The 72,089-nt window shown below is 37.9% G+C and overlaps 2 protein-coding genes across 2 annotated transcripts in view; one reads left to right on the top strand and one right to left on the bottom strand.

Moving 5' to 3' along the window:
• Positions 1-40,055: 40,055 nt before the first annotated feature.
• LOC145030327 (U-box domain-containing protein 51-like) lies at positions 40,056-43,003 on the bottom strand. The gene is made up of 8 exons (XM_078978712.1): positions 42,817-43,003; positions 42,590-42,705; positions 42,393-42,514; positions 42,008-42,301; positions 41,706-41,925; positions 41,518-41,619; positions 41,059-41,442; positions 40,056-40,970 (listed from the first exon to the last, which is right to left on the bottom strand). Exons 1-8 carry the CDS (start codon positions 43,001-43,003, stop codon positions 40,269-40,271), a joined length of 2,127 nt encoding a protein of 708 aa, XP_078834838.1. The 3' UTR covers positions 40,056-40,268.
• A 28,917-nt stretch (positions 43,004-71,920) lies between these two features.
• The window catches only part of LOC145032545 (uncharacterized), a 2,185-nt gene continuing 2,016 nt past the window's right edge, over positions 71,921-72,089 (top strand). The window contains exon 1 of the mRNA XM_078981393.1: positions 71,921-72,089. This exon is cut by the window's right edge and continues 486 nt beyond it. Within this exon, the coding sequence (XP_078837519.1) occupies positions 72,077-72,089 (13 nt within the window). The 5' untranslated portion in view covers positions 71,921-72,076.

Here is a 72,089-nt window from a genome sequence, read left to right as displayed (position 1 = left end):
CCCCATAAAGGTAATGTCTCCAAATCTTGAGGGCGAACACAACTGCCCCAGTTCCAAATCGTGGGTAGGATAATTAGCCTCGTGAGGCTTCAACTGTCTCGAGGCATAAGCTACCACATGGCCTCGCTGCATCAATACTGCTCCCATGCCTGTGATCGAAGCATCACAATAGACTACGAAATCCTCTACACCCTCTGGCAAGGTAAGGATCGGAGCCTCGCACAATCTCTGCCTGAGAGTCTCGAACGCCGCCTGTTACTCAGGCCCCCAACGGAATACCACCGACTTCTTGGTTAGTCGGGTGAGTGGCACTGCTATCTTGGAGAAGTCCTGAATAAATCTCCGATAATACCCTGCCAACCCTAGGAAGCTCCGAATCTCAGATGGAGACCTCGGGACCTCCCACTGCATCACGACCTCAATCTTGGCCGGATCTACCAGAATACCCTTCTGGTTGACGAGATGGCCAAGAAACTGCACCTCGCGCAACCAGAACTCACACTTGGAGAACTTTGCGAAAAGTCTCTCCCTCCTCAAAGTCTCCAACACCTCCCGCAGGTGCTCCTCGTGCTGCCCCTGAGTCTTGGAATATACCAAGATGTCATCTATGAATACTATCACCGACCGATCCAGCATCGGTCTGCACACGCGGTTCATGAGATCCATGAACGCGGCTGGGGCATTGGTGAGCCCAAAAGGCATCACCACGAACTCATAATGACCATACCGGGTCCTGAAAGCAGTCTTCTGTACATCCTCATCTCTAACCCTCATCTGATGATAACCGGAGCGTAGATCGATCTTGGAGAACCAAGACGCTCCCTGAAGCTGATCAAACAAGTCATCTATCCTCGGAAGTGGGTAACGGTTCTTCACCGTTACTTTATTCAACTCCCGATAATCAATGCACATACGATGCGACCCATCCTTCTTCCTCACAAATAAGATCGGCGCTCCCCAAGGAGAACTGCTCAGCCGAATGAAACCCTTGTCTAACAGCTCCTGAAGCTGCGTAGACAACTCCTGCATCTCAGGGGGAGCTAGCCGATATGGTGCTTTGGCTATCGGAGCCGCACCAGGAACTAGATTGATCCTGAACTCAACCTGTCTCTCTGGAGGTATCCCCGGCAAATCCTCGGGAAACACATCCGGGTAGTCACGAACAACAGGAACATCATCAATCGCCGTCTTGCCCTTCTCCCGGGCATCCAAGACGTAGGCTACAAAACCGACGCAACCCTGCTGAACATAGCGCCTCGCCCTCGCGGCGGAACAAAAGATCGGTCCTCGCTGGGGCCTCTCGCCCTGAATCACTATCTCTCCCCCACTGGGAGTGCGAACCCTCACTAGCTGTAGCTCACAATCAATCACCGCCCCATTGGGGCTCAGCCAATCCATGCCCACAATAACTTTATTCCCACGCAGGGGAATAAGAACCAGGTCCACTGGAAACCGCTCATCAAATATCTGAAGGGAACACCCTCTATGTACTCTGCCGACCCTCACGGTCCTATCATCTCCTATCTCAACCTCTAGTGGGCAATCCAGCTCCTCGGGAGCTCTGCTAAGTCTCTTGCTAAGCGCAAGCGATACAAATGATCGGGTAGCCCCCGAATCGAACAATACCAAAGCAGGGATGCCGTTCACCGAGAACGACCCTAAATGAAACATATCATCAAGTAATATTCAAGCAATATAATAACAAGAGATGAAGGAAAGATTCATACCCGTCACCACATCAGGAGTCGCTCGCGCCTCCTCTGCTGTCATCTGAAATGCCCTGCTCCTTGCCACCGGCGCATCAGCTCGGCTCTGCCGGCCATCCGTAATCCTCAGGGTGGCAGGGGCAGGTGCAACCACCTTCCCTGCTGCAGCTAAACTGGGACACTGGGACCTTTTGTGTCCCCTCTGATTGCACTGAAAGCAAATCAGATCTGATGCTGAAACCGCAGTAGCAGGGGCCGTACACTCCCTGCTCATATGCCCAATCCGACCGCACTTGTAGCAGCCGGAACTCCCTGCCTTGCACGCCCCCTCGTGCATCCTCCCACACTTGCCACACCGACCGTGGCTCTGCTGACTCCTGGACCTGTGATCTGAAACCTTGGGCTTTTTGACCGCACTACCTGGACCCGAAGCCGCCTCCGGTTTCCTCTTCCTCTCCATCTCGAGATCAATCTCCCTCTCCCTAGCTCTAGCAATCATGTCGTCCAGCGTTTTACAACTGGACCGGCTCACAAACATGCGGATATCACTCCGCAACATCTCATGATAACGGGCCTTCTTCATCTCCTCATCGGCTGCATACTGAGGAACAAGAAGAGCCCTCTCCCTGAACTTGGCGGTGATCACCGCCACTGACTCGGTAGTCTGAGTAAGATCCTGGAACTCCCTGGCTAGCTGCTGCACCTCAATGACCGGTGCAAACTCTGCCCTGAACCTGGTAGAGAAATCAGTCCAGGTCATAGCATCCAACGTCGCATCCTCCCCGATGGCGTGTCCGACCTCCTCCCACCAATCCCGTGCCCTGTCCTTCAGTAGACAGGACGCCAATCTGACCTTGTCCCCCTCGGGACACCTGCTAGTGCGGAAGGCGTTGGCCACATCCGCCAACCATCTAGTACTCGCTATGGGGTCCCGCACCCCATGATAGTCTGGAGCTCTGCACGCCCTGAACTCCCTGAATGTAAGAGTGCGCGATCCCATCACGGCCGCCATCTCAGCCCGAAAAGTACTCAATCGCTCATCCATCAGCTCTAAAATACCCTCCTTGATCGAACCGAAGATCACAGGAGTCTGCTCTAATATGATGCGGGTAACCTCAGAAGAAAGGAACTCCCTAGTCTGCTCATCCATCTGTCCGACCTCCGGGTCTAATCCCGATCCTGATCCCCCTCCGGCATCTGAACTGCCGGCTGCTGGCCTCGGACGCAAAACTACCATTCTGAAACATATCATAACAACATCAGAACACTGGAATATTTCAAGGGATCATGATACGACTACTAGCTTCCTGGTCTTGTCTTGGCCTTCCTTGATTCGAGTACGGATCCTCTGCTTTCAGTAGTATGGGCCCCTACTACCTTCCACATCTATCCGTACTTTCCTCAAGAACTGCCTTGACTTCCCCAAGTCACTTCTACTACTGCCTTGGATCTCCCATGATCTCTTGGTTCCTTGGCTAAGGCAACCGCACTATTGTTGTCACAGAAAATCTCCATTGGCTCCTTTATAGCTGGTACAACTCCAAGGTCTCCGATGAAGTTCTTTAGCCATATAGCCTCCTTTGCTAGCTCGCTTACTGCTATATACTCTGATTCACAAGTGGAATCAGCCACTGTCTCCTGCTTGGAACTCTTCCAAGTGATTGCTCCTCCGTTTAAGGTAAAGACCCAGCCTGACTGAGAGCGGAAATTATCCCTATTAGTCTGGAAGCTAGCATCACTATACCCTACAACTCTCAAGTCATCACTCCCACCGAAGGTAAGGACCCAGTTCTTAGTCCTTCGTAGGTACTTGAGGATATTCTTTACTGCAGTCCAATGTTCCTTGCCAGGGTTCCCCTGATACCTGCTAACCATGCTCAAAGCAAAGGCTACATCATGTCGAGTACACGTCATAGCATACATGATCGATCCTACAGCTGAAGCATAAGGTAGTCGACTAATTTCTGCTATCTCAGCCTCAGTACTAGGGCTTTGTGTCTTACTCAATTTGGCATTACTCTGAATGGGTAACTCACCTTTCTTGGAGTTATGCATGTTGAATCTTTTCAAAACCTTTTCCACATAGGTGCTTTGACTAAGTCCAATTAGTCTTTTACTCCTGTTTCTCAAAATCCTTATCCCTAGGATATAGGCAGCTTCACCAAGGTCCTTCATAGTGAAACACTTCCCAAGCCATGACTTTACTTCCTGCAGGGTTGGGATGTCATTTCCTATGAGTAGTATGTCATTCACATACAATACTAAAAAGCTAAATATACTCCCACTAGCCTTGACATAAACACAAGATTCATCTTCACTCCTAGAAAAGCCAAATTCCTTGACCTTTTCATCAAAGCAAAGATTCCATCTGCGAGGTGCTTGCTTTAATCCATAAATGGATTTCTCAAGCTTACACACTCTATTAGGGTACTCTGAACCACCAAAACCCTTTGGTTGAACCATGTAAACATCTTCAGCCAACTTTCCATTAAGGAAAGCGGTTTTGACATCCATTTGCCATATTTCATAGTCATGAACTGCAGCAATGGCTAACAGAACCCTAATAGACTTTATCTTGGCCACTGGTGAAAAGGTTTCATCATAATCAACTCCCAGAGTTTGAGAATAACCCTTTGCATCCAGTCGTGCCTTATAAGTGTGTACATTACCATCCATGTCGGTCTTCTTCTTGAAGATCCATTTCCACCCAACTACCTTACGATCAGGTACATGGTCAACCAAGTGCCAAACTTGATTGTCATACATGGATTGTATCTCACTATCCATAGCCTCTTTCCATTTAGCAGACTCGGGGCCTGCCATGGCTTCCTCGTAGCTATTAGGGTCATCCAGACCTACTAGTGTCCCATCACTAATAAGTGTCTCACCTTCTGCAGTAATATGGAAACCATAGTAATGCTCAGGTGCATTCCTAACTCTCGTGGAACGCCTCAGAGGTACAGATTTGTCAATTGGCTCAACAGGAGTTTCCTCCTCAAGTTGAGGGCTAGCGTTTGAAGTTCCTTCACCACTTGACTCTTGAATTTCTTCAAGATCAATTTGCCTCCCACTGTCTCCTTGGCTTATAAACTCTCTCTTTCGAAAGACTCCTCTTCTTGCTACAAAGACCACATTATCACTAGGTCTGTAGAAGAGGTAACCAAAGGATCTTTGTGGGTAGCCGATGAAAATACACCTCTCGCTTCGGGGTTCTAACTTGTCATGAGTCTCGCGTCTCACAAAAGCCTCGCAACCCCAAATCTTGATGTGTTCTAGTTTAGGTACTTTACCAGTCCACATCTCGCGAGGAGTTTTGGCAACTTTCTTTGTAGGGACTAGATTAAGAATATGGGCGGCAGTCTCTAAGGCATACCCCCAAAATGAGATTGGTAGCGAAGCTCGACTCATCATGGAACGAACCATGTCCAACAAGGTTCGATTACGCCTCTCAGATACACCATTCAACTGTGGTGTCCTGGGAGGTGTCAATTGTGAGACAATCCCACATTCCCTAAGATAGTCGAGGAACTCTGAACTAACATACTCACCACCTCGATCGGATCGAAGCATCTTAATGTTCCTGCCCAACTGATTCTCGACTTCCTTTTTAAATTCCTTAAACCTTTCGAAAGTCTCTGACTTATGCTTGATTAAGTAGACATATACATATTGAAACGACCCAAAAATACAACCCAAAAATTTTTGTTTTTAATATAATCAAAACTGTAATCAGAGTATCATACAATAAAACCATGCGTGATGTGTTCCAAAACATGATAAGATACTGTGCGGAAAACTGTATCATACTACATCAAATCAAACAACTAAATCAATCCCAGGCTAAAGCTGAGGCGGTGGTGTGTGCGATGTCGTCATCCCGAGCTCTTCCCTTTGCTTGCGGAAGTACCTGAAACCAAAACTGAAACTGTAAGCACGAAGCTTAGTGAGCTCCCCCAAACTACCACATACCATACAATAACATATAAACACATATTGGGCCTTGCCCACTGCATCGGGCCGAAGCCCGGAAACTGTGTCGGACCGAAGTCCGGAACTGACTGGGACCTTGTCCCCTGCATCGGACCGAAGTTCGGAACTACTGCATCGGACCGAAGTCCGGAACTGACTGCATCGGACCGAAGTCCGGAACTGACTGGGACCTTGTCCCCTGAATCGGACCGAAGTCCGGAACTAACTGCATCGGACCGAAGTCCGGAACTGACTGACTGAACATGGCATGGCATAACACATCAACTAGTATAACACATATATGACATGCTACATCGGGCCGTGACCCGGAACACATAATACTTAACACATAAAACATAGAACAAAAATCCTGTTCGAACCACGAAGGCATCGAACATACTAACTGCTGCATCGGACCTAAATCCGGAAACTACTGCTAACTGAACGGGCCGGCATTGTGGCCTTAGACCCGTTCCTACTGGAAGGAAACTCACCTCGTAAGCTGGCTGCTGAGTGTGTGGCTCGGAAAGCTAACGGCAGCTGCTCCTGAATCTCCTCGGCTACAAGTCCATAAACACACTCAATCAAATACTAAACACTGCACTTGGGGGTGAAATGACTCTTTTACCCTTGGTCAAAGTCAACTCACTCTGGGCTGACTCGCCGAGTCGGGCTACCCAACTCGCCGAGTCCTAGTCTCATCTCTCAGCTCTTCACGCTGCTACTCGTCGAGTGGGGCATCGACTCGACGAGTACCCTCTGGATCCAAGAACTCAGACAATCTTCATCCGACTCGCCGAGTCGTATGAACAGACTCGACGAGTTGTTCTTGATCCCAAGAAGATTGCCTTGGACTCGCCGAGTTGTATGAACAAACTCGTCGAGTCCCTCCATCACTGAGTCTACTCTCAACTCGCTGAGTCCACTTCCTGACTCACCTCGTCCACTCGACACTGATAAAACTGAAGGACTCGGGACTCGCGACCCGACTCGTCGAGTCGTTCTTCCGACTCGCCGAGTCGCCGCCATGCAACTGATTTTTACTTGATTTTGTTTGAATCCAAAGCATACAATTGATAGATCTAAGTCCAATAAGCTGTTTTACCACGTAAAGTTTCCAACTTTACGTGCACAACCTCATGAATAAGGGAAATAAGGCTAAAAGATGCATAAAATGGGTAGATCTATGGTTATCATGCAATATAACTCCAAAAAGACAGTAGATCTGGGCTCTACAACACCCCAACATTCAGATCCATAGATATTCCGACTTAATAAGACATTCATGCAGGTGTAAGGCTTGGAACAAGCATCAACTAGCTCTTAGGAGAGCTCTAATGGAAGTTTAAAGCATATAACAAGATGGAACTCCGAAAATACCTCAATTAACTCTGATTTGGCCTTGGATCTTTGCACTACAACACTTCTCCTTGCTTCTTCCTTCTTCTCCTTCTTCACACCTTCACAAAATGGCACCAAAACACATATAAGCTCTTCAATGGAGGTTTGGGGCTCTAACACTGTGTTCTCAGGGTGAGGGAGGCGAGAATGGGGGCTATAAGGTGGTATAAATAGTGGGCAAACCCGGGGATTTAGGGTTTCACCCAGACGGACGGACTCGCCGAGTCCGGGATATGGACTCGCCGAGTCCCCGGCTCCCGCGTGCACAAAATACGCGACCCAACTCGGCGAGTCAGGCTAGAACTCGCCGAGTCCCTCTTGAAAACTTAGACAATTAACAATTAATTAACATACCGGGAACGGGTCGTTACACATATCTACTGTAATCATCAGTAAAAGTCAAATAATAACGATTAGCATCCCTTGTGGCATGTTTGAATGGTCCACACACATCCGTGTGTACAAGGTCCAACAAACCTTCACCCCTCTCACAAGAACCTGTGAAGGGTGACTTTGTCATTTTTCCAAGTAAGCATGATTCGCAACTATCATCTGACTTTAGGTCAAACGACTCCAAAACTCCATCCTTTTGGAGTTGGCCTATGCATTTCTTGCTTATATGTCCAAGATGACAATGCCATAATGATGCTTTATCCAAGTTATTATTATTAATAGAATCAATACACAATACATTATTTCCTAAGTAATCAACCACAGATACTGTTTCATACACGCCATCACAAGGTAATGCTTTAAAATAAAGAACATTATTAAAGAAAGCATCAATAGAACCAACTTCATTATTAAATGAAAAGGTAAACCCTTGTTTATACAATGTATGAAAGGAAATAATATTTCTTGCCATTTCTGGCGAATAACAACATTTATTCAAATCTAAATTTAACCCACTACTTAGCGACAAAGTATAAACTCCAATCTTGGTGACAGGTGTAACTTTCCTATTCCCCATGATTAAGTTTATCCTTCGTTGCTCCACATTCTCACTTCTTCTTAGTCCCTGCAAGTCATAAAAAATATGAATACCACAACCGGTATCAAGGACCCAAGAGTTCGAGGGTGAGTTATTAGAAATGATAGTGTAAAGACTTGCATGGTTGGGTTTAACTTTCCCATCCTTCACATCTTGCTGGTACTTTGGGCAATTCCGCTTCCAATGTGCCTTTTCATGGCAATAGAAGCATTCAACCTCTTTTGGGTTAAAAGAAGGAGTGATGAAACCTTTCTTGGTTCCACTTGAAGAAGAGCCATCAAGGGTCCTAACCTTGGTACCCTTCGAAGAACTCTTTCTCTTCTTCCCTCGTCCTTTCCCGATTGCCAAGACAGGGGTGGAGTTGGTAGGAGTAGGAGTAGTAGCAACCGTCTTACCCTTAAGACCATTTTCCGCGGTCTATAAGAGTCCTTGAAGTTTGTCGAGTGTGACCTCTTCCTTGTTCATGTGGTATGTCATGCGGAATTGATCATAACATGAAGGTAAGGAGTGCAAAATGATATCTATTGCTAGCTCCTCAGGGAAGTTCACATTTAGCTTCAGCAAATGGTCCACAAATCTTTGCATTTTCTGCATGTGGCCCGTGATGGGTTCACCATCCTTCATGCGAGTTGTTATCATGGAGGAGATGATTTCATACCTCTCTTGACGAGCACTTTGATGGTATCTTTCCATCAAGTCTTGGTGCATCTCATAGGGGTAGAAATCTTCATGGGATTTTTGGCGATCCGCGGTCATAGTGGCCATGATGATGCATGCCACTTTAGTGGCATCCCTTTCATGTGCCCTAAACTCAGTTATCTCTTGAGGAGTTGCAACTGTCTCATCAATCTTCTTAAGCTCCTTATCGAGGACATATTCTTTGTCCTCGTAGCGGGTAATCATTCGGATGTTTCTAATCCATTCATTAAAGTTGGATCCATCAAAAGTGACTTTCCCACACAAGTTCATAAGAGAATAGGAGCCATTAGGATTAGAGCTAGAAGCAGCAGTGTTTGCAGACATCTGAGAGGAAGAAACATTTTGTTTAGAAATAGGAATAGTCCTTAATAAAACACCCAAATGTAGTATTAAGGCTAGGACCCAATCACAATATATTATACTTAGAAGAGGTATGTCGTAATCTAAGTAATAACATATTTGAAAGGTAGGTGAATGACGATTCACCAATTTCCGCCAATGTCGAAATATTAAAATATTTAATTTGGTTCTTAGAAACTCCTAGATTCTTTTGAGATTCAATGATCTTTTCAAAGGCATGTATCAATCTCGAGTGTGCCCTCCAAGTTTTGTGACTGGGATGTCGAGGATCACAAAATGAGGTGTGAAGTAACCATGCAAATTACTTGGTACCCTTAATAAATTACCCCTCAATCGATGTGCCGGTTAACCACACACGCTCCATCGATACTATGATAAATATTAAGTCACCCTTTACCTACCTTGTTAAGTCCAAGTTAGTGTGCCGGTTAACCACACACGCTCCACTAACGACTTAGACAAAGTGTAAAGTGTAATTTCATGTATTAGCACCTTATTCACATTTTTCCTAAAGTAACTAAGATTGGGAATTTAATAAAACATTTAGTTACTTTATAATATTCATCATACTTTTAATGAGAATTTATAAGTCCTTATCTTACCCATTCGGCTAACGACCCTCCACTAGTCAAGCAAGCGGTGGGTGAGAGTGGACACCCATTAAGTTGCCATTTTATAGGCAACAACCTTATACCCACCTTATAGACTAGCTTCGTGAATGAGGCGTACTAGCGGTAAGATGACTTTGATCTTATACATATATATATATATATATATATATATATATATATATATATATATATATATATATATATATATATATATATATATATATATTATTAATAACTTATAATATTATAAGTATAAGGGTTGAATTTTAACTTTTAAAATTCTAAGGTTTGGAACTAAAGTTTTAATATGACTTTACGTGTTCCAAAACTTGAGGGCAAGTTTTGTAAACTTTCAAAACTTTTCATTTCTTGTAACTTATGAGTTAAATAGAGTAATAAAAATGAAGACTCTTCATTTTTCTAACTCTTGTGTTCTTTTAATGGTTTTAATTCAAGTGTGACTCTTGGTTTTCCATAACTTGAGGACAAGTTATGGACTCCATTAAAACACATTATGATCAAGAATTAAACTACCACATAGGTTACAAATAATTCTTATGATCATCTAAACATCATAAGATCAAGAACATGAATATGAACACTTTCATGAATTAAAAATTACACATAAAACTTTGTAATTTTGATAACAAGTTGTTAATGGATTAGCAAAGACATTACACCATCTAAAACGAGTTTTCAAGTACCAAAACAGTTTAGGGTAATGTTTCTAGTCCACTTCCAGCAACTAAAGTCGAAAATCTGCACTCTATCGCTTCTACTCGTCGAGTGCATAAACCTACTCGCCGAGTAGGTTGAAGATACACATGAACTCGGCGAGTCCCCCCATGGAATCGGCGAGTTCAACTGGCAGACAGCAAGTTTTTCGACTTTTTCAACTATATTGCATCAAGTATCAAACAAACAAGCCTAGGCTCTGATACCACTGATGGGTTTTGAGCATTCTAACACTTCCTAAGTGTACATGCAACCCTAATAAACCTTGGATCTATGTTTGTCTAAGATACATGAAAATAATTATTTTTCCAAGGTTCATATCCTAACTAGCATGGCATGGGGAACATGAATCAAATAAAGCTAGTAGAAATACTTACCTTGTAGTAGTAGTTGATTGCTTGGAGTTTTAGAGCCTAGCACCAATAGTGTGAATGCCTCAAATGGAAATCACAAATCACAACAAACTTGGAACTTTGAGATAATAGTCACTACTATCTTGAAATCGGCCCTCACCTCAACAAGTGTCAACTAGTGTGATTTCAAGAACCAAAGCCTCCTTTATATAGTGTGGTGGATTAGGGTTACATCCATGTAAACCTTAATACCCATGTCTCTTCATTTCCATGAGATCCATGGGTTAAAGCTCCATGGAGTATCCATGGACTTTTCCATGCAAGGCTAGCCCATTCCAAATAAGCATTAGCCCACAATATATAAATATAGAAGCCCATATTTAATTAGTAATATCTTTGATCTCTAAATTAATCCTAGATTAATTATAGATCAATACTAATTAAATAATATGATCTTATATTAATATATTAGAACTTATAATATATTAATAAATCATAACTTGTACTATTCTCAAATATTATCCATAAATTGTTCGGGTGAAGTGCAACCCAAATGGACCATGCTTGGTCGGGTCAAGTACATACCAAATATAGTTATGGACTTAGACATTATATCCAACAGCTATGGGGTCCTTTATATAGTGTGACACAATTAGGGTTACACCATGTAAACCCTAATGTGCATGAATTTCCACATTCATTAGGCTCCATGGGTTTTAACCTCCATGGGTCACTACATGGGTTTAGCCCAACATAAAGAACAATGGATCATAAGCCCACTTTATAAGAATGAATGATTTACACAATCAATCCCCATATATTTAATTAGTCTCTTTTGATCAAAAAATTAATTCCACATTAATTCTTGATCAATACTAATCAAATAATACGATTTCATATTAATATATTAGTACTTATAATATATTAATAAATCATAAATATCCTCTCCTCATAAGTTTATCCTTACAAATTGTTCTGGTGCCAAGTAACCCAAATGGACCATGCTACTCTCGGGTCAAGTACATACCAATTATAGTTATGGGCTTAGATACTAAATCCAACAGTCTCTCACTTGGATAAGTCTAATAACTAAAACTTTAAGTACAAATTAAAACACCGACTAGCAATCGTAGCTCTTAAAATCCTCTGTCGAACTGAGACGCTCCATTTTAGATCTCAAGATATCAGCTGGACAAATACATGGAACAACATCATACTTATTGTCCAGCAGTTTGTTTCCCGATTTCCGATTTGTATGACGTAGAACTTAATCGAACACATCAATTTAGTTCTGACCGGGCACGGTACATAGGTCAAAACTAAATCATCGAGGGGCCCAATATGTCGCTTCGAATCCTCCAAGGACTAAAAGGAATAGATAAACTTTGACTCATATGCTTGTACTAACTACTCGTCAAATTGTACACAACAGCACGTTTTATAGCATCCAGTTACAGAAGTGGTTTTGTACTATCAATGCACAACCAAAACATAGTCAACAACTCATATCTCTCGGTTTGAAGACTTATATGATATTATCATCTCACGATCATTTGAGATAAATTCCATGAGGTGATACAAGTGAGCGTCGGTTGGATACAATATTCAGCCCTTATAAGCACTCATGAATGTTGCCTCAACCATTGCAATGTCTAATACAATTGAGACAAATCTACAAGCCAAATTCATGACAGTATTGATTCAATACCTACTTCCAACGTATGATCGACTGTGGATAGTTTGAATAATATAACTATTCTGGAATTCAAAGCATGCAAAATGAAACAATAGTAAATGATTGACACAATACAGTACCATACCAGTAAATAATAAGCACCTTTTATTTAAGCATCAAATGTCAATTACATTTTCAATTATTACAACTTTCGAAATCTATCTAATCCTTCAGCTCGATGTGCCTCGCATGCTGTAAATGCTTAACCATACTCAGTCCCCTCGTGATGGGATCTGTTAGGTTCTCATCTGATGATACCCTCTTTTCCATGAGGAGTCCTTGTATTTGATGTCTAATGAAGTGGTATTTTCTATCGATATGTCTGGATCTGTTGTGATCCCTTGGTTCCTTGGCTAAGTCAACTGCACTCTCGCAGTCACAGAAAATCTCCATAGGCTCCTTTATAACTGGTACAACTACAAGGCCTCCAATAAAGTTCTTCAACCATATTGCCTCCTTCGTCACCCCGCTTGCTGCTATGTACTCTTATTCTCAAGTTGAATCAGCTATTGTCTACTGCTTGGAACTTTTCCAAGTTATTGCTCCTCCATTCACGGTAAAGACCCAGCTTGACTAAGAGCGAAAATTATCCCTTTTAGTCTGAAAGTTGGCATCACTATACCCCACCACTCTCAAGTCATCACTCCCACCGAGGGTAAGAACCCAGTCCTTAGTCCTCCGCATGTACTTGAGAATGTTCTTTACCGCAGTCCGGTGATCCTTGCAATATTCCCTTGATACCTGTTGACCATGCTCAAAGCAAAGTCCACATCAGGGCGAGTACAAGTCATAGCATACATCATCGAGCCAACCACAGAAGCATTTGGAATCCGACTCATCTCGGCTATCTAAACCTCTGTACTCGGGCTTTGAGATTTACTCGTTTGGCATTGCTTTGGATCAGTAATTCACCTTTCTTGGAATCCTTCATGTTGAATCTTTTCAACATCTTATCCAAGTAGGTACTTTTACTAAGTCCAATTAGTCTCTTACTCCTATCTATCAATATCCTTATCCCAATAATATAGGCATCTTTTTCGAGGTCCTTCATAGTGAAACACTTCCCAAGCTAGGAATTAACCTCCTGCAAGGTTGGGATGTCATTTCCTATAAGTAGTATGTCATCCGCATACAATACCAAAAATCTAACTATGCTCCCACTAGCTTTTAGATATACACAGGACTCATCCTCGCTTCTCAAAAATCCAAACTCTTTGACTTTCTCCTTAAAACAAATATTCCATCTACGAGATGCTTGTTTCAATCCATAATAGGATTTCTCAATCTTACACACTTTATTAGGGTATTTTGCATCGACAAAACCCTCTATCTGACTCATGTAAACATCATCAGCTAACTTTCCATTAAGGAAATCGGTTTTGACATCCATTTGCCATATTTCATAATCATGAAATGCAACAATGGCTAGCATAACCCTAATAGACTTAATCTTCGCTATAGGTGAGAAGGTCTCATCATAGTCAACTCCCAGATTTTGAGTAAAGCCCTTCGCAACCAGTCGTGCCTTATAAGTGTGTACTTTCCCATCCATGTCGATCTTCTTCTTTAAGATCCATTTGCACCCGAATGTCTTACGACTCGGTACATTGTCAACCAAGTTCCAAACTTGATTGTCATACATGGACTGAATCTCGTTGTCCATAACCTCTTTCCATTTAGCAGACTCGGGGCCTACCATGGCTTCCTTGTAGTTGTTAGGTTCATCCAAATTTACCAGTGTGCTATCACTTATCAATGTATCACCTTCTATAGTAATATGGAAACCATAGAACTCAGGTGGAACACTAACTCTACTGGAACGCCTCAGAGGTACAGACTCGTCAATCAGCTCAACAGAGTTTCCTCCTTAGATTCATCGCTAGTGTTTGAGGTTCCTTCACCGCTTGACTCTTTAAGTTCTTCAAGGTCAATTTGCCTCCCACTATCTCCTTGGCCTATGAGCCCTCTCTCGCAAAAGACTCCTCTCCTCGCAATGAAGACAACATTGTCACTCGGTCTATAGAAGAGATAACCAAAGGATTTTTTGGGTAGCCGATGAAAATACGCAACTCACTTTGAGGTTCGATCTTATCAAGAGTATCGTGTCTCATGAAAGCCTCATAACCCCAAACCTTGATGTGGTCCAATGTGGGAGCCTTCCCAGTCCACATTTCATGATGTGTTTTGGCAACCTTCTTGGTAGGGACTAGATTAAGGATATGGGTGGCAGTCTCTAAGGCATATCCTTATAATGAGATTGGTAAGGAAGCTCGACTCATCATGGAACAAAACATGTCCAATAAGGTTCAATTACGCCTCTCAGCCACACCATTAAGCAGTGGTGTCCTAGGTCGCGTCAACTGTGAAACAATTCCACATTCCTTAAGATAGTCAAGGAGCTCGATACTAAGATACTCACTACCCCGAATGGATCGGAGCATCTTTATCTTCCTGTCTAACTGATTCTCCACTTCCTATTTAAACTCTTTGAATCTCTCAAAGGTTTTAGACTTATGCTTGATTAAGTAGATATATCCATATCTGACATAATAATCAGCAAAAGTCACATAGAAGCGGTTAGCATCCCTTGTGGTCGTTCTGAAGGGATCGCATACATCAGTGTGTATGAGATCCAACAAACCTTCACCCCTCTCACAAGTACCAGTGAAGGGTGACTTGGTCATCTTTCCAAGTAAGCAACATTTGCATGTATCATCCGACCTTATGTCGAATGACTCCAAAAACTCCAGCCTTTTGGAGTTGGCCTATTCACTTCTTACTGAACATGTACAAGACGACAATGCCACAAGCATGCTTTATCCAATTCATTGGAAGAGTCAATGTGCAACACATTATTTCCTAAGTTGTCTACAACCATCACAGTTTCATATACACCATCACAACGTAATGTTTTAAAATAAAAAACACCGTTATAATAAGCATTAATAGCACCAATTTCATTATTAAATGAAAAATTAAACCCTTGTTTGTACAAACCATGAAAGGAAATAATATTTCTCGCCATTTCTGACAAGTAGCAACAATTATTCAAGTCTATTTCTAACCAACTACTAAGCAATAAAGAGTAAACACCAATCTTGGTGACAGGTGACACCTTCCTATTCCCTATGATCAAGTTTATCTTCCCATGCTCCACATCCTTACTTCCTTTTAGACCCTGCACATCAGAACAAATGTGAAAACCACAACCTGTTTCAAGAACCCAAGAGTTAGAATGTGATGATTTTTTATATAGAATAGTGTAAATACCTGCATGGGTGGGTTTGACCTTCCCATCCTTGACATCCTGTAAGTATTTGGGGTAGCTTCGCTTCTAGTGCCCTTTTTCGTGACTGTAGAAACACTCTGCTTCCTTAGGAATGGAAATGGGAGTAGCAGAACCACACTTGGTCTCACTTGAAGAGGATCCATCAAGAGACTTTCCCTTGCGGCTCTTTGAGGGAGTCTTCCTCTTCTTCCCTTTCCCTTGTCCAATTACCAGAACAGGGGTAGTTACGGTAGGAGTACAAACAACATTTTTACCTTTGAGACCGGTTTCAGTAGTCCTTAAAAGCCTTTGAAGTTAGCTAAGTGCAACCTCCTCCTTGTTCATATGATAGGTTATGCCGAACCGATCATAACATGGAGGTAAGGAGTCTAGAATGATATCTATAACCAGCTCCTCAGGGAAGTTCACATTCAACTTTAGCAACCGGTCCACAAACCTTTGCATATTCTGCAAGTGGCCTGTGATGGGTTCACCATCCTTCGTTCTTGTTGTTACCATGGAACAGTGATGGGTTTTGAGCAATACATCATTCCTATGGTGTACATGCAAACCCTAATAGATTTTGGATCTAGTTTATCTAATGAACATGAAATTGAATATCCAAAGCTATAAACCCTAGATCTAGCATACAATTAATCATATTAACACAAAATAGGGTTTAGATCTAACCTTTGATTATTATATAGCAATAACAATCTAATCCTTGGCTTCAGAAAACTTAGTGCCTCAAGTGTTGCACCTCTAATGGAGTCACAAACACCACTAAGCAACAAGAATGAAGAGGGAGGAGAGAGGAGGCACCAAAAACGGCTGGAAACCCTAATCCAAGTGTTAGCCACGTTTTTGGGTCTCAAGGGTTCTTTAGATAGGTAGGAAATTAGGGTTATCTAACAAGGAAACCCTAAATTGACTGCTTAAGCCCTAAGCAACCCATGGACCCCTTCTGGAACATGCCTTGGACAATTTCTAATGGGCTTCCCCATAGAATTTGTCCACCCTATTATTCCAAGGTGATCCATAGCCCAATTGCAATTATCTTATAATTACAATTTCAGTCCCCTAAGTTTAGTTAATCTCTTTTTGCCACAAAATTAATTCTTGACTAATATTAATTAAACAATATGTTAATCAATCATAATTAAACCTTTCTCTCCTTAATTCATCCTACATATTGCTATGGTGAAGGCAACCCAAAAGGACCATGCTCATAATCGGGTCAAGTACATACCAAAATAGGTATGGACTTAGACACTAATTCAACAGTCTCCCACTTGGATAAGTCTAATAACTATTTTGTATAACTTCAGAACCTGATCAGCAATCATAGCTTTCAAAAGTCGCTATCAATTATGATCTTATCAGATACGCGTGTCCTTTAAATAAGGGATCATATATTCCTCCATTCTCAAGATATCGTATAGACATAAGACATGAATTTTAATCATTCTCTCTATACTGTTTCCCAACTTCCAATTTATGACAACTGACAAAAGACTACAATTGAACACATCAACTAAGTCTCGGCTTGGCTAAGCGCTTAGGTCTCATCACTAAATCATCGAGGGGCCCACAAGTATTGCTTTTATCCCACTTTCGTCAAAAGGAATGGATAAACTTCGACTCATATGCTTGCTTGCATTCACTGATCGAATCACACACAACAATAAGTTTTATAACACCAAGTTACTGGTGCATTTACTTATTATCAATGTGCAACCGACCAACAAATAACAACTCACACGTCTCGTTTTCAAGAATATACAATATTATCGTCTCACTAATCACCCGTGATAAATCCATTAAGTGATCCAAGTGAGTGTGGGTTTAATCCAATACTCTAATCTTATCAAAGCACTCATGAACCCTGCAACAAACTTTTGTTATGTCTAAACTCTTCAGACAATCTACAGACTCTTCATGACAGTCTTCCTTCATACTTATTTCCAACGTATGACCGACTGTGGAGGTTCGAATAACCCAGTTATTCTGGAAGTCAAAACATGCAAACTGAAACACAACAATAATACTTAATCCTATATGGCCCCAAACTTGTGGGAGTAAATAAAACTCTTTTGTTTAAACACCATATTGATTACTCATTATTCACTATTTACTGTTTCAGAAAATCAACTTATTACTCAAATTACAACAATAGTTGTCCCATGCACAAAGCATGCACACTATGTTTCCCATGGTGCTTACTTTGTGAAATAGATCAATTGAAAACTTTTCCAATGATGCTGATTTCACAATTCCCAATCCTTATCATTAGTGTTAGAACACAAGGTTCTTGCCACTACTAGAATATGCTAGATTCTAACATTTTATGCAACGATCCTTTCGCAAAGTCATAGCACAAAAGTCACAAAGACTTGGACAATGAAATTACAAAGTACTCTATCGTAAATTGTTACAAGACAATTCCATAGATGTGAAGTCTCACATTCAAAGTACATTCCTTTGAACATCCTTCTTGCATAAAATTTTCTAATCTAGACATAGACTCTCAATATCCAACTCCCAATATGGAAACATTTCCATATTTTCAATATGATAACTCATTCTTAATAGAATCTTATCATTCATAATAATGTCGATATGGTCCATCCAATACCATAATTACAACCACTCACAAGTGACCAATCCTCAACGAACTTTGGATTGTCCTTTGATAGTTGTTTAATTATTTTAGTCAAAACCGATTCTAGTCCTTTTTCCCTCTTAATGCGCTACACATTTGGAAAATTTTACAATGGTCAAATATTGTAGCATTTGCAATCAATCCTATACCCGAACCGTATGGGACACGATGCATAATTTCTTACATAAAGAGATGATACTTTATCAATCTTCTGCCATAATATTTTATGTGTCACGTTCTCACAATTCGAACTATGAAGAGGGATTCCATAATCATAATCGAAATTTAAGAACACACTATGTATCCTTTGACTAAATTTATTAAAATTTCTCAATCTAAGCTTTAGATTTTGAAACGAAGTATAATATTCTCTCCCTTAATTATAGCAAAAACAAATTTTCAACCCATGCAACTTTGCAAATTGAATCTTTGTTTTTCTATAATTAATATTTCTAACTTGAAATACTTGCCATAATGATCATATATTCATAACACTTATGCTCCCACTATCATGATGATTATTATCATATAAGCATAACACTTATGCTCCCACTAGCTTTGACATGTATTCAGAAAACAGCCGAACTTCCAGAAAACAATGCCTATTGAATTTCTGAAGTTCATATTTCTAATACCATATGCTTCGATAAACCTTTATCTAAGCTTCTTAAACTTATAGACCTTTGCCTTAGATAGCTCATATGTGTGTCTAAACAATTCAGAACTTATATCAATAAGTCCCAAATGTTAGACTAATTGCCAAATCTCACAATTCGAACTATGGAAAAGGATGTCGTAACCATAATCGAATTTGAGAATACAATTTTCACAATTGCTATCTTCTTAAAATCTCTCTTAGTGAAAGCATTTCCTCACAACCATTTTCATGAAGGAGGGAATCTTATGACACTTAGATTTTATGGTGTATAAGTTCCTATCCATGTGAATTTTCCAAAACCAAGTTTGCGACAAATCCAAACTAATATGGATTGAACTTTCTTGATTTCTAGGCTTATGGTAACACGAGTGTCCACCATGTCTTCCAAGTAGTTTAGCAACTTATCCTTACATATCAATGTAATTTCCATCGATCAAGGTGCTTTGTCTTTATGCATTCAAATGAGAACTCCTAGAACTCACATACATAATTAACTCAATTGGAATGGCACAGAAACAAAATAATGTCAACACGATAGGTTGAAAACCTCAAGTCGTGTGCTAGTGATGATTGATAAGGTTTATTCTTTATTTGTTCTTGAAACCTTTTTCAAGATCATTAAAACTCCCACTGACCTCTTGACATATACGATTCTCTTGTCAAGAAACATTCTTAGACAAACACAAATATTCAAGAGTTAGTGTAGTTCTTATCAAGACAAAACACTTCGCATAATTGGTTCTAGTTGATCTTTGTCTTATCCAAGACAGCACAACTTACCCATTTCAAATGTGCAAGAATAAGAAAACTTTTCCAAATTCCACATTTGTTGAGTGTTATAAACCTACTAAAGACATGTCACTAAATGCACAATCTTGGAGTATGACTGTAAGATTCGATATTGGAACGAAGTATGATTGACTTCTTGATATAACCATTTCCACGATTCCTAATTCCTCTTTTTAGACATACAAATGTACTAAGACTCACTTAGAGGACCAATTGAGATATGTTCCTTAATCATTAAGACTTTATCATAAAACACAACAAAAGGTATTCTCCCTTCTTCTTAGAATATAGATACTTTTATCTTTCTGTCTACTTGATCCTTCTTTATTCGTTCTGCTATTCATTGAAACTCCTTCAATAAACTCATAGTTACACTTAATCTTATAAGTATTATCATATTTACTAAACTTTAGTAAATCATGACAAATATCTTTATCACTCTTGTGGTCGACTTGATTGATGCACAACTTTGCGAACTCGATCTCCTAGTCCTTCACTTGCTTCTTTGTCAATGAATAAGTCTTGAATTTCTGATTATAAAGTTTTTCATTCATCACACAACCAAGTTGTATGATTCCAAGTTTCTATCCAATTGAAACTTGGGCGATGAGAAACTCTCCCTATTTGGAAAATTCTCAACATTTCCACAAATAACATAATTAAGAATAAAATCCATTATTTCTAATAATAGAAACCTTCAAACATCAATTTTTCATACATGCCATTGCAAGTATAAATAAATAAGATAAAATCAACATTTATTTTATTGCGGAAAAAATTTGTCCTTACAATGCAATTCAATTAAAAAACTATGTTATTACATATTTCTTAGCAATCTATTCCAACTCCAAGTGGTAGCTCAAGAATCCAATCTTCAAGCAATGCGATCGAAATCCATTTCTTCACGATTCGATCCAGCTCACTTCTTCCCTTAAGCTTCCTCTCTTTTCTTTGATCCTACAAAACATTAAAATGTAATCTTATCACATAATGTATTAAGAACCTAGAATAGGAACTTAAAAGAGTTAGTTAATGGATTTTACCTGAAGTAGAGCCATACGTCTTGACTCTCCCATCTCTTAGGTCTCTCAGGTAAATAGGGCAGCTTCGTCTCTAATGCCCCTTCTCTTGGCAATAAAAGCAAATGGACTCTTTTGGAATGGCACAAGTAACTATCTCAGAATTTACCTTTTCTGGATCTCCAATGTCATCATTTTCAATGTCCATTGAAGTTTGGGAGTTTGATTCACCAGAAAAATTTGCTTGACCAACACGCCAAATCATTGCTGATTCAGCAGCCATAAGCAAATAGGTGAGACCAATGAGGGTTACGTCGTGATCCATCATATAGTACTCTCTAACGAACTCACTATATGATTCAGGAAGTGACTGAAGAACCCAGTCAACAGCCAACTCCTTAGGGAAGACAACACCCAGCATACCCAACCTGTGAATGCGTGACTTCATCTCTAAGACGTGTGCAAACATAGACTTTCCATCTTCGCGCTTAATTGCCAATAGGGCTTGAGTGATCTTGAACTTTTCAATCCTTCGAACTTGTGAGTTAGGGAGAACAATTGGAGGAGGTGGAGGAAGTGAAGCATGATCTCTGGTTCCTCGATCATATCGTGGAATATCATCTTCGTTTGGAAAACTTGTTCCAAGGGATTTGGGAAGACCATTGTTGGATTCATACATCTACAAAACGGGAGAAAAATTCAAGTTAAGTTGATTGAGTCCTTAATAAAACACCCAAATGAATTATTAAGGCTAGGATCCAACACAATACACTACAACCTAGAAGAGGGATGTCGTAATCTAGTTGCAGAATATTTGAAGGTAGGTAAATGACGATTTACCAATTTCCACCATGAAAAACGAGAATGAAGTTTAAGTTTTAAATGAATTGAAACTCCTAGATCTTTTGAGATTCATTGAACTTTACAATGGCATGTTTAATCTCGATTATTCCCTTCAAGTTTGCGACTGGGATGCCGAGGATCACAAACAAGGTGTGAATAACCATACGAATCTACGTGGTGCACTCAATGCTACTATCACCTAATCAATGTGCCGGTTAGCCACATACACTCCATTGATCTATGAAAAACATCGAGTCACCCTTCGCTACCAATACCAAACCCAAATTAGTGTGCCGGTTAACCACACACGCTCCACTAACGTCTCGGCAAGGGTGCAAAGTGTCATTCCATGGATTAGCATACAATTTCACATTTTTCCTAAAGTAAATATGATTTGGGAATTTGAAAAACATTTAGTTACTTTGTACTTCATTATACTTATAATGGAAGGTTTCGTCCTATCCTACCCGTTCGGCTAACGACCCTCCACTAGTCAAGAGTGTGGTGGGTAAGAGTGGATACCCATTCAATTGTCATTTTATAAACAATTTCCTTAAACATCCCTTATAGACCAGCTTCATGAATAAGGCCTACTAACGGTAAGACTGACTTTTTACTCATACATATATATATATATAATATTAGACTTTTATTGTTATATATGGTATAGGGTGTATTTTACACTTTATTTAAAATACTAGGTGGCCAAATTTAATAAATTATACTTTTAATTTAATTAAATGTAAACCAAAACGTTATGGGTTTATTAAATCTCTTTTAATTATACACCTTAATTAATTAATAAAATCATAAGGGTGTAATTTGAACTTTTCAAAATACTTGGGTTTTAGAATTTAAAATTTTCAAATTAAGACTTTTAATTAGATTTTAAAATCCAAAACTTGAGGGCAAATTTTGAAACTTTTCAAAACATTAGGGATTAACTCATTTAAATTTCAAAAATAAAACTTTTAAGTTCAAATTTAAACTATACAACCTAAAAGATGTAAATCGAAACTTTTTCAAAATTACTAGGTCAAATATTTGTCAAATAATAATCCTATATTATCCATATTTAACCAAATCCATCAATTTTGACAATGATAAACATTCCAAACATAAAAAATCGATTTTAGGGAATAAAAATGAGTTTTGGTAACTATCCCCATCAAAATCTGGCCAGAAAATCGTAAATCCCGGCAACAGAACAGGTAACTCATCGAGTACACTTTGGAACTCGTCGAGTTCTTAGAGAAACTCCGCGAGTTCATCAAACAGTCAGCCAAAAAATTCGATTTTCAGATCAAACAAGCATCAAATTCACTAACAAACAGCCCTAGTCTCTGATACCACTGATGGGTTTTGAGCAATACATCATTCCTATGGTGTACCTGCAAACCCTAATAGCTCTGGATCTAGTTTGTCTAATGAACATGCAATTGAATATCCAAAGCTATAAACCCTAGATCTAGCATACAATTAATGATATTAACACAAAGTAGGGTTTAGATCTAACCTTTGATTGTTATATAGAAATAACCATCTAATCATTGGCTTCAGAAAGCTTAGTACCTCAAGTGTTGCACTTCTAATGGAGTCACAAACACCGCTAAGCAACAAGAATGAAGAGGGAGGAGAGAGGAGGCACCAAAAACGGATGGAAACCCTAATCCAAGTGTTAGCCACGTTTTTAGGTCTCAAGGATTCTTTAGATGGGTAGGCAATTAGGGTTATCTAACAAGGAAACCCTAAATTGATTGCTTAAGCCCTAAGCAGCCCATGGACCCCTTCTGGAACATGCCTTGGACAATTTCTAATGGGCATCCCCATAGAATTCGTCCAACCTATTATTCCAAGGTGATCCATAGCCCAATTGCAGTTATCTTATAATTACAATTTCAGTCCCCTTAGTTTAATTAATCTATTTTTGACACAAAATTAATTCTTGACTAAGATTAATTAAACAATATGATTTCTCCTTTAATATATTGTTCTCATAGTATATTAATAAATCATAATTAAACCTTTTTCTCCTTAATTCATCCTACATATTGCTATGGTGAAGGCAACCCAAAAGGACCATGCTCATAATCGGGTCAAGTACATACCAAAATAGTTATGGAATTAGACACTAATCCAACAAATAGATTATTTCATACCTCTCTTAACGAGCACTCTGATGGTATCTTTCCATCAGGTCCTAGTGCATATCAAAAGGCTAGAAGTCCTCATAGGACTTTTGGAGTTCAGCCGACATATTGGCAAGCATGATACAAGCTACCTTGGTGGCATCCTTTTCATGTGCCTTAAACTCAGCAATCTCCTCATGAGTAGCAAAAGACTCATCGATTTCCTTAAGCTCCTTGTGTAGGAAATATTCCTTCTCCTCATAACGAGTGACCATCCTGATGTTCCCAATCCAATCATTGAAGTTGGAACCATCAAAGATGACTCTCACACAAAGGTTCATAAGAGAGATGGAGCTAATAGGGTTTGAGCCAGAAGCAGTGTTGGAAGACATCTGAAAAGAAGGAAAAATTTTAGATTAGATAAAGAGTCCTTAATATAACACCCAATATGAAATATTAAGGCTAGGACCCAACACAATATTTTATAATTTGGAAAAGGGATGCCGAAATCCAACTTGTAAAATATTTGAATGTAGGTAGATCACGATTTACCAATTTCCACCATGAAAAACGAAATAGTTATTAAGTTTCAGTTGGATTGAAACTCCTAGATCCTTTGAGATTCATTGAACAATTCAATGGCATGTTTAAATATTGATTATGCCGTTCAGGTTTGTGATTGGGATACCGAGGATCACCAACAAGGTGTGAATAACCATGCAAATTAACTTAGTACTCTTAATTTTATCACCTAATCGATGTGCCAGTTAACCACACACGCTCCACCAATCTATGATAAACATCAAACTACCCTTTTCCACCCTTACTAGTCCATGTTAGTGTGTCGGTTAACCACACACACTCCACCAATGACTTGGCAATGTGCAAAGTGCAATTTCATGGATTAGCATCAATTTCACATTTTCCTAAAGTAACTAAGATTGGGAATTTATAAAAGGTTTAGTTACTTCATAATTATCATTATACTTACTGAGAATTATAGTCCTATCCTACCTGTTCGGCTAACGACCCTCCACCAGTCAAGGAAGTGGTGGGTGAGAGTGGACACCCATTAAACTACCATTTTATAGGCAGTAACCTTACACCCCCCCCCCCTTATACACCGGCTTCGTAAATGAGGTCTACTAATGGTAAGACTGACTTGATCTTATATATATATATATATATATATATATATATATATATATATATATATTATTAACTAATAATACTATAAAGTATAAGGGTTGAATTTTAAACTATTAAAATTCTTGGGTTTAGAATCAAAGTATTCTAAAGCAACTTTCCAAATTCCAAAACTTGAGGGCAAGTTTTGAAACTATTCAAAACCTTTCATCTCTATAACTTATGAGTTTTAATGAGTTTTAAGGAAAAGACTTTTGGAATTCCATAACTTGAGGAAAAGTTATGGAGTCCATTAAAAGGTATTTAGATCAACAATTAAACTAACATGAAATGTCAAATAATATCTATGATCTAGCAAACCTCATAAGCAAAGATAATTCACATCAACAAGTTTCAAGAAATCATATAAACTAATATAAAACTTGAAACTTTGACAATTATATTCTAATTGGACAAGCATGATAATTACGACATAAAAAAAAGGTTTCATAGTTCCAAAAACAGTTTAGGGTAATGATCATAATCCAATTATTAGCCAAAACTCGAAATTCTGCTCACAGATGCATCACTACGTCGTGGTAAAAGCTGCCACATCGTGGTGGGTAGGTAGAAACGAAATTGGTAGATTTTCTCACTTTGAAAAACAATAAAACATCAAGTATAATAGAAAACAAGCCTAGTCTCTAATACTACTAAAGAGTTTTGAGCATTCTAACACTCATAAGGTGTACATGCAACCCTAGATACCTTGGATCTATGTTTTCTCTATTATACAAGCAAACTTTCAATTTTCCAAGGTATCATCCTATCTAGCATATTTTGAAGTATATGTAATACAACAATCTAGTTGAATGACATACCTTTTCTTGTAGCTTGATTCCTTAAGCCTTTAAGATACTAGCACCCCAAGTGTGATGCCTCAAATGCTATACTCAACACCACCAACAATTGGAAGAACTTGAGAGAAGTTTACTTGCACTCAAAATCAGCTAGCCCTATTTCCTTTCACTTAAGTGCTAATTTTGGTAGTTATGGGGTCCTTTATATAGTGTGACATTAATAGGGTTACACCATGTAAACCCTAATGTGCATGAATTTCCACATTCCTTAGGCTCCATGGGTTTTAACCTCCATGGAGTATCCATGGGTCACCACATGGGTTTAGCCCAACATAAAGAACTATGAATCATAAACCCACTTTATAAGAATGAATGAGTTACACAATCAATCCCCATATATTTAATTAGTCTCTTTTGATCACAAAATTAATTCCAAATTAATTCTTGATCAATACTAATTAAATAATATGATTTCATATTAATATATTAGAACTTATAATATATTAATAAATCATAAATATCCTCTCCTCATAAGTCTATCCTTACAAACTGTTCCGGTGCCATGCAACCCAACTGGATCATGTAACTCTCGGGTCAAGTACATACCAATTATAGTTATGGGATTAAACACTAAATCCAAAAGCACTATCGACACAGACCACAAGAGTTTGAGACATATTATGGATCAGTCGAACTTGAACATGAGGCAGTCAGGTGGCTAGACATGGTCAAGGATTATGACTACGAAATCCTTTACCATCCGGGTAAAGCGAATGTGGTGGGGATGTTTTGAGCCGCAAGTCGGCTGGGTCTTCAAATGGGGTATCGTGCATGAGAATATCAGTGGATTCTCCACTTTTGGAATTGATTAGGGAGGCTTAGACCGAGGGTGTTTGGGAAGAGAATCAGACGATAAAGAGGATCAAGGATGAGATCGCCAGATTTTTCCGGATAGTAATGGATTGTTAACCTGTTGTGATCGGGTATGGTTCCTATGTCTAGTGTGGTCAGACATATTGTGTTAGAGGAGGCTCATAAGTCTCATTTTTCTATCCATCCAGGGTCCACCAAGATGTATCAGGATCTAACATTAATCTATTGGTGGCAGTGTATGAAGAGGGAGATCGCCTGGTACGTGGAGAGGTGCTTGACCTGCGGGATGGTCAAGGATGAGCATTAGTGGCCGAATGGCAAGCGACAGCCTCTAGAGGTTCCTATGGACCAAATTTCGATGGATTTCATCATGAAACTGTAGAAGACAATAAAGGGTTTCGATGCTATCTGGGTCATCGTGAATCGATTGACCAAGAGTGCCTACTTCCTTGTGATTCGGGAGAGTTTTTGGGTCGAGAAGTTGGCCGATGTGTAAATTCATGAGATCATTACTCGCCATGGAGTCCTGGTCTCCATTGTTTCAGACTGTGATGTTCGGTTCACCTCCTTTTTTTGTAGAAGTTCCATGAGGAACTGGCACGAGGTTGCACTTCAACATGGATTATCATCCGCAGACCGACGGCCAGATTAAATGGATGATACAGTCCATTGAGGATATGTTACAGGCCTGTGTCATCGATTTTGGTAGGAGTTTGGACTCCTACCTACCTCTTGCAAAGTTATCCTACAACAACAGTTTCCACTCCAGCATTGGTGCTCTGCCTTTTGAGCTCTTGTATAGGCAGAGATGTCGTACCTCGGTTTGCTAGGGTGAGGTTGTTCATAGGGTTATGAGTTGGACTGAGGTGGTCCTTCATACTATGAAGATGATTCAGCAGATCAAGTAGAGGTTGCAGACTGCACATAGTCGGCAGAAGCGTTATGCCGACTGGTGCCGATCCGAATCGGACTTTCAGGTCGGTGACATGGCATTTCTGAAAGTATCACCTTAGAAAGGTGTGATTTGCTTCAGGAAGAGAGAGATATTGTGTCCCTGATGTATTGGTCCATTTGGGTTATTACCAAGCTTGGAAAGGTTACCTACAGGTTGGATCTTCCTGAGGAGCTCACTCAGATTCACAACACTTTCCATGTTTCGTAGCTATAAACGTGTGTATTGGATGAGGATGTGGTAGTTTCATTGGTTGATATTCAGGGTGATGAGTGCCTAAACTATGTTGAGTGGCCAATAGATATTCTGGAGAGGAAGGTAAAGGTTTTTCATAGCAAGGAAGTACCTTTGGTAAAGGTACGATGGTAGCATCGAAGGGGCTCCGAGTGGACCTAGGACCCGGAGGCTGAGATACGAGAGCGTTACCCAGATTTATTATATGTAGAATAATTTGAGGACGAAGTCTAATTCAAGTGGGGGAGAGTTGTAACACTCCGGTTTTCAATATGAGTTGATCAAAAGATTCTTAACAGAAAAGTAAATCAAACAATGAACGCAATGAACAAAGCTGATAAAGCTCTCAGTTTCAATTGGTCCAAAAACCTTAACAACAATAATATTCTTTGAGCTTCAGATTTATTATTGAGGCTTCATGTGCTTGAAATAGAATGAGAAAAGCACCTGATCAACATAATAGTCTGGAAGATAAGCGTTCACAATCTTGTCAAAGTTACGAAGCTGAAAGGCCTTTGGAGTGATTGGAAGATCAAGTTGCGAATCTAGAGAGTTCTCCAAATCAAACGATACTATGGGCTCAAGCTAGTAAATATTTGGATTATCAATGGCTTCGTTCAAAATATACTCCATAGATCAGGCAGGAAAAAGAAGCTTTTGAGTTTCCAGGGTGAATTGGGCTTCGTGGGCTTCCTTTTCTTTAGCTTCAGCTTCCTTGGTAATTCGTAGATTCTCATCAATCTCTGCGTCACGAGACTTACCTTTAAGCTTAGCTCCTTCATCCTATTCTTCTTCATCATCACCATCAATCAATTTATATTTACCTTTCAATCCCGAAGTTACATTAACCTTCAAATCTTTTTACTTGGGTGTCTTTTGTTCGTGCTCATTAGAGCCACCAGTTGGTTTCTTAATTTCTTCACCAGAAACCTTCTTTGCTTCTCCCCCTTGTTATGGAAGAGTAACCGATGTTGAAACACCTTCTATCCGATCAAGCATGGAGAATACTGGTTCAAGTTTGTCAGCCAATTGTTATCGAACAGTGATTGTGAGCATAGAATCATGAGTCTCGATGAGAGAATGCAAAAACTAATTCACATCAGTAAAAACACGTTTGACCACAGCTTTGTTGAACTTAAGCTCTTGAATATCCTTGTTGGCTTGAGAGAGGTGGGTGGAAGCAACTTTTTCTTTTTTGGTTTTGATGGCCAGCTTATCCATAAGATCATTCTCAATAGAAAGATCTGCTTGAAGCTTTTCAATCTTGGAAGTGATCGATGATTGCAGCTTTGCAGTATCAACCTGGATGCCAGAAGGAACCTTGGTAAGAGCTTCTTTCTAAGTTGTGAGTGTTTCGAAAAGGTTCGTAATTACCATGTTCATAGAGGCTGTGTTCCATTCTGAAGAAGTTCAGAAGTCTTCCATAAATATTTTTAACATCAAAAAGTAGTTTATCGACTTTTTCGGTCATCTCACGAACTATCTGCTAGGAATTTGCCATGACTTTTGTAGATGCATCAATACATGTGGCATGCTCCTTTGTGAAATTTTTAATTAAAGCTTTGACATATTCGTAGGAGTATTCAGTACTAGACTAAGTTTTGGAAGGCTCAAGGAGAGTATCCAATTTATCATTGAGGGCTTTGAATTGCCTCTTCGTTATCAATGCATCTTCATCATCACTAGCCTGTTGGACATTAAAAGGACTGTAGTGGAAGTCTTGGAAATAATCCCGATCATTACCAAACATCGAATTAGGATCATCAGTTCTTAGAGGTGAGACAGGAGAGAAATCAGGACCAACAGTCACACCAGAAGCACTTGCCCCCTTATCAGATACGTTGGCAGTTACCAGTATTGTACTAGTGGTTGAGGTGGTTGAAGCTGTAGAATATGTGAACAATGTAGTTGTTTGAACAACTGATACCTGTGGCTGCGAAACTCCAACAGAGATGTTTGGAAATGGAGCAATGGTAATTGGAGTATTGGTTGGAGTAGAGGTATGATTCAGAGAAGATGGAGGAGTAAATCCCTAAAAGAAATCTGTTGTCAAAAGAACAGAGGTGGGCATCGTAAAAGTTACCTCTTGATTGGTTTGAGTAACAGATGGTTGCGAGACCATAGGCTGCAAAGTCGCAGCAGTGTCTTCAGTTTCACGTCGGACATGCTCAGTGCTTCGAACGTTTGAGATGGTGTGAGACTCCCAATCTTCCTCAACAACAGGAGATGGAGACCTTGGCTTACGAGTCATTTTCTTTACCTTTTTCTTCAGAACTTGAGATGGTTCGGAAGGTCCAGCTTTTACCTTTCACTTACCTCCCCTCTTAGGCTTTTTCGCTTCGTCCAAAGCCTTATGCATTTAAGGTGTTATAGGACGAGGACCTGATGCAAATTGCTTCTGATAGTTTTTGATGATGACATTGTCTGTTGGAGCATAATTGAGCATTACCTCAGGAAGCAAGCCGATAAATGAGAACTTCGTATGATCAGCTACGAGGATGTTTAAAGTGTGAAAAGTGGGGATGGACGCCATTATAGAACCTTCTATCACTGGAATGTTGAGGCGATTGATGGACCTTTGAACGATGATAGACCAAAATCGAGCACACAATATTTTGAAGTGTCGATTCATGGAAAATGTTCTCTGAACCAGTTGAGCCCAAAGAACAAAGCCATAATCCAGATTAATTTCGTGATATAAACCATAGAGAATAGTGCAGAAGAGTTTGCATGCACTGTCTGAACCTGTAACCCTCTCTAAAAAACTATTGAAAATAAGAGTGAATAGCACATTCCACATTGGAGGAATATGACAAGACAGAGAGGTATCCCATGTAACACATTTGATAAAACATCTCAAGTATGGCAGAGGAGGAGATAGAATCTGGATTGACAGTGTCCTTACCCTGAGTAAACCCTAGAAATCAATTGAACCTTGACGTGGAGATTGTGGTTTTTTGGGTACCAATTTCAAAAATAATAATAGTCTCACCTTCTTGATAACTAGCAATGGAGAAGGCCTTGGAAAGATGAACCAACGGGATGATTTCAGCCATGGTGAGAGCTGGTGCCAATGGAAAGAGACGAAGATATTCAATCAATGGTTGGAGAGACACAACATATTTTGATGAGTTGAGATCCAGGATTAGGTTTTGGTTGGCCTTTACATTCAGCAACATCGATTGAGCCATTTGTTCAGCCATTGATGGAGTTTCAGAAGAACCCGCCATTGTTGCAGATGGAGAAGATGATGAGCAGTGAAAATTTTTGTGCGCCGGATAGTTTCGAAATATTTAGAAGCGGTAAAAGAAATCGATCGATGATTTTCCTTTTATACATTAGTATTGGAGAGAGAGAAAGCTAGATGTAGACGGTTCCGTTTCCCTAAAAAAGGGCCTAAAAAAGAGTGAGTTATAGGTGTGATGTCAGGTGGCATAACTGACAAGGCATGATGTCAAGACATTTGAAAACACACGCTCAAATCGATTATTATCCCTTAAAGACCGCCTTTTTAGTTCTGCCCATTCGGAGCACAACAACATTCGTAATTTAATAACATTCGCTATAACCTATTTTTGGAGTTGAAAGTAACCATTCTGAGTAACAAACCAAACTTTGGAAAATCATGAAGATTTCCCTTAAAGACCGCCTTTTTAGTTCTGCCCATTCGGAGCACAACAACATTCGTAATTTAATAACATTCGCTATAACCTATTTTTGGTGTTGAAAGTAACCATTCTGAGTAACAAACCAAAATTTGGAAAATCATGAAGATTTCCCTGCAAGATTGTGCCAAAGATAAAGAAATAAAACCAATATATCTGAGATTCTAGTGATGTCAATAATTGACATGAAAACAGTTAGATCCCGGGCAACGATCTCTTCCTTAGGAGACAAAAGAGACTCGGAAGTATTTGTGTGGTATCCCGTTGAATTACGATCATCTGTTTGTTGAGAAACAGTGAAAGGCTTCTTTTCATAAGGCTTGTAGGTGGCTTCATCTTCAACCAAACTCCAAAACATAACATAAGTCCGAACGTTCGGAAGAAGTACTTGTCTGACTATTGTAGTTATAATAAAAATTATGCGTTGGAAATATGTAAGTGACAGGTTAAAATAGAAATCTCAAGAAAAATAAAAACCGGATCTAATGGGAAGAGATGTCTTAGGTCTAGAACATTTCATTAAGATCTCACAAAAATAAAATAATGAGATTTCAAGGTACAAGCTACGAAGGTGAATTCACAGCAATTCCATGGTGAAAAGCTAGAACATATCAATTGTTCACTGTCAATTCTGAAATTGGTTTTGGATTTTGGGTTTCACTCCATTTGCGGTGACAACGAATTTAAGATCATGAACTCACAAGTTGTGTAACCATAAACCTCAGTGGTAATTTCTGAGAGTCTTAAGGGTTACGATTGTGAAAGCGAATGTGATATGGAGAGATGTTAAAAGTGGTTTCGAAGATATAAATGTACCTCTACTATATTGTGAATGACTAAGCAGTCAACTCTTAACTCAATATAAGAAGAGTAAGTTAACTCAATGACTAATGTGAATAAATGACTAATGTGAATATCAGCCATATTGGGAAGAAACAATTGGTATTATCTAATTATTAAGCCTTCAAGCATAGAGTCTCAGAGGCTTCAGATAACATGCAACAGCATACTTCTAGGGACACTTAGCTATTACATAGAATTGGAGCTGTATACCTGCCCCTTCTTTCCGAATTGAGATGACAAATTAGTACCTAAGATAATATGAATTAAAAAATAAAGTACAAACAAATGAAGCATAAAAATATTTTTATAGTTTAATTTTAATTTCTAAAAAGATAAAACAAAAACAAGAAAGAAAATATTTTTGTATTTCGATTTTTCTTGAAAAGGAAATAAAAACAGAAAAGAAAAATATTTTTAGATTTTGAAATTTTTTCCGAAAAGAAATAAAAACATAAAATAATTTTGGATTTTGAAGGATAAAATAAAACATACATAATATACAAAGGATGGATGAAGTTCTGAGTCCGAGATGAACAGTGGATTGCGAGCCGTTGTGAGTGCTCGACTTATTCGCAGTGTGAATAGTGGACTACGAACCGTTGTGAGTGTTCAAATCCATTCGGAGTGTGAACAGTGAGTTGGGAGTAACTCTGAGGGTTCGAACCCGTTCGCAGGTTAACCAATGCATTACGAATGTGAAGATGGGTTCAGAACAGAGTGCGCTTAAATCATACCCAAGCATTAAAGAATTCGATAGAAAGATTGTTCAGGTGTGGCTTTTGTAAAGATATCAGCTAGTTGATCAACAGATCGCACAAAGTGAATTTCAACATTTCCATCATCCACATGATCCTTTATGAAATGATAACTCAGTGTAATATGCTTAATCTTGGAAATTTGTACAGGGTTGTGGCAAATGCGAATTGCACTTTCGAAATCGCAGTATAAAGAGATTCTCTTCATATTAAGGCCATAGTCCCTTAGCTGACTTTGGATCCAAATGACTTGCGAGGTACATGAGGTGGCTGCAATATACTCATCTTCAGTGGTAGATAGGGAGATGCATGTTTGCTTTTTTGATTACCAACTTACGAGTTTGCCATCAAGAAATTAACATCCTTCAGTTGTAATTTTGCGATCAAGACCGCATCCACCAAGATTAGCATCGGAGAATGCTTGCATAAAGAACCATGAGCTAGAAGGGTACCAAATTCTAAGCGAGGAAGTTCGTTTAAGGTATCGTAAGATATTCTTAACTGCGGTCATGTGGGGTTCACGAGGATTTGCCTAATACCTGGCACAATAGCAAATAGAAAACATAGTGTTTGGACGACTAGCTGTTAGATATATCAATGAACCTATCATTTGTTGATAAAGAGTCAGATCAAGAGCTGGTTTGTCCAAAGACGGTGTTATCTTCGTTCCGAATGCCATTGGAACCTTCACATTCGAATCTCCCACCATTCCAAACTTCACAAGTAAGGTCTTTGTATAAGCATCCTAATTTATAAATATAACCGCTTGACTCTATCTAATATACAAACCAAGGAAAAATTTAATCGAACCCATTGAGCTCATCTCAAACTTAGTCCCCATCAACTTTCAGAAATATGTTGTTAATCTAGGATTAGTAGATCTGAAAATGATATCATAAACATAGATTTGGACAATCATAAAGTGGTCACCATCTTTCTTGCGAAAGAAGGTTGGGTCGGTCGAGCCTTGTTTAAACTTAGCCTGTTTTAGAAATTGAGTGAGAGTTTCAAACCATGCTCATGGAGATTGCTTCAGACCATACACAGCCTTATCCGGAATATAGCAGTGGTTAGGATATTTCTCATTTACGAACCCGGGTAGTTGTTCCACATCTACTGTTTCTTCTAGTTCACCATTTAAGAATGCACACTTCACATCCATTTGATAGACTTCAAAGTTCTTATGAGAGGCATATGCTAAGAAGATGCGAACAGACTCCAGTATTGCTACAGGTGTGAAAGTTTCTTCGTAGTCAATACCTTCTTCTTGGAAATACCCCTTTACTACCAAGCGAGCCTTGTTCTGAATCACATTCCCTTCTTTTTCGAGCTTATTCCCATTTCAGACCTACAACTGATGCCTCCTTTGGAGTTGGAATTAGTCTCCAAACCTTGTTGCGCTCTACCTCATTTAGCGCATCTTGCATTACTTGCACCCAATCAGAATGATCAAGAGCGATCTTCACAGTTTTGGGCTCAATATTGCATATGAACAAATGAAACATGAAAATTTCCATTTTTGAAAATAGTGCAGTCTGATTCGTTTTATGTTGAGCTCTTGTAAGAACACTGGAGGAAGATGAACCAATCACTTGCGATTTGGGATGATCCTTGGTACATTTGATCAAAGGAGGATAGTTCGGGTCATATGAGGGATCCAATTATGCATTTACATCTTTAAATTCTAACTGAACATCTGAATCATTATTTTCAGTCTCATTCTCCCCCTCGAATGATGGATATTGTTCTTCGTTCGGAATTTGGTTCTCCCCTTGGATTGGACTTTCGTGGTTTACTTGAGGAGTTGAATTATCCCTCTAAATAGGTGTGCTTGAGGTGGGTGTAGAAGCAAAACCCTCTCCCTGAACTGGAGCATTCATAGCTTGCGTTTGAGATGGAATGTCAGAAGCTTTCGGACTGGTAGGCTCGTTTCAAGATCCTTCACAGCATCATCAATGATCTTCTTGAGCTCGTCTTCCTTGTTATTTGCTGCTTTGGATTCCGAAGAAATCGCCTTTTCTTGCTCATCAAAGAGGTTCATGAATTACTCGTAAAGATTCGAGAAAGGGATGGTCATTGGATTCGTCATTGGAAAGATCTCCTCAGATTGACGATCTAATTTCTGGAACTTCTTTAGATAGTTATCATCGAACATAACATAGTAGGTTTCTTCAATCCTCTTAGATTTCTTGTTTAGAACCCTATATGCTTTAGAAATCAAGGAATAGCCCACAAAAATACCCCCGTCATCCTTTACATCGAATTTGTTCCTTTGTTCTTTAGAATTATCAGGACTGGTTAAGGACATGTTCAGTTCATACACTATTTTTTTGGATTGGTTTAGACCTGTTCTTTTGTCCACCTCTAGGGCTAATTCACATGAGCTGCTCTGGATACTCCATGTTTGTTTATCTGGTGTTGCTCGGTGAAACATCCCTCATTGGACTTCTTTGGCGCGCACACGAGTTCTAGGTGCCTATGATTTGGTGGCAATGTTGTGCTCTGGTGTTTGTGGCGAAGACCGCCGACAATCCCTGGCATGTGCTGAATTTAATGATGTCATGTATCGTCGATGGTACGAGATGAAGTAAAGCGATTGCTGACTGTCCAAGCAGAATGTTGTGTTCTGCTGTGTATCGGATCATAGAGAACTCGGTTGTCCTTGTGATTCGATCCCTTTTGTTGTGGCTGACCAACGTTAAGGGCAACAAAATAGCTCCTGGTGGCCACAAGCTATACCCGGTAAATCCTATTAATGGTTCACTAGTTTAGGGTTGGATCCCCCTCCTTCCACGTGTCAGGTAGCTGCCGGAAGTAGTGCTCATAGAGTATATCAGAGCAACTACCATTGTCAATGTACATTCGGTGGACCTTCGTGTTACGAATGAATCCTAATATGAGGAGTGGGATCCTAGTTTGATGGTATAGGATCGTTGCTCGAGAAACTGATGTTGAGTAGGTTTCTCGAGAGTATCTTGATCTTGTTTTTTATGTGGTGAGGTGTGTTTCTATTACGGGAGTTAGAGATAGTGAATACCTCAGTGCCATCATATGGATTCATCTACAATAGATTGGGATGTGATATCGCCATCTGAGGAAACTGCTCTAGAGCCCTGGTTCCATTGTTCTTATCATAATTGGTGGGATTTGTGTCATCAGCACCTGGAGTGGTTCGTGCGTTCTAAACAGAGCTTCTACTGCCATCCCAGATATTGTTGGGCTTAGATCCCCCTTATGCAGGGAACCAGCATCGTCTATTGGTTGTATCACTCTGAGGATACATCCGGATGGCACCAAATGTTGTGACATGTTCGCAGATGGTTTGGATACTGAAGAATGAATCTGACTTGGATGCTTCTCTGAGAACACAATCACAAAAGAATCGTTAAAGGACGATTGGGTGTTCTCCTAAGACGTCCCTCCGACGATCAAGTTAGTTTTTTGGAGAGAGAGAGAGAGAGAGAGAGAGAGAGAGAGAAAATTTAGGGTAATCTTCATAAGAGAGAAGATGGATCCCTTCCTTGATATGGAAAAGATCCTTTTATACCTGTTACTAACGGATTGTGGGGATCATGCCTCGTGAGCGTGAAACATGCCCCCCTCTTACTGGGAGAGCTATTCACGCTAACTAGCCGGCAAGTAACGTCAGTTCTGGGCGTCACCCGGGCTATTCGTTGCTTTCTCATTGGTTGTGAGTGAATGAGGAGATCACATGGAATGTTCTTTCCTTGTGACGAGAAATAAGCTATCGCTCTGGCTTTGGCTCTCTTAGGCCAAGACCGGGTCTTAGCCAAGGTAGTTACATCTCTCTTACATTTTCTATTACATTTAACATGGCCGTTAGGTAACGTTAACAATGACAGTCTTAAATCAATACTTACTTCCAAAGTATGACTGACTATGGTCTTTGAATAACTAAATATTCAGGAAGTAAAATATGCAAAGTGAAACGCAATAATAAATTAATTGAAAAATAGCATCATACACATTGAATATAAAGAAATATTTATTTAATTAATCATTATTCAATTACAATTTTATTGCTATATAGTTTCAAAATAATATCGACACTAACATCTAAAATCTAATATCGTCTCTCAAACCAATGCTCATGACATGCTCAAAGTGCTTGACCTTGCTCAGACCCTTCATCGGATCAGAAGGATTCTCTTCTGATGATACACGATTCACCACGAGTGCACCCTCTTTAACCTTATGTCAAATGTAGTGATAATTCCTTTCGACGTGACTAGATCTAATATGATATTTAGGTTCTTTTGTCAAAGTTACCACACCCTAATTATCATAGAAAATCTCCATTGATTCTTGGATTGATCGAATAACTCCAAGATCCCTAATAAATTTCTTTAACCACATAGCCTGCTTTGTTGCCTCGCTTGCTACGATATACTATAATTCACAAGTAGAGTCAACCACCGTTTGTTGATTGGAACTTTTCCAAGTTATTGGCCCACCATTTAACAAGAAAACCCAACCAGATTGACAATAACTATTATCTATACCCACTCACCTTAAGTTCATATTTTCCTACAAAAACTAAGATCACATCTTTTATTTTTCGTAAATACTTAAGAATGTTCTTCACTGTCGTCCAATAAGCTAAACCAGGATTCCCTTGATTTCTGTTAACCATGCTCAAAGCATAAGCCACATCAGGTCGAGTGCATGTCATACATTATATGATCGATCCTATAGTTGAATCATACAATCCGACTCATAGTATCTATCTCTTTATCGCTATTGGGACATTAAGTTTTGCTCAACTTAATAGTATGATACATGGGTTTCTTGGAATTTTACATGGTGAATCTTTTCAATATTTTATCCAAGTATATACTCTGACTTAGTCATAGTAACCATTCCTACCTGTTCCTGTAGATTCTTATACCAAGAATACATGTAGCTTCTCCTAGATCCTTCATAGCGAAACATTTCCCAAGATAATACTTGACTTCCTGCAAGGTTGGAATACTATTTCCCATCAGGAGAATGATTTCCTGAGTATGCAATGTATGAGTATTGAGATCGTGGTCCGTACCTTAATCGTTCCTTTTCTTTTATAGTTAGGTTTTGTTCCTGGCCACCATAATTGCATGGGTATAGGACCACCGAAACATTCCTTGCAACGTTCTCGGGGCTCATATTGATCCAAGACCACGTGTCTTCTGGGAGATTGTCACACCCCCAAACCAAAATGGCGGAAATATCTGGGGGTGGATTGACTTCATGTACAGTATCATAAGAAATGAATAATAGTGATCAAAGCCATACAACCATTGCATTGATAATTAAGTAGTTTACATTGTTCAGAAAACAGGTTTGCTTGATATAAAATACATAAGTCAAAACAAAATGGCATGACGTAGCAACGCCTCATCATCCAAAACTCTTCTTTTCCCGCCTTTCCTATGAAGCTAAATTTTAACATATATTTTTTGATTTTAAACAAAACCCACAACAAAAAGGAAAATGACACTCTAAAGAGACAAATAGTGTTTTTCTTTTTCAACTGTGGTTTTTATAGGTTTAAACCTAAGAGTGTGTGTGTGTGTATATATATATAACATTCTTCATTTATGAGAATGGTTGTAGTTCCGAATAATATCATTATAACGACTTTCTCTGACTAATGAATGACCAAATATTGGGAAACTTTTAAGTTGTGTCCAACGACGTGTGGATAACACGTTGCAAAAATTACGATCATATCCTTTAGCTGGTCATGAGGGTAAAATGCGAACAGTTTTAAATAATTCAAGAGTAAATTAATCACGAAAAAGATTCAATGACTAAATTAAAAATTTGTTATCCTTGCAAGTCATTATCTTAATTGGTTCCAAATGTTATTAAGAATAAGCACAAGCAGGATATGGAGGTTACAAAAGTGAGGATGTTGTAGTAATTGTGTGATATACATTTATTGTATAAGGTACTAGAAACAACACTTAGAAATTCAGTAGCAGTGACTTTAATCAGAAAGAAACTGAAGGAAAAAAAAAATATGGTGGTTTCAGACATATATTTAGGACATGCGACAGTTTTCACTTTAGAATGTGGAGACGATCGTTGTAGATCGTGCGAGGAAGAGATAACATATATTTAGGATATAGGCGACGGTTTTCACTCTAGAAGATGGATACGGTCGTTGTGAAGATAATACGATGTTATATTTATCAAACTGCATGCCCTTGTAAAGAGAAAAACCCGATTTAAATCTAACATCATATTATCTTCACAACGACCATCTCCATCCTCTGGAGTGAAAGTCGACGCCTATGTCCTAAATATATGTTATTTCTTCCTCGCACGATCTATAACGACAATCTCTACCTTCTAGAGTGAAAACTGTCGCCTATACCCTAAATATATGTATGAAATCACCATATTTTTTTTCCTTCTGTTTCTTTGTGATTGAAGCCGCTCCTACTATATTTTTAAGTATTGTTTCTGACACCTTATACAATAAATGTATATCACTTTTATAACTTTTATATCCCGTTTGTGTTCATCTTTAATAACATTTAGAACCATTTATGAGATAATGATCTGAAGGGGTAATAAAATTTTAATTTTGTTTACATTTAGTAATTAAACTTTTTTCGTGTTCGATTTACCTTTGAATTATTTGAAATTGTTCACATTTGCCTTTATGATCGACTATACACGTTTTAACTAGTTCAATAGTTAATATATCACGAAAAAAAGTTTAGTAAAAATGAATTATCCGCTAGAATCATTATCCCAAAAACTTATTTCCCCTTTTTTTTTTTTTTTTTTGTAATTAATGACCAAGAAAACGAAAGAAATTTTACGATTCTTATATCGAAGATAGCAAATTAAAAAGAAAAAAGAAAACCATAAGCTCTATACAAGGTGCACCAAGTTCTTCACCTGTAAATATACAATTTCAATATTCATCGGTAGCAATATATACACACCTACAGTGAAACCTATAGCTATGGTTGGGAAGGATCTGAATTCTGAACTAGTTGGTATATATACACGGTGTTGTTCACGGCGGCATGCTCTCCTCACCGAAGTCTCTCAATCTAGCAAGCTCCGGCAAAACCACATTCCCTAAATCCGGTCTATCTTTACGCCTTAACTCAGCACATTGTAGTGCCAATTTTGCAAACCCTAGGGCTTCATCTTGAGGCCAATCAGTGACACACGGATCCAGCATCTTACCAAAAGTTCCATCATCAATGGCGTTTTGAACATGATGACTCAAACCCATCGCCGGTCTAGCTGTAATCAACTGCAATAACATGATCCCTAGAGAATAGACATCAGATTTCACCCCAAGCATCCCCGTCTGCTGATACTCCGGATCAATATAGCAAAGTGTCCCTGCTGCCGATGTCATCCGATACTGCGTCATGTCACCAGTAACCGACGGCGGGAGTAACCTCGCTAGTCCGACGTCGCTTATCTTGCTCACGAAGTTTTCGTCTAGGAGAATGTTTCCTGGCTTCAGATCACGGTGAACTATCGGTTCTGGTTTTGTCTGATGAAGAAACAGGATTCCGGTGGCGATTTCTGACGCGATTTTGAATCTGATTTGCCAGGATAACGGTGGCGTGTTTCCTCTTCTGAGTAGCCGATCTTCTAAACTACCGTTACCCATGTATTCATAGATCAGACACCCGTATTCCGGGCAGGCTCCAAGGAGGAGAACCATATTCGGATGTCGCATACAGCTCAACACTTCCACCTATCATCATTCATCAACCAATAAATTATTTGTAGAGATCCTTAAATTAAATCTTAATTACAATTCAACGATTCATATCCCTATATACCTCGCGTTGAAACTGTGACCTTCCTTGTGCAGCATCTGGACGCAACACTTTAATGGCGACAACGGTCTGACTGAGCATACCTTTAAAAACAGGACCGTAGCCTCCTTCTCCGATCTTTCTAGATTGTGCAAAAAACTCTGTAGCCTCTTCGATCTCTTCAATTGTATATTTCTTATACTCGAATTTGCTATCGGGATCCTCATCGTCTGTGGTAAGTGCTTTCATTTCGGCGACTACTCGTCTAGATTCCAATTCCATGATTCTTTTAGATGCTTCTGCTTTCTCCATTGTTGCCTGGGACTTGGCTTTCTCTTTCTCTCCAGCTTCTCTAGCCTCCTCTAATAATCTCTTCTGTTCTTCCATACGCCACTGTTGGAGTCCCTCCTGTTTCGATTATGTCATATTAATTAGTCATCTATTGCACATAAAATAATCACTATTAGTGCTTTTGTAGCAGACCTTTTGTTTTGCTGCACTTGCTTCATTGCAATCTACAGTATATAAGCCCATTTTCCTCACGAGTTCCATCTTTAACATTTTCATTTCATTGTCACCATCATCCTGTATGAATTCATCAAGATCGAAGTAAATCCATGTTTTATATCTGTTTTAGATCTGGGAGATGGCTTTGTTTAATGCATACTTACCATATTTTGAGATGCAGATGAGGCTCGGCTCTCAAAAGAAGACGATGAGAAATCATCACGATTCCGATCAGTTATTCCGATGTCCAGGTCGTAGTAGTTACCGAGAGACATACGATCAGTGCTCTGCCTCGCATTCCCCACAAACGATATATCAGTGTCTAAATCCTGAAGCTCCAAGAGCTTCGCATTTTCTGCTCTTCCAGGTCGAGTAAATGGCGATCTGGTAATTAATTAACCGCTTTTAGTTCTGCAAAAATGTTCGAAGGTGCTTTCGTGAAGTACAATGGAAACTTAAAACTTACCTGAAGGATTCAAGCTTTTCCGGCATCATACGGGGCTTCTCCGGCGGCTTTTCCGGCGCTCTGGATTGAAAACTGTGGTTGTTGTTATTATTGTTGTTGTTGTTGGGTGCAATTGACACGAAACTGTTTGCATTGTTTGATTTCTCTTGGATCTGTTCATGGAGCGGAGAAACAAACGGAGCGGCTTTTAAAGATTTTTTTGCACTCGAAATCTTCCCTTTGGAGATGACATAAATGGTGCAGAAATCTGGGGCCACCTTCATTACACTGCTGGGAACATCGGAGGTCTTGAATCTTGTATATATCAGAGTTAATTAAATAATTAAACGATTAGTCAAAAGATCTTAACGTGTAAAAAATAAATAAATTATCGTCTTAATTTCACCTAATGAAACCATGTCGTGAGGATGCACCAAGCACCAAATACTCTATTGCATTTTCAGAAGCGTATTCTGCTAACGCTTTTGCTATGTTGGTGCCTTCAAGTATGACATCAATGCATTGTACCTGTAAATCAAATAAAAAATATATAGTATTTATAATCAAGTTTTTGTATGGAAATGTGCATGCATGCATGCATACGTCTTTACGGGTACAGAAGCAATGGAAAGTGAGGAATAGGTCTCGAATCTTCTTTTCATGATCAGGCCCTCCCCCTACATCCGTAACATGGATTTTGTTAGATATGTCACTGAGACATTGTATAGGATTCCAACAGATCCATCAACTATGATTTCTAACATAAAGTTTTGTAGAAATGAAAATTCTGATTTGTGTAAATATTAATTCATCGAGGAATTGCTTATTGCCTGATTTGTGATTGACATGGATGAGGACAACGGTTTGACCACGGGTGAGAAGGTGTTCAACAGCCCATTTGAGAGCGTGTTGGCTGTATTTATCTTTGTCTATTGCGACAGCCACAATGGAGTTTCCCTTACGTTGCCCATTTCCGGCACGGATGGACGAGTTACTCGTTGTCTTAGGAAACCACATTCTTTGTTTCTTCTTTATTTTCTTCTATTGGGACATGACAGAAAACTATTTCCATTGTCCTGGATTTTTGGAACTCATTTGTTTTTGGTTAAATCTTTATGGTTTTTTATTTAGTTTGGTTTTGGGAATGGATTGTTAACGTGACAAATTGGTAGAGGATTGTTTGGTATAACTTTAGGCAAGGGTTGGAAAGCACCAAGTCAAATTACATTTCCTTTCCATCGTTTCTAATCAAATCACTTCCTAAAAACTCTCTCCACATATCTTTGAATGGATTAGAAGTGACCAATACGCATTAATATGATTTTATTAAACTATATGAAAATAATCAATACGGTTATGATAATATAAATATGTTACTCTTTTGAACAAACAACTAAATAATTTTGAAATAATTACATGGATACATAATAAGACGATGGTTCGTGAGCTACTTTAATCAATTACTTCTAAATTTCTTATCTACTCCAAGTAAAAGATATAACCATAATAGTAAACTTCTTGAAATCTAAGGAAAAGATATAACAATAAGGCTAAATGGTGTTATACCATTTTACTATCGAACATCTAGACATCTTTGCTATTTTGCAACTTTTAAAAACGATTTAGGGTGTGGATTTGTTGTTTACCGCTGGCAAAACCCACAAAATTTTATTTTTATCATCGGTGAATTTCCACTGCTGACAAATTACTGCCGGTAAAATAAAAGGAAGGAGACGGTGTTCACCGCATGTAAAAAATGTCTCATAGCATACCATCAGTAAAAAATGGACCAACACCCCCACAACTTAATAGTAAACTATATGTATACACCTTGTTCGGAATACTTTATGTAGTTATGTACTACTTGTGCATTTATTTCAAGTTGTTTAATAAGTTATAGAGTTTTTAAAATACGGACATGCATTTTTAAAATGTTCACTTATATGAAAATTTTGAAGTTTTATCAAAGGTCATGTGCATTCACATATTAGATGGGTTATGAGACGTATGCGGTCCGGACATATAAAGAAGACTATGAATGATATTTTAGAATGCATTTATATGTCTTGGGCTTTGGAAACGTCTCACATAGTTTAGTTATCGAAGTAAATGGATTGAGGCCTTTATGTATTTTTGTGCTATTTCCTATGTATGTCTCATTTAATTGTCTTTTTTCTTGGGGAGCCTTAGTAGGAGTCCCTTAGAGGCAACGGACATTGACCCGTGAATTATAAATAGCATTGGAATTTTGGGCACTTTGTTACATATCATGCATTACATTCTAATGATGTTTATTCTATTACTATAGTTTAAGAAGTTTGTGAAATTTTAACAATGTGCTTTAATTTAAGCAATATTTTCCTAAAAAAGATTTTTTTTTTCAGCGAAAATAAGTTTTGATGAATTCAAAAAATATTTCAATAATTATTAAAGATGTTTTTATGAATAATGGGTTTTTTTTTTTTTTTTTTTTTTTACATTTTTCGTAAAACTTGTGTTCGTTTATAATTAGACATTTAAAAAGGGATGGTTGTGGATTTGAGTTCAAATAATCATTATAGCTTGTATTGATCTTATAGTATTTATATAAAACTAATAAGTGTGAGATCCGTGTATTATATGGGTTGATTTAAAAAAAAATTAAATATTAAATTCAAGTGTAAATAGAAAATATTTTTTAATATACAATATTAAAATAAGAAAGGAAGAAACGTATTTATTGTAATTTAATATCATATATATAATACTATATGATATTTAATATTTTACATATATAAGTATATGACTTTAATTTTAAAAATTGAAACAAATCAAAAATTGACAAGTGGATAATATTTATTTCAAAAATACCGCAAAATGACAAGTGTCAAAACTCATGAGAGATTGACATGTGGCAAAATAACATTAATTTATTAAGGAGGATTAAGTATGTTTTTCATTTATAAATTATGTTTTTCATTTATGTTTTTCATATATATATATATATATATATATATATATATATATATATATAAACCGGTTTCGGCGGGTACCCAGCGGGTAACAATTTCGAAAAAATGAGAATTGGAATCGGAACCGCTTAAGGCGGTTCCATAACTTTAGGAACTAGAACCGGAACCGCTTAAGACAGTTCCAGTTCCAGAACCGGCAGTTTCGATGCGGTTCCGGTTCCAAAAGCAGATACTCGGTTCCGATGCTCATCCTTAATATTAGCAATAACATAATGTTTTACTTTTCGTGTAATTCGTGTGCAAATCTAGAATTTATTACTTACAAATAATGTAATATAGTTTTATTATTTAAATAAAACATTTGAAAGTACATTTGCATTGGAATCCGAATGTGTGGTTAATAATCAAATAAAACTATTTGATAACATACCATTCGTAAATAAGTGTTAAATTCTTCATAAGCATATTCTTAGTTATATCTCATTTACTGTAAAAAACTGATTTCGATAAGCAGTTGTGTTTGGTTTCAGAAAGTCGATTATTAAACTGTTCGCCTGTAAAATAATGATATTGATCTTGGAAAATCTTATATTTTCCATAATCCCGATTTGTGGTTTTAAACATTCCAAACCAAAAAGGTATAGGTATAATTGCCATAATTAATTTCACGATATTTAGTTTTATTTATAAGTAAAACTAATTGAAGGTATATTTGGCCTGTAAAATAGATATCATGTAAATACCTTGTTTTACAGCTTTAAAAGAATTGATATGCCTGTTGCGACGTCTTCAGGCGTCGAAATGATATGACATTTGTCACATTAGGCCTATCGGCCTAACTGTAGAGAACAGTTAAGGTGCGAGATTGTCAGTCCCGTATAGATCAATACACAAATTTATGCTCTCCCTCCAGGAGATTCTGATTAATAAGTCAGGACTTAAGGTCGTACTTAGCTAAGTAAACCACGAAGTGTCTTACAAATTTATTGTTTCAACGAGATTACGAGTAATACAAAAAAAACCTTTTAACAAATAAAGATGAAGTTTTTACATATATAAGTTTAAGATGATTGATATTGTGAATTTATCCATAAATTATACCTATTATAATTTATATGTGTATTTTTATATCGTTTTCTTTACTTAGTAAAATAATCCACAAGTTCCATAAACTATACTCATTATAGTTTATATGCATGTAAATTACGAAATATGAGCCTTTTGTATTTTAACAACCTTGAGAGTTTATAAGTTTGGTACAAAAATATTGAGTTGGTATTTTTACGTACAATATTTATAAAGTATATAAAAGAGTGAAATAAACAATTTGTATTTTAAACAGAATGTTACTTGTGTTTTTACTTGTATTCCTCCCCGCCCCCCCCCCCCCACCCCCCCCCACCCCCCACCCCATCTAAAAACATAGAAATTTTTGGAAAAGTGTAGTGGTATTAACTCACCTTGTGTGCGTGTTTTTGGTTGATTAGGCTAGAACACGTATAATTTAATTGTATCCTAATTTATTTAAACACATAATAATGTGTTCAAATTAGTTAATCTATTAATTTAAAGTATTAAATTAACACTTGAAGGTAATAAGAAATTACCAAATTAATTCCTAAGAATTAATTTAAGTGATGTTTTATCTGGGAAATTTGGTTGAATATATGAAGTGTTCTTGTTGAATGATAAGGAGATATGAAGGTAATTTGGGCAAAACTATGGATATTTGAATGTTAATGCTTGAAGACTTGAAGACCGCCTTATGAACTTTGAGAGTAAAATGAAAGGATTTCGGCCTTAAGATGTGAATTGTGAGGTATGGTTCTCGTTTGATATATATATATATATATATATATATATATATATATATATATATATATATATATATATATATATATATATATATAGAGAGAGAGAGAGAGAGAGAGAGTCAAGATCAAATAAGAAGGAAATTTTTGGTAGGAAGGTAAGAAGTTTTTTTTTCTACATATTTTTTTCATGAACAAACAAAATGAATCATTAGATGATTCATTTGTAAGATGATTCACAAGAAAAATTCTCAAAAAAAACATTTCGATGATTCATTTATATAATGATTTTGTTGTTATTCACTAAAATTGTCATAAAAGTGATTTTTTTCTCAATTTACTTAAAAATGAATCATAAAGATGTTTTTTTGAGAATTTTTTCTTGTGAATCATCTTACAAATGAATCATCTAGTGATTCATTTTTTTTTCGTCAAAAAAATATGTAGAAAAAAAACTTTTTACCTTCCTACCAAAAAAAATTTCTTACCGGATCTATATATATATGAGATAGTGATATTTACTTTGGGGACTATAACTTATCATCTTGGTAAGAGTATAACCGCCTTAAGAACTAAATATCTAGATATTATAAGGTATAATTCGGTCTTAATGGGTCTTTAAGAGATTTTTTCGGTCATGCATAGTGGGTTCAATTGTGTGTTCGGTCATATATGTGGGTGATTTCGATCATGGTGACCTAAAACCACCTTTGTTCCTTGATTTACCACCGAACACACTTATCTTCTATAATCCTAGACCGAATTCTATTTGTTTTTAATAACTTATGACCGAATTCCCTTTGTTTCATGACTCCTTTGGCGAAAAAACCTATATATGGGATTATTTTATGATTTAAACTTTAAACTTTAAACTTTAAACTTATGTTAAGTTATATTAACATAAATCAACTTAGGTTTCAAACTTTGCTTAGTTCTCTAACTTGTAAACATGTCATTAAGGTAATAGATGATACAATGCAACAAGGGTTGCAATGTGGTTTCACTTGTACTAGGTTAGGATTTAGACTTTAATTGTCCTAAAATTTCCCAGTTGTGTCACTAACTATGAAAGAACTTTTAACAGCATGGGACATTCTTATAATTCAGGATAACCTTTTAATTGAGGATTGATTAAAAACTAACGACAATGACTTAATTAACATGTACAATAAAAGTTAGATGGCCTATTACGCAAGAAAATAACATAAATGGTCAAGTCAGACAAAACACAAAACTTCATTGTGTTACAGTGACATTATCCCAAACACACTCACTTAGAATGAATTACATGTCATGATAAGTTCATATGATTTTTAAATAAAGTTGGTTTGCTTATTTTAGTCTTTTATGGACATTATTACTAGTTTTGGATGTTATGAGCTTTTGATCATTTTAGTGCATAAAGTTTAGATCTTTAATGTTTATGACCTTGTTATTAAAAGTTGGAAACTTTATCCATCTAAACATCATTTTGATTTAGATCTGAAGGTTAGAGACTTGGACTTAATGGATTAAGTTGAAAAAGATACACTTTTTGGTCCCTTGGATAATTAAAGTCTTGATCTTGGTGGTTTGAACCATTCTAATGGATAAAGTTGGAAACTTTATTCATTATGGAGCTATTAGGTTCCATAAAAATATGATCTTGATCCTTCTATTCCTTCCATGAAAGTGTCATGATGTCTTAATGGATTAATAAGTTAAGGTTTTGGCTTTTGGACGTTTTCTTGTAACATCCCAAAAATACAGTCCAAAATTTTCGTTTTAAATCATTTAAGAAAAACTCATAATTCATCAAACAACATAATTAAATCACAAGTCATGTATCTCAAACATCATATCAAAAATATTGTATCAAAACATGTGTCAAAATATCAGAGTATAAACATCCCAGGCTGAAAACTGTTGTGTGAGCCATGCAATCATCCCGAGCTCTTCCCCTTGCTACCGGAAGTACCCGAAACCAAAACTAAAAATTGCAAGCACGAAGCTTAGTGAGTCTCCCCAAAATAACACATAGCATACACATAAACACATAATAGCATACATTGTGCCTTGCCCACTACATCGGGCCCCGCCCGGCATCAGACGAATCCGGTACCAGGCCCTGCCCAACATCAGTCTGAAGTCCGGCATCAGGCCCTGCCTGGCATCGGACCAAAGTCTGATATACATATAACATATCAACAAGCATGTAATATAACACATAACATAAACATATAAACTAAACCTTCCTCGGGCTTTCCCCAACATCGGAACAAAATCCAAAATATATAACACATAGCATATAACTAAACATTCTTCGGGCTTGTCCCAGCATCAGACTGAAGTCCGGAACACATAAAAATACATGCAAGAATCACAAAGACATCAAGCATATGGACCCTCCTCGGGATTGCCCCGGCATCGGAACGAAGTCCGAAACACATAAAAATATAAGCTACATCGGGCTAACACCAACATCGGACCTAAGTTCGGCATATGCTAACATACATAAACGGCCCGAAATTAGCACCTTCGACTTGTTCCTACTGGAGGAAAACTCACCTCTCAAGCTGGCTGCTGAAATCTCAAGTGAGGAATCTCTGATAGCTGCTCTAACGACTCCTCGACTATAAATTCACAAGGAACACTTAGTCAAAATCTGAAAATCCTTCTACAAGGAAAATGTCCATTTTACCCCTGGTGAAAGTAAATGCTCTGGTCCATGTCAAAGTCAAGGTCAACATCCAGTTGACCCAACTCGTCGAGTTCCTATGCTATTCAGACTTGTGATAAACCGAGTCAACTCGACGAGTCGAGTCCCTTTACAAACTCGTCGAGTTCCACCTGGTACGGAATCGGGACAAATCGATTCAATTCTTCGAATCCCCCCTCTAGACTCGTCAAGTCCCCTTTTCTATTTGGCTATCTTGATGGATTCATCCCCTACACTTCAGATCCAAGCTTCATACTTCACCTAAACCCCGAAAATGTCCTTTTAAGGGTAAAGTTTCTAACTTTACCCATTAATACCTATCCTTAATGGATTTAGCTCAAACCCTAACTAGGATTGCGAACCCTCTCGCCCTGAATCACTAACCCTCCCCCACTAAGAGTGCAAACCCTCACTAACTGTTGCTCGCAATCAATCACTGCCTCATTAGGGCTCAACCAATCCATACCGACTATAACCTTATTCCCTCTAAGGGGAATAGGGACTAGATCCATAGAAAACTTCTCATCAAACAATTGTCGTGTACATCCTCGGTGAACCCTCGCAACCCTGACAATCCTATCATTTACTATCTCTACATCAAGTGGGAAATCCAGCTCCCCAGGAGCCCCTGAGAATCGCTTGCTGAGTGCGAGCGACACAAAAGATTGAGTGGTACCTAAATCAAACAGTACCAAAGCTGATATACCGTTCACTAAGAACGATCCTATAACAAAACACATACAGATAAGCAATAATCAATATCAATAAAGAGATAAGGGAAAGATACATACCCATCACCACGTCGAGAGATTATTGTGCCTCCTCGGCTGTCAACTGAAAGGCCCTGGTCTTCACCACAGGCGCCTCACCCCGGCCCTGACGGTCGTCTGTAATCCTCAATGTAGTAGGGGTGGGTGTTGCCACCTGCCTTGCTGCTGCTAAACTCGGGCACTAGGACCGCTTGTATCCCCTCTAATTGAACTGGAAGCAAATCAAGTCTGATGTTGTCGTTGTGGTGGTAGTAACCGTACAATCTCTGCTCATATGCCCAGTTTGGCCGCACCTAAAGCAACCTGAACTCCCTGGCTTGCACTCCCCGTCGTGCATCCTGTCACATTTGCCATAATGGTCACAACCATGCTGGCTCCTAGGTCTATGATTTGACACCTTGGGCTTTTTTCCTACACTGCTTGTCTGAACCCCCTCGGGTTTCCTCTTCCTCTCAATCTACAAATCCAACTCCCTCTCTTGAGCCCTTGCAATCATATCCTCCAGCGTCTTGCAACTGAAGCGGCACACAAACTGGCAGATATCACTCCGCAACATCTCATGATATTGGGCCTTTTTCATCTCCTCGTGCACCACGTATTGCACAACGAGAAGGGACCTCTCCCTGAACATAGCGGTGATCTCTGTCACCGTCTCAGTCATTTGCTGGAGATCTTGAAACTCCCTAGCAAGTTGTTTCACCTCTACATAGGTGCTAACTCGGCTCTCAACCTAGTCGAGAAGTTAGTCCAAATCATAGTATCAAGGGCAACATCACCCACAGCATGCCCAACCTCCTCCCACTAGTCGTGTTCCTTATCCTTCAGATGACAGGATGCAAGTTGGACCTTGTCCCCCTTGGGACATCTGCTGGTGCAAAAGTTGGACATTGTCCCCCTCGGGACATTTAATGGTGTGAAATGCATTGGTGACATCCGCCAACCATCTTGTGCTCACAATGGGGTACCGAGCCCCATGGTAATAAGGAGCTCCACAAGCTCTAAACTCCCTGAAAGTCAGTGTGCGTGACCCCATCATGGCTGCCACCTCGGTGCGAAAAGCACTCAACCTCTCATCCAAAAGCTCTAAAATACCCTCCTTGATCGCGTTGAAGATCACAGGAGTTTGATCCAGGATACTGTGTGTGATCTCAGAGGAGATAAACTCCCTAGTCTGGTCGTCTAGTTGCCCGACTCTTGAGATTGAGCCCGGTCCCTCACCGGCACCTGAACTGCCGAATGTTCTAGTGCGTAAAACCACCATTCTGAAAAACACATCATAATAAACATCAGAATACAAATCATATCTCGAGGGATCATATATACTATAAGTTCCTTGGATTCATCTCAGCCTTCCTTGACTCGAGTACGAATCCTCTTCTTTCAGTAGTGTGGGCCCATACTACCTTCCTCGTCTATCTGTACTTTCCTCAAGAACAGTCATGACTTCATCAAGTCTATTCTACCACTAATGTGTCACGTACTCCTCTTATCCTAGGCATGCCCTAGGGTAATCACCATCCCACTCTCTGCCATCAGTTGCATAAGAAGTCCCAACTATCTCCCCCTAACTAGCTCATGAATACCATTACATATCACTCAGAATATATAACTCTTCGAATGAGAGACCCTACCCTACAATGGTTAGACTCAAACAAGAGCTGCGAAATAGAGCTAGACCTAACCTTCTGAAATTAATTAGTCCTCGCAATATGTAACTTAACATATCCGTTTACTAGTTAGTAAAAGACAACTAGAACTTCTAAAAGCACAAAGCAAGCAACGTTGGAGCATTGAGTAAACATAATCAAGCATATACTATTCAGGCCATCATACTGACTAATTTGTACTAGCATGCAGTTCATAAAGCTGATACACATATAACAGGCACATAAGGCATCATTCCTAGATCCATAGCCCTAATCTTGCATGCAGTTCTCATAAACATATCATAACATAAACTTGTATGGGTAATTTGGGAGTACACTTGAGCTCGGCTGATTGCATGCACCACACCATTTTCTCTTTTTCAAAGTTCTTTTCTCTTTTCAAAATTCTTTTCTTTTTCTCAAAGTTCTTTTATAAAAATAATTTTCTTTTGAAAATTTTCATACCAAGTCCCCAGTTTGAGTTTAGACACACCCGAGAGTATGCCTAAATCCCTCAAACCAAGGCTATGATACCAACTTGTAACCTCCCAAAAATATAGTCCAAAAATTTCGTTTTAAATCATTTAAGAAAAACCCATAATTCATCAAACAACATAATAAAATCACAATTCATGTATCTCACACATCATATCAAAAATATTGTATCAAAACATGTGTCAAAATATTAGAGTCTAAACATCCCAGACTGAAAACTGTGGTGTGTGCCATGCAGTCATCCCAAGCTCTTCCCCTTGCTACCAGAAGTACCTGAAACCAAAACTGAAAACTATAAGCATGAAGCTTAGTGAGTCTCCCCAAACTACCAAATAACATACACATAAACACATAATAACATACATTGGGCCTAGCCCACTACATCGGGCCCCGCCCGACATCAGACGAATCCGACATCGGTCCCCGCCTGGTATCGAACCGAAGTCCGGTATACATATAACATATCAACAAGCATCTAAAATAACACATAACAAAAACATATAAACTAAACCTTCCTCGGGTTTGCCCCGACATCGGACCGAAATCCATAATATATAACACATAACATATAACTAAACATTCCTTGGGCTTTCCCTGGCATCGGAACGAAGTCCGTAACCCATAACAATACATGCAAGAATCACAAAGACATCAAGCATAGATACCTTCCTCGGGCTTGCCCCCGCATCGGACCGAAGTCCATAACACATAAACAAATAAGCTACATCGGGCTAACCCCGACATTGGATCTAAGTCTGGCATATGCTAACATACATAAACAGGCTGGCAATAAGTGAAACATCCGGGGGCTCGTGTGACTAACAATTGAATAATCATCACAATGAATATACATGAAACATAACACATTCATCACCAACATTACATAATACAACCAGCATTGTTCACATCAAGTACATTGTTAAAATACATAAATTCTAATTATTTAAAGTACGATAAGTGACATTACATAACAAAACAAACACACTCGCATATCTTCCAGCTTAACGATTACCTGAGAATACAAGTTATTTTGAAAACGTTCAACATATATAATGTTGGTGAGTTCATAAGTATGGTTGAATAGAAATCTTGTATCTTTCGTAAAAACCCAGAAAATCCGATATTTTCTGTAAATTGTCTGAAAATGATGTGTAAATCGAGTATAAATGCATGTGTGAAATTTATAGTTATAACATATATGAGTGTATTGTATCGTGAACAAGTGATAATTGTATATGACTATTTTTCCTAGAAAATCCGATATTTTCTGCCTTAATGTGTAGGTTCTTGACTCGTTGATTAAGTGTTTTTTCGTGTTGACACAATTAAAGAATTAATCTTCTATGTGTTTAAGTGGTGTTGAATCCCTACATGAGTCGTTATAACCATACATGAATATGACTAAGTCGTTCGTCTTGGCATTTTCCAATAGTCGGTATTGCTCTAGATTTTGTCACCCGTAGACTGGCCGAGTCTAATTGTAGCGAACATCTTAGGTGTGGGGGAGTCACCCCCGTATAGATCTATACACAAACTCTCACTTTCCCTCCAGGAAACTTTGGTTGTAACTACAGGCTACGATTATACACTCAAAGGTGCCAACCGACAAGTCTCACTAGATTCTCAACCTTTCCCATTCGATGTGTTTTTCGTTCCCATGTTTAATGTTTTACGCGTAGGTTATAGATTTCCTATTCCAGAGGTAAGTATCCAAATTCATAAACTACGTAGAGGTATATTTACTATCTACAAAGTATGTGAATTTTCATTCCATGCCCAATTAACATGTAAATGGACCACAAAGGTCCAATAACATAATAAAAGGGTAATTTAGGCCTAGGCATGAAAATGGGCCACAAAGGCCCAATAAACATGTAACCCATAAATTAGGCCCAAATTAACATTTAGGTGGGTCGTAAGGACCACTAAACATATCATGGAAAACATTGGGCTCAATATACGCTTACTTGGGCCCTTAGGTCTCAACGGCCAAGTATCATGAACATTAAACCCAATAATTGATTATCGACATATTATGTTCGTTCGTTTTGTTTCGTTGTTCGTTTAACTCAAAGTTTACTAAATTGACGTTAAGAAGCTTTCTGTTTGTAAAAATGACATTTTGTCCAATGATCCTCAAATTTTTAGTTAAGGCCCAAAGTTTTGTAAAGATGACACTTTAGTCCATAACTTATTAAAAGTTGCAATTTTCTTCCTAAATGTCTAAAAACTTACGGTTTTAGTCCAAAAAAGTTATATTTTCACATTTAGGAACTTGTTTTGCAAAAAAGTGCATTTTGAGCTCCTTTGTTTGTAAAAGTTTACATTTTCGACCCAATTTTTGGAAAGTATTACAAATTTGGTCCATTTTGAAAATATTGTTATTTTCACCTCCAAATTTGGTTTATTTACATTTATGACTCCAAATTTGGCCAACTAACATTTTTAAACCTTAAAACTTCATGTTATTCACAAATTGGGCCCTAAGGCCGTGAGGCCCAAAAGTTTGGCCCAATAAGCTTAAATTTACATTTTTGACCCTTGTAAAGTATGTTTAACATAAAAATATCTTTTTATACATATAGGGACTGTTTGGCTCCTATAAAAATATAAATGTCACTTTTTACCCCTTATCTTTTATTTTCTTGAAAATTTTGACCCTTAACCAAGTTTTTGTTGAAATTTTTTGTATCTCAAACATGTAATCATTTTTGGTTTGGTAATGTGATGTTTATAATGTAATAGTTCATAGACCTTTGCTAGATAATACTTAAATTTCGAGATTTGCTAATATCTAACCCACTATTACCAAATAAACCAAGTATTCACACAAAACATGAATATAACACATAGATCTACAAATTTTACTTGCATTCTCCCCCAAAAATCTTATGAAAACCATAAACAAGGGGGGTATGAACTCACATTTGCTTGATGTTTCAGTTTTTGGAAGAAGAAGTGGAAAGATGAAGTGATTTTCGGCCCTAGCAACTCCCTTGAGTAGATCTCGAACTTAAGAAGGTTTCTAGGAGTATAATCACCAGAAACTTTGTTTAAAAGAGTGATCTAACAAGAGAGTGAAGTTATGAAGCTTGGATTTGTAAAGACTTACCAAAAGTGATGATTATCTTGTAAAAACCCTCTTAAACATAAGCAAAACCTTGAGAATTTTTGGAGGAAGAAGATGGATGATCTTAGAGAGAATGGCGAGAATTTGGTGGAGTGTGTGTGTGTATGTGTTGCATTCGGCCGATAAGAAGAAGTGAAGGGGGGAGAGAGAGAGAGAGAGAGAGAGAGATTTTGAGCCAAGAAGAAAGAGTTGGAGAAGATTGGGCCCATTAACTTTATCTAGGATATTTGGATCCTAAACATTAAATTTTTCAGCCCATTGGGCTCTTGGAAGCATTCACGGCCCAATTAGAGTAAAAGGGTGGGCTTATGGCTCATTAATGGTTAATTGGATTAGTTATGGCCCAATAAGTCCCATTAGGGTTAGGATGAATCATTCAAGACCCAAGTGGTCCAAAATGTTTTAGATTTATGAATTGGGTCCAATTAGGATCCAATTAGGGCTTCAAAGTCCAATAAGGTTGAATTGGGTACTTACTGGTCCATTAGGCCCAATAAGGAACTCCTAGTCCACCATGGACTTAAACCATGGATCTTAGAGTTTCAGACTCTTTGATGAACATGAAAGGTGAATCTAAAGGTGCATTGAGTGAGATTTACTTAGGATATAAGTTTTACAATAATTGAATGGTTACACAGGAATAGAATTTCCTAGCTAAAATTCCAGTTGTGACATGCTCCAATGACTCCTCGACTATAAATTCACAAGGAACACTTGGTCAAAAACTGAAAATCCTTCTAAGGGTAAAATAACCACTTTACCCATAGTCAAAGTCAACGTTCTGGTCCAAGTCAAAGTCAAGGTCAACTTCCAGTTGACCTAACTCGTCGAGTTCCTATGCTATTCAGACTCGTGATAAACTGAGTCAACTCGTCCAGTCCCTTCACAAACTCGTCGAGTTCCACCTGGTACGGAAGTGGGACAAATCGATTCAACTCATCGAGTCCCCCCTCTGGACTCGCCGAGTCCCCTTGTCTGTTTGGCTATCTTGATGGATTCAGCCCCTACACTTCAGATCCAAGCTTCATACTTCACCTAAACCCCAAAAATGTCCTTTTAAGGGTAAAGTTTCCAACTTTACCCGTTAATACCTCTCCTTAATGGGTTTAGCTCAAACCCTAACTCCTTAGGACCTAAAGCTTGGTCCTTAAGCCATCCATGCACCAAACTAAAGCTTATAACCACATATCTAGATCCCTAACACTAATTGGACAAGTAAATCTCCTGCCTTTCTCTTCATGCATAACCTTTTTAGGCTAAAAAGGCCAAAATGACACTCTATGGGTTGCACGGGGGCTCTAATGGCATAAAGTTTGCACCTTTATGCCCTACCAGCCCTTCAAAGTCTTAGATCTGGAAGAATACCCACTTGGGTCGTCCATTCTCCAAAAATTATCATTCTTGGGCCAAAACCCTTATAAAAGAGGAAGGAAGAGATCTAATGAACCAGTGGTCAAGATAGAAACTTGTTTTACCAAAAAATGTAGCCAAAAAAGTGTAGTTTTTGGATCTACTCTCTTCCTCTTGAGTCTTCTAACTCCTTCTCCTTCTTCAAGCTTCAAGACATACAGGATTACTCACAATTGGCTCACACACTCACAAAATGCTCTAGAGTTTCGTGGATTAGGCTTTGGGACTTGGAGGTTGTAAATGAAGCTGAGGGGTGGGGATTAAGAGGCTTAAATAGGGTGAAAAATACCGAAATTAGGGTTTCATACTAGCAACCCTACTCGTCAAGTCAAGACCCTCAACTTGTCGAGTAGGTGGATTAAGATCCCGCGTCAAATCTAATTTCTACTCGACGAGTTTAGGGCTTCTAACTCGTTGAGTAGCTTTACAAAAGCGAATAAAATACAATTAAATGTGTATCAGGAATGAGGCGTTACATTTCTAGACATGGAAAGTCATAAAGGTGGAAATTTTATGACTTATAATGATGTAGTGGAACTAGACCTGAGTGTTAGATGAAGAGCTTAAGAGATTAAGCACTTAATGGAAAAGTTTCATTTAGCCGAGTATGATGGGCGTACCTTTGAGTACGCAGCGCATACTCATATGGAGTCCCGATTCTAGATGGTGAGTACGTCATGCGTACGAGCTGAGTACGTTGGGCGTACTCAGCTTGAAGTTGACTTTTTGACTTTGACTTCCGTTGATTGTTGAATTTTGTCCAGGTTTGAACTTCGGTAAAACTTGAGGGGTTTGGGTTATTAAGTAAGATTTTATATGGTTCTGGTATTAATGGATATACGGGTGCAAGCAGTGCAGAAAAGGGATTGTGTTGTAGTGTTTCAGGGTTCTTCGATTCATGTGAGTCTTCTCTTGATACTTGTGAGTTGAAGGCACCAATGTTGGTTAATTTAATTATGTATGTGGGATGCTAGTTGTCTTTGTTACTTTGGCATGTTTTTATGAGCCTATGTGGCATAATAGTTGTATCTGTGATGACCAAATGGGTCTAGCTGTTATTATTGTGTTATGTTGATTATATGTAACTGAGACTGCTGATAGTCTCCAGGGTTGCTGATAACCCACTGGGCGTGCTGTTAGCCCATTGGGACTGTTGATAGTCCCCACGGTTGTTGACCCATAGTTGTTTATTTGTGTTGTGTTGTGTGTGGTGTTTTGGGGAACTCACTAAGCTTTGTGCGTATGATTTGCGGTTTACATTTTTTGGATTTTCTTATATTAAAGGAGGGGCACGGCTCGATTGCATCGTATCAATCAGGCACCTGTGTAGTTGATAACATTCAGTGATACTTTGATAAATGTTTTAAGATTCTTACACTTGTGAATTAAATAAATATTTAAGGTTTCAATAAAAAAAATTGGGTTGAAATTTGGGGAGTTACAAGTTGGTATCAAAGCCTTGGTTTGAGGGATTCAGGCAGACTCTCGGGTGTGCTTGAAATCAAACTGAGGATTTGGTAAAATTTTCTAAGAGAATTTGATTGTCTAAGAAAGTTTTCTTTTAAAATAAAAAGGGGTGTGATGCGTGCAATCAGCCGAGCTCAAGTAAGTATTTCCCAAAATACCCATGCATGTTATATGATTGATGTTTGATGTGAGTATATGAGAATTTCATGCTAGACTAGGGCTAAGGATTCGCTTAATGTTGCAGGGTAGGATGTCTGATTAGGAGAGATGCATTTATGATGAGCTGGTAGTGATGCATGCTAGTGATTAGAGATCTTAAGGAGATTCTGAGGTTGCATTGCCTATTTATGTGATGATTTAGTGCTAGATGCCCGACTAATGTTTTTTTTTGTGCTTTGTAGGAGTCATATCGATGTAAGTTATGAAGGGTTATTAGGATTACACCTACAACGCACTAAGAAGAAAAACATTTAAACAATTTAAATGATTAGGGCACATGCAACCTAATAGGATATATGTTTTTCACATATACCAACATACTATGAATAAATCACCTATAAAACTTTCCTATGAAAAACTAATTCATAAGAATGAGAAACTTACCATGAAGATTGTTATAGCAAACAGTCTTGAATTCCTTCTTGAAAGACTCATGGAAGCAAGAACCACAAGTGTCGTGTCTCTAATCATTCACACCCAAAACCTAGCAACCAATGAGCTTGAAGAAAGAGAGGAGAGAGGTGAGAATTTCAGCCCTAGCTTCTCTAAGAATGCTTAGACGGAAATATGAGGTAACCTTTATATAATTTACCAAGAAACCCTAGATAAGTCCCAATAAAATAACATTATCTTACTTTTGGTATTTATCTGTGTAACGTCCCAAAAATAAGACCATAAAATTTCATTTTTACTCAAATAAAAACAATGCCCCAAACATTATCCATACAAGTTTACCAAAGCAATATGGTGTGTGCCCTACAATCATCCAAAGCTCCCTTGTATGAAAACAGTAGTACTTGAAACACAACGGAAAATCGTAAGCACAAAGCTTAGTGAGTTCCCCCAACATACCACGTACAACACAAACATACTGTCAAGCTTATCTGGGTGTCCAAACTGACTTGCCGAGCATATATGGGTGCTCGACCTATCCTATTAGGCATATCTTTGGTGTCCGACCTACCCCGTCAGGCATATTTGGGTGCCCGACCTACCCTCCGGTCTATTTCAACCGGTTACGGAGTCTATTTCGCCCTTACCTGCCACACAATAATACACATAGATCACATAATCATCAAGCAATACTTACCTTGATGATAATCATTACACAGACAACCATCATATTATGCCATACATACAGGGCCGGCCTTGGTGCCTTTGACCCATAACTTTCACGAAAAGAGACTCACCTCGATCCGCTGCTAATCTGATAACACTCGACTGCCATACCGGAAATCCCACACTGACAACAAATAAAACCCAATTAATAATTATGCCATAATCCAATATTCGTAGTCTCAACTCGAAAGTCCTGATGCCTAGGTCAAACGACCATTTTACCCTTTCCTTAGTAGGCCTAACCCAAACTTTGCCCGAGGCCCACTAATGGCCAACAACACAACTCGAGGCCCAAACCAACCTAAGGCCCACTCAAAGTCCTGAGGCCTAACCAAATCCCAAACAGATAATTCATAGCCCAAAGAAACAAGCCCAAACCCCAAAACAAGTCCATAACCAAAAGTTTCACACCCCCAAACCAAGGATGGCGGAAGCGTCCGGGGGTGTAGGACTTCATGTACAATATCAAAACAACGAGTATAATAGTGACCATAGTAAACAGAACCAACATAAATATAATTGAAAATTTTACATCATAGTATGAGTTTACATGTTTCTAAATCAATTACATTATGTTGACAAAAATGAAATGTTTGATGCCTTAGCGTCCCATCCTCAAAAGCAGCTGATTACCTGTTTTATTGATTTCCTGTGAATACAAGTAGTTTTTGACAGAGTATTAACGATTAAGTTGGTGAGTTCATAAGCTTTTGAATCAAATTTTGAAATTTTTTCTAAAAGTAATGTTTGTTCCAGAAAAATCCAATATTTTCCTTTTAAAATGTATTGTAGTCTTAAATGTCAAGGCTAATAATGTACTAGTATTTTCCATATAAATTGTGAATCATGCAAGTTTACCTCGACGTAAACTTGTTTAACTAAAAGAAAATCCCGTATATATTATGTTTTGTTAATATCCCATGTGAGTTATTATAACCATGCTATAACTAAGTCGGCCTTGTATACGACGTTCTTCAAGCGTCGGAATGTTAATGACATTTGTCACCCCAGACCTGCCGGTCTAGCTATTACATGCAACTAAGGTGTCGATTTGTCAGACCCAATATAGATCTATACACAACTATCACGCTCTACCTACAAGAGACTCTGGTTACAATTACAGGACTTTTGATTTGATACTTTGGAAGTAACGTGAAGCGAATATATCACAAATTTATTCATTAACAGATTTACGTAAAGTGAACTGAAAACCCCTTTTTGTAGAAGTGTACTCTTTCGTGGTATGATGTAAATGAAACATAAACCATGCCTTGTTATAGTTTATCCTAGCCGTTTGTAATGTATATGAACATAAACTATACCTATTATAGTTTATCGAAATGTTTGTAACATATAGAAACCTTTTCTGTGTAAGTAGATCGTATAGCAAAAACATAATTTTGTTTATTATGTCTCATCTTGTATTAATTGTAATAATAAAGGACTCTTACAATTCAGTGAATATTTTCCTGTTATATAATTATATCACAACAGAAAACACATGCAAAATATGGAGTCATCAAATATTAACACTTTGCTCAACATGTTACACAGTGTTATGAAAGTTGTAAACTGTAAATTCGTTTTTACTATTTTTGCACTGATTTAGAAAAATCACAGAAAACTCATGCGAAGTCAAAATTTGAATCTGTAAACACTAAGAGTTTAAAAAATGTGTCTAGTTTGCTCATAAATTTTATTATGATTTTTAAAAGTCTCTAACCAATGTGAAAACATTCATATGCACAGAGTGGTCCGAATTCGTAGCTATAGTGATACGCAGTTTTGTAAAAATCACCATAAATTGTAGAAGAATCGTGTGAATATGTGCAAGTAGTCATTTTAAATGTATGAACCTGAAATATTTGCATATTAAATAGATTTGAATGATTTTAAGTTTGAGTCAGTCAAAATAATCCGTGAATGGAACTCAACTTTTATGTGGAAAGCTGATGTTTGAGTTTTGTTAAGTTTTTGGTGATTTAACTTGTATCCCCCCCCCCCCCTAAAAGTTGAAGAAAATATAAAAAGTTGGGGGTATGAACTCGCCTTGACTGATTTCAGTAGATGGATGATGAAGAAAAGGAGTTTCCAAGTCAAGAAACACTTGGGAGATACTTGAGGATTTGAAGTTCTAGTAACAAATATGATGATATTTGTGTAAGGAATCAATGATTTGAGTGAAAGGATGCAAGATAATCAAGTGTAGGATGAAGTTACTTACCAAAATTGGAAGAGAGTGCTATAGAAAAACCTTCAAATTCTAGTTTAGAGAGAGAAAGTGAGAGAGAGAATGGGTTTGCTTCTTGGTGAAAGTGTGAGGAATGTGGGAGGAGGGATAAGAACTTCCAGCCTTTAATCAAGGTTATGTGATGAAGAAATAAGGTGAAAGGACAAATAGTTAACTAGGTAGTGATGAATAGTGACTGAGTATGGTCATGGAGTGGTTGTAGAGGATTGCTTGTGTCATAACTTAAAGGTAAAGCCAACACTCCACCTCAATATCTTACCCATTAGATATTATTCTTAGATAAGGATTTTCCTCAAAATGTGTTTAAATTATGAATATTCAGGGTCTTATATGTCAAAATATGAGTTTGGGTGAAAATTCCACGTTAAAATCATGAAAAACGTGCTTAAAACGCGAAAGTGGTCAAAAACTTGGAAAATGTGTAAAATCTGCGAAAATCCTGGTTCATGACCGAAGTTCGGTCCTTGGATGCTCAGAACCGAAAGGGGTGTTTCGGTTGTTGATGAGAACCGAGAGGTGGTTCGACCGAAAGATTTCGCAGGAGAAGTGTCAAAGGGACCAGAAAGCGAAAGCAGCGAGGCGAAGGCGAATGGTAGGTTCGGTCCGAAGGGACCTTCAGTCCTCCGAGGTTCGGTTTCGGTCCTGCAGTTTTGGTTCTATGCGAGTTCGGTTCTTCAATTTTGGTCCTATGTGATTTCGGTTCTTCAGGCTTCGGTCATTGCAAGAGGGTTTTAGTCCAGGAGGCTTCTTAGGGTTTCGCTTCTTAGGGTTTCGCCTCCAAGAGGGTTTCGCTTCTAAAGAGCTGTTTCATCTATAAACTTCCCGTTTTGCGTGGTTTTTGGCTCCGTTAAGGGTCAGGATGCCCCAAATGATTATAAAAAGTTGAGGAAGGTTATAAGAGAGATTTCAGAGAGATTTGAGATAAAGATAGATAGAGTGAGAGAGATTGAGGGAGACTTTATTTGCGACCTTTGCGAGTGTTTAGCTTCGAAATGCAAGGTTTGCAAACCCATTAAGCCTCGTTATGAGTGTTATATGTCCCCGAAGGGTATGTAATAGTGTTTTTATTGAGTAGTTCCATCACTTACCCTGATTAGTGTTTAAAATTTCTGAACACATGAAACTTTCAAGTGATACTTTGTATTAATATAGCGAGTTGTACAACTTTAAACATAAAGCAAACCCTAATATACCAGGGTTAGCTAAGTTGACCAGTTTGACTTGTTGACTTTATTTGACTTTGGATAAACCAAAATTGACGGTTGTCACAAAAATCCCAAGAAGCTCACTGATGAACTGAACGCATTGTGTTCCTTGGTGGAGCGTTGGGCATTCATTGCCAGACCACAGATCAGGACCCCTTGCATAAACGTGTTGCGTTTTTGAAATGAACGCACGATGTTCTCGACCATTGACCAAAAATCACACCAAATGTCTTAATACCTAAATTCCAACATCCAAATCCTCAAAATAGCTTCATATCAATGACTTAACCCATAAAATTGTCAACTTGGCACCTGTGGATGTTCCAAAAGGACCCAATCATGATTCCAAGCATTCTATCTCCATAAAGAGGCCAAGATGCAAGCTTTTACCTTAAGACCTTAGTCCAAACTTCCATATCTGATTTAAAGGGACTTCTTAAGTCATAAAGTTCCTGACTGTATGACTTAGCAAAACCTAATGAGACCCAAATAAAAACCCTACGTCCCAAACTTTACCCAAGGACCACCAAAACATGCATGAAAGGTTACTACTCATCAAGATCCAAATTTTAAGACTTCATAACCCTAACAAGGACAAAATTTGAACCTCAAAGGTTCTTGGGTAACTTCTACTCACAAGAACCACCAAAAAGGGACCAAAACCAAAACCAAAACCAAAACCAACTAGCTAGATCTACATGAAATAGTTGTCAAGGTTGAGACTTTATACCTCCAGAAGCTAGATCTATCTGAATAAAGCTTGGTTCCATAAGCTCCAAGGCAAGCATTAACTCTTTAAGAAGTTACTTAATTCTTCTTCAAGCACCAAAACATAATTAAACCACAATAAAGCTCAATAAATATTCAAATAAAGGCTAGGGTTTCGTTCTTATGGTTAGAGATGATGGATGCTGAAAGAAATAAGGGTTGGATGTGAGTTAAGGTCTTTAAATAGGGTCCAAGACCCTAAATTAGGGTTTTAATCTTGCCTAACGAACGCATCGCGTTCCATTGGGGAACGCAGGGTGTTCCTAAAATGCTCCCACGTCCAAATTCCTGTGTACGCCATGCATACCCGGTTTGGTCCAAACCCTTCTAACTTTAATTTATCATAACTTTTGCATCCCTTATATATTTACGACGTTAATTATATACATGGAAAGATAACGAGAAGCCCTACACTTCTATCAGTTTTATTTATCCTGAAAATCATCAAAACGAAAATCCAAAATTCATATAAGGTTTGTACCAACACCTTTACCGATACCCTTAGGCTCTTAAACACAAATCGAACCCTATCATCACATAACCAACACCACCCACATCCAAATGGCTCTAAATATTTCTTCCCCAAGGCTCTAAGCCTTACAATAACTAATGATCAGGCTATGGTCCCAAATAATGAAGTGATTCGAAAGCAAGCATTATAACTCTCCCCTCACTTAAATTCGATTTCGTCCTCGAAATCATTCCTTAACATCCCCAAAAATCTCAATAGCCCGAGGGACATAATTGTAATCTTGATCATACAACGGCCTTCCCAAGGCAACTGAACCCAACCCAAGCAGAACTTTCTAAACCTAAGAAAACAAACCCTGAGCCCTCGAAGGAAACCACTTCTACCATTTTCGAAACCTAGAATCTACATTGGTCTGAGGAGTATTTAAACATCTTTATGGACCATCTTTATGGAACATTTTCCCTTATCCTTTCAGCCTCCAAATCCTTAAGACATTCTTGCAAAAACCCTATCCCCTTGTGTGAGAGTGAGAGCCCTAAAGTGTATTCCTGGTGGATTTAGAGGCAAACGAAGTGCATCAAGAAGCTTGGAAGCTTGAAGCAAGGTTCAGATCTGATAGTCTGGCTTTCTTCTCCATCATCTAAAGGTATAAAGTTCATACCTTTATGATTTATTTGATAGATCTCTTGTTGGGTTCTTTTTATTCTTCTTTTGGTCCCAAATTCTTCATCTTGAGCGTGGCATGCTCTGGATGTTTGGAGTCATCCTTTCAGACCCTTGGAGGGGTCCTTAATCATAAAAATGAGGTCCCAATGGCTGGAAGTGTCCTATGCATTTGGTAGAAGGGGCTTAATGGATTAAGATATTATATTAAGAACTTCTGGATGTGTAAAGTCATAAAGGTGGAGACTTTATGACTCTAGGGTGCATTTGGACCATGGATCTAAAGTTTGGGCTTAAGTGCTTAAGCCATTGAACACATCATAAAAATCAATGGTTCTCAGACATGCATGTCCAATGAATGTCTTGAACTCTTATTAGGCCAAAATAGAGCAAAAAGTTCAAGATTCCATGCATGGCCTCAAAACTCAAATCTAACTCAGATCCAAAGAGTTAAATGCTCTAAATGGATTGGAGGTTCATAAAGTTGCAAACTTTATGAAGTTCATCCTTCTAAAGCAACAAGGCATGGAGAAAAGTGGACAAGATCCAAATATCTATCTACTAACTCATCAAGACAAAGACTTTATACCGCCTTGAGATGCTTGAGGAAGATAAACTCCCAGATCTACATTGCTTTGGACTCCCAATATGATCTTCCACCACCTTCTTCCTTCACAACCACCAAACACACACACACACTTTAAGGCTAAAAACTCACACAAGGGATCTAGAGTTTGCAAAGGACGATTTTGAGAGATGGATGCTGATAGGAGGGAGGCTATGAGAGGTTAAGGAGTTTAAATAAGGGCTCATCCCCTAAACTTTAAGGTTTTCTCCAACAGCCGCCACCACGTCGTGGTATCCCTTTACCACACAGTGGTGGTTCATTAACTCCCGTGACCCAAAAGCTTATCGCTACATCATGGTGAGGCTTCACCATGTCGTGGACAAAAAGAAACCATACACAAATGTAAATAATTTCATACATGAAATCGGGTGTAACAACGGTAGTGAGTTGTATGATTGTATTGCGTGTATTATGTGCCTACTTGATCCTTGATTGTGTATATGTCGACATATGGTGGTGAAACAAGTTGAGGCGATCCTTCTATATGTTGTAGGCCAAAATACCATGTATGGACTAGCTATATGTCATAGGCACGGAGGCTTGGGAAGAGCGTTTGGGTTGAGGCAGCATGCCAACATACCTAGGGTATTCCCATCCAATGATTGTAGACCCGATATGCGTGCTAGTATGTTAGTTGTATTGGGTATTTTTGCGGGAACTCACTAAGCTTTGTGCTTACCAAGCTATTTATGTTTTTAGGTTCTATTAGTTATCTTGGGAACACAAAGGCGTGACTGTACACATTCATCAATAGCAATGAAAAATCGTGTTATTATATTACTCTGATTTTTAGCAAATGTAATTTGGAACAAATGATTTTATAAATACATATTTTATAATACAAAGTTTTACCTTAAGAAAACGAAAATTTTTCATTGTGAAAATAGGACGTTACGGCTCTGATACCAATTTGTAACGTCTTAATTCTCAACATAAAATTTTCATTTTTATTTATTCAATATATTAGATTATAATTACAGTATGCAAAAAAGATGATGTGAATGTGCGTGTGTACAACCAAGCCTTGCCCTTCTCACAAACCGAGGAAGTACTTGGAAACCTTTATAATCAATTGGATAAGCGCGGAGCTTAGTGATTTCCCCAAAATACTATATATCACAATGCATACACATAATGGCTCACTACCTTTCGTTGGTTCACGAATAATACACATAATCGCCTTTTGCATAAAGTTGGTCCACCCCTTGGCCTTCAACATAAAGTTGGTCTACCCATTGTCCTTTAGCGTAAGGTTGGTCTGCCCAAGTCTATTGGCCTTCAGCACAAGGATGGTCCACCTTCAACTCCCACATAATTTATCAATACATATCTAGCAGATAAACAATTCCACACAACATGCAACTAACTAAGCCAATCTAATTGCCTAATAACATACTACATGGAAACTATATACTAACATACAAAGGATACACACTAGAGTATATGGAATAGTAAGAAAACTCGCCTCGACAATTACTTAGATGATTAACATTTATCCTTCTAACGATTCAATTGTTAAGTGATGCATCTATTAAGTATTAACATATAATATTACAACTTATTAATATCTATGGCAATCTGGTAGAAGTTAGATCATTCACTAATTCCAAATATATTCTCATGGCTATCAAATAAGGATCAGCCAGGCAGGACAATTAGGAGACAATATCTTTTCGGCATATAGCTTTTCTAAAATCCAACAACCAATCCAACGGGACCATTCTAGACACCTCTCCTATAAGTAGACTAATTAGAGCATTTAACTGAAATTAATGACTTATCTGATACTTATAGGTTCCTAATAACGGCTATAAACATAATTATAAGTTAACCTAAAATCCTAGTAAGCACAACTTAACTTATAGCGATTTCTAACAAAAATTGAGAAAGTTGCAGGTAAAACCTCGATGTCAAGCACTTATTTCTGCATGGCTCTCTGTTTCCCCAGAGCATTGCGAAATGTATTCTAATACTCAAAAATATCGTACTCAAGGGGTGAGAGGTCTCCAGAGAGTTTTGAAGTGAAAATGGGGTAGGAAATTAGTAAAATCGGACATACCTATTTATACTAGGGGAGGCGCATCACGACCTGTGGTATGTACGGTAGGTGGCGCTCGATGATGCCATGTGTCACGATTCTACAGGTGTTGCGTTGCCAATGTCGGGTAAAATCTTGAATCTTCAAAACTCATATTTTTCACATGCGAGACTCATTTTCGACGTTCTTTATATCTACACTATCGACGAGTACTACAACTTTCATTTAGACTCTATCAGCCAGTTCTCATCCTATTTTAAATTTAACAATTTATGAAGATTATACTATAAATAATTGTGTGAAATTCATAACTCCTTCATACGGACTCCGTTGTTGACTGTGTTTATATCAACGAATTGGCATTCACGAGATCTTCAACTCTCGTTTAGATTGTTTTGGCTAACAATCAACCTATCTTAATTTCGATTTCAATGACGCGTATTGCCGTACCGAAACTTCGTAATACGGAGTCAGGTTTGGACGTTCTATATATGCATGCTCTCTCTTTTACGACTACTACAAATTTTGTTTGGATTACTTAAGATAATAAACAACCTATCTCCAATTTACTTTTTATGACACACTTTGTTGTATAGGGTTGAACGCAAAACTTCGAACAGTCATAACTTCTTCATACGAAGTCAGATTTAAGCGTTCTAATATCTACGGTTTTTGTATTGATGTTTTCTACATGTTTATGGTGCTTACTTTGGATAAAAAGTAATATATTTCTTCTTCGGATTTTATAAACAAAGGTTTATATTAAATCCTACTGAAGAGTGAAAACGAGGTGTTACACATTTTCATGTCAGTAAAACAAAACATGACATCATGTCATGTCGTATTGATGTTATATAAAAATTGTAATTTCATGTCGTATTTTGTGTTATATAAAACTTGTAGTGTCGTGTGATGTACTTGTGTTTACTAAAAACACGACATGAGTGCCTAATTTACTACCCCTACGATAATATTCTAAGGGAAATAATTTTGAGGACTTCGGAAGCTAGAAGGGTATGAGGGTGTATTGTTAGGTCCATACGCTAGTGTTGGTCTACAAAATGTATCTGAACTATAGTTAGCAATATATAGTCTTTCCATGTTGGAATTAGGCTCCATGAAGGTTTGATAATTAGCCTTAACTATGGACGAGGTATATCATGAGGTACAAAAGAGTTACCATGGTGTATGGTTTTTGCAGATGATATTGGTTTGGCTGTGAAGACTAGGAATGAAATCAATGCTAGGTTGGATACCTAAAAGGCATCGTTGGAAGAAAAAAGGCTTAGGATCAACACATGTAAAACTGATAATATATGGTGCAATATTAGTGGGGAGGAAAATAACGAAGGGGCTGGATTGTGTATCGATGAGAAAGTCCTACAACAGAAGAAAAAAAAAAAAAAAAAAGGTTCAAATGCCTGTCTTCATAAGGTTTATGATCTATAATGATGGAGATGTTGAGGATGATATCACTTTATGTATAAAATGTGATGGATAAAGTGGAGAGTAATTATTCAACTTTGTGTGAGAGAAAGGTCCAAATGAAACATAAGGGAAAGTCCTATAGGGTGACTGTAAGATTGGCTATGTTGTATAAATATGAATGATGCCCGACTAAGAAAATCATAAAAGGAAAATGGAGGTCACGGAAATAAGGATGTTATGGTGAATTTGAGATAGAGCCATGTTGGTGTAACACCCCATCTAACATGTATTACAGTATTGTTCGTTTTGGCTCCCGACGCAAAAACTTCCTAGTCGGCCATCCATCATGAAATTGTTTTCGCTCGAGCACGCTTAGTCATATAGTTCTTATGGGATATGTCGCCCGCGCGACTTTAAAACAAATTTTTACAGGGGGAGGTATCCACACTCCTTAAAGGGAATGCTTAATTCTCTTTCTCAACAAATATGGGATTAGCTGTATGTAGCCACCTACCTTCATTCCCTTTTACATGATCTGACGTCCATGTCGAAAACATTGACCCGTGCCCTAGCTCTGATATCAAAGGTATGCCAGGAGCCGATGTGTTCGATTGGGATGTCGAACCCTATAAAGGTGGTGAATTTTGTTGGCTACCTTCACGTGATCCTACATTGGTTGGGAAAGAGAATAAACATTCCATATAAGGGATATGGACATTTTCACTGCTACAACATGTTTTAAAGTTATGAGGGCAACAAATCTCATAAGAACTATGTAGTTAAGTGTGCTCGGGAGTAACTCCAGGATGGGCGACCCAAGGGAAGTTTTCGTGGCGGCAACCCAAAACGGACAATATTGTAATAAATACGAGAGGAGGGTGTTATATTAGATCGGTCTCCAAACTCGACAATCAAAAACTCATTAGCAGTAGTGATAATCAACAAGAAATTAAGGGAATGACGATTTGTTTGGATGTGTCCGTAGGAGACAGCCTACAACTGTGCTTATTGTACACAAAATTCATTTATAATATATGCATATATAAAAAAAAATTATGTATTCACACAAACTGGTTCGATTCGATTCGATTCTGTCTTTTTTGGTTTCTCTTGTTCCAAAAACCGGATCCAAACCAATAATTTTGGTTTATGGGAAAAAAACAAACAAACCTCCGGTGTCTTTTTTTTTTTTTTTTTTTTTTTTTTTTTTTTTTTTTTTTGTAATTCTATTTTTAATATCGTTTTATGATTTGATTGTTTTATGGCTCTAAAATTTAACATTCAATGACAAACTAAAAAATAATGATTTTCAAAATATTTACAAACTTGTTTTGTAGCCGTTAAAATTTGTTAATCGACGTAATAATATCTATTATAATAAATAAAGATCAATTTTGCAACATGTCAATCTCTAATAAGTTTTGATACTTATCATTTTATGATATTTTTAAAATAAAATAAAATTCACATGTCAATTTCTAGATTTTTTTAATTTTTAAAATTAAAGTCACATCTATTATAATAAAAAAAAAAAGATAAATTTGTCAAATATCAATATCTAATGAGTTTTGATACTTATTATTTTTGTCATATTTTTTTAATAAATAATTACCACATATCAATTTATGGTTTTTTTTTTCAATTCTTAAAACTAAAAAGCCACATAATATTTATACTTATATATGTAAAATATCAAATGTAATAAATATTATACTAAGTTGCAGTTAATATGTTTCTTCAATACTTATTTCAAAATTTTATTTAAAAAAATACTTATTATATATATATATATATATATATATATATATATATATATATATATATATATATTTTAATCAACCTATATAATATACGATTTTACACCTAATAATACTTATATGTATATATATAAAGTATTAAATGTAATAATAAATTGTAATTAATATATTTCTCCTTCTTTATTTCAAAATTTTATTTTAAAATTATCTATTGTTTTCATTTTGATTTTACACCAACAAGAGATCAATCGAAAAGATAGTCTGTCATCATCGAAAGTCAGACAAATGTTCTTGCATATTTGCCTTCCACGACTCTACAATCAAATATGAATATATGATGCCCTAGATATTCCACGTAAGCATGTTTCTTGCGGTTTTTATTGGCCCACGTAGTTGCAAAGTAGCCAGTTTCTTGACGTTCCATTTCCATAAAATATTTTGTCCACCTTTTACCTCTGCAACCTTCTACACTCCGAACCGACAATATTGATCCTTGAGGATCTTAAATACACAAATTTATTCCTTTGACAACCCAACCAAAAGTTTATTAATATACATATGGCGAAATCGATGTCGTAACAAATTAAATTAGTTTTAAATTCTGTTCAACAATATATTTCCTTGAAATAAACAAATATTTTTTTTTTGTTATATATTGTTTTTAAACAAGATAATAATTACAAAAAATATATTTTCTTATTGTGTTCATCTAATTGATTATGGACTTTCAAAATAAGATCCCTCATTAATCGTAACATATTTATTTGATCAATCAATCTAACAACAATGTTTTCCATAAGCAAAAGAAAAAATAAGGAAAATAAAAAGTTTCATGAAATTAATTTATTTTTGATATTAACCATTGGTGGAAGGGAAGACGACAAGCATGGGTTTCTTGATGAACACGTGAATACATCACCAACCCTTCATCCTCGTGAAAGGCACGTGCCAAACATCTTCTTGACAGCCGTCGATCTTCCCCAATGAAACCTATCAGACGGACAATACAACCCAAAACCATCTATCTCTCTACAGGTCGCACCAATCACCATTACCAAATACCAATTACCAATTTTTCTTTCACTATAAACTAATTGGTCGTCGGAGAATGGTTGCGCCTCCATCTTAGTTTCCCCTTCCTCCGCCTTTTTCTCTGAGACTGTGATGCTTGCCGGTG

The sequence above is a fragment of the Lactuca saligna genome, chromosome 2 (assembly GCF_052625555.1).
Source record: "Lactuca saligna cultivar CGN05327 chromosome 2, ASM5262555v1, whole genome shotgun sequence".
In the NCBI taxonomy this organism is placed as follows: Eukaryota; Viridiplantae; Streptophyta; class Magnoliopsida; order Asterales; family Asteraceae; genus Lactuca; species Lactuca saligna.
Note: the sequence above shows the minus strand (reverse complement) of the source record. Positions and strands in the feature narration are given on the sequence as shown.

Bases quoted from the DNA above. Each gene is read 5' to 3' on its own strand.
- LOC145030327 (XM_078978712.1), bottom strand. From the start codon at position 43,003: ATGTGGTTTCCTAAGACAACGAGTAACTCGTCCATCCGTGCCGGAAAT. The intron at 42,515-42,589 runs GTATGCATGCAT...TTTGATTTACAG, and splicing joins GCTTCTGTACCCGTAAAGAC to GTACAATGCATTGATGTCAT. The intron at 41,443-41,517 runs GTCTGCTACAAA...TAATCGAAACAG, and splicing joins CAAGTGCAGCAAAACAAAAG to GAGGGACTCCAACAGTGGCG.